General features: G+C 47.6%; 3 protein-coding genes across 14 annotated transcripts; all 3 read left to right on the plus strand.

Annotated features, from left to right (window-relative positions):
• Positions 1 to 3,377: 3,377 nt before the first annotated feature.
• LOC108091500 (protein turtle) lies at positions 3,378 to 40,506 on the plus strand. 10 transcript variants are annotated; one of them, XM_017190742.2, is made up of 13 exons: positions 3,378 to 3,468; positions 4,891 to 5,192; positions 14,204 to 14,630; positions 17,853 to 17,974; positions 21,706 to 21,988; positions 22,751 to 22,992; positions 23,186 to 23,260; positions 24,951 to 25,221; positions 25,381 to 26,244; positions 26,563 to 26,646; positions 31,310 to 31,723; positions 35,309 to 35,423; positions 36,360 to 40,506. In XM_017190742.2, exons 3-13 carry the CDS (start codon positions 14,264 to 14,266, stop codon positions 38,086 to 38,088), a joined length of 4,566 nt encoding a protein of 1,521 aa, XP_017046231.1. In that variant the 5' UTR covers positions 3,378 to 3,468; positions 4,891 to 5,192; positions 14,204 to 14,263; the 3' UTR covers positions 38,089 to 40,506. The 10 variants fall into 10 exon arrangements, with proteins under 10 accessions (XP_017046231.1, XP_017046226.1, XP_017046227.1 ...); XM_017190737.1 differs by lacking the exon at positions 23,186 to 23,260 and adding an exon at positions 35,601 to 35,671 and having other exon boundaries at positions 26,560 to 26,646; positions 36,360 to 36,486; XM_017190738.1 differs by lacking the exons at positions 23,186 to 23,260; positions 26,563 to 26,646 and adding exons at positions 29,332 to 29,415; positions 35,601 to 35,671 and having other exon boundaries at positions 36,360 to 36,486.
• Positions 40,507 to 41,427: 921 nt separating this feature from the next.
• LOC108091545 (protein borderless) lies at positions 41,428 to 48,820 on the plus strand. Its single transcript, XM_017190815.1, has 6 exons — positions 41,428 to 41,978; positions 45,495 to 46,002; positions 46,070 to 46,479; positions 47,374 to 47,602; positions 47,765 to 47,971; positions 48,034 to 48,820. Exons 1-6 carry the CDS (start codon positions 41,754 to 41,756, stop codon positions 48,612 to 48,614), a joined length of 2,160 nt encoding a protein of 719 aa, XP_017046304.1. The 5' UTR covers positions 41,428 to 41,753; the 3' UTR covers positions 48,615 to 48,820.
• Positions 48,821 to 50,750: 1,930 nt separating this feature from the next.
• Positions 50,751 to 61,401, plus strand: LOC108091516 (ATP-binding cassette sub-family G member 4). Of its 3 annotated transcripts, none has more exons than XM_017190773.2 (7): positions 50,751 to 51,272; positions 52,963 to 53,442; positions 57,980 to 58,294; positions 58,363 to 59,672; positions 59,735 to 59,835; positions 59,902 to 60,190; positions 60,248 to 61,401. In XM_017190773.2, the coding sequence occupies exons 2-7, from the start codon at positions 53,183 to 53,185 to the stop codon at positions 60,457 to 60,459; spliced, it is 2,487 nt and encodes an 828-aa protein (XP_017046262.1). In that variant the 5' UTR covers positions 50,751 to 51,272; positions 52,963 to 53,182; the 3' UTR covers positions 60,460 to 61,401. The 3 variants fall into 3 exon arrangements, with proteins under 3 accessions (XP_017046262.1, XP_017046263.1, XP_017046261.1); XM_017190774.2 differs by lacking the exon at positions 50,751 to 51,272 and adding an exon at positions 51,295 to 51,404; XM_017190772.2 differs by lacking the exons at positions 50,751 to 51,272; positions 52,963 to 53,442 and adding an exon at positions 57,607 to 57,903.
• Positions 61,402 to 65,446: the final 4,045 nt, after the last annotated feature.

Here is a 65,446-nt window from a genome sequence, read left to right on the forward strand (position 1 = left end):
CCGCTAAATGGGGTGGGTTTCTGAATATGACCTTAAGTTACAACGAAGTTGTGACTAATTATTGTCTTTCTTCAGAATATGCACGGTCACATCAGTATAAAATGTCGTGCAAAATGTGTCAAAAGTGAAAAAAAGTTAAGTTTATTCTAAAAAACAAGATAAAGGTAAGTTATAACATAAATATTTTTGTTTGTATATCCTTATTTCAGCGTTACGGATATGGTGAACATAAGCATTTTTACAAAAACTAAATATTAGCCGCCAGAGGCGGTTGTCAAGTAAGTAAGTGAGTTTTTTATTTAAATTTATTTTTCAATTTCACAAGAACAAACAAATGTTTCTTTTCTAGAATTTGTAATAGATTCGACTTCAAAGATTCTGTCCCTTGTGTTAATATTAACGGCAAATCTGAACGTGCGCAAGCGGACATTCCGATTTTGTCATTTGAAGAACTCGGCCATTTGGACTCCGATGCCGAAGCCAATCCAGAAGCATTTGTAAGTACTCACTACATTTTTAATAAATTTCAATAGTCATGCTTGTTACTATGTAATTACATTTTTTTAAATTCATATAATAATTTCTCCAAAGTACTGTATGGTAAGTATACTTGTTTTTCAAAATTTATCTATTTTTCCCAGTACTTTTTATATATTTTTTGATTTTTATTAATATGTTATATATTAATATATTATGGTTTTTATTTTCAGAGTCACTCAGAAACGACAATTACAGTCTTCGCCAATATCAAGATGATCTGCGTTCATCGTTCACTGAGGCAAAAAATATAATATACAAAAATACTTATGACAAAGGTCCTTGGACTGTATATAGATTAATAAATGCATATACCAAATTAAAAAGTATTGTTTTTTACATGTGGAAATTCTGTAAAGCGGGAAGGCCAAAACCCAGTGGATTTTGGCCTGCATTCAGCAGCCGTAGGTCCAGTGGATTTTGCCCTGCAATCAGCAGCCGTGGGTCCACTGGTTTTTGTTCTGCTTTCAGCAGCCAGAGCATCCACAGGTTTTTGGCCTGCAAACCTCCTTTACCCCTTCCTTTTTTGTGTCACCCCCGTGTATTTTGAAAGGAGAGACGGCAAAAATGTGAGGGGTGAAGGAGGTTTTTGCCCTTCCGCTTGTATGAAGAAACCACTGAAAAATAGCATATTTTCCACATCTTTTTTCCCGCTGGGTTTCCAAAAGGGGTTTTGGTAGTGGGTCGATCTCACAAACAGGAGTCACACACAGCAGCAAGTACAAACACAAACACAAACACTTAGCGGCCGTCGCGTTCAAGCTGCGCGTTATCCTTTGTGTAATTTCTGGTTTAATGAGGCGGCATTGGGATGGACCCGCCCTTATCCGCCCTCCCAGCGGGAAAAAAGATGTGGAAGATATGCTATTTTCCAGAGATTTCTTCATACAAGCGGAAGGGCAAAAACCTCCTTCACCCCTTACATTTTTGCCGTCTCTCCTTTCAAAATACACGGGGGTGACACACAAAAGGAAGGGGTAAAGGAGGTTTATATGTAAAAATCCACAGGTTTCAGAAACCCACCCTTATTTAGCGGACCGAAATTTTCAACTCCTACCCCTACGCCTGCTAAAAGAAGCAGGATTTCCAGTAGACTTAAAACCGAAAACCTACTTCTAAAAACCTACTTCTCACTTTCCCGCTGGGCTGTCACCCTCAACGATGCCATAGGTAAGCATTTTTACACTCATACATTTTTACGACTCGAGCATTAAGTTAAAATTTGTGTTAAATATTTTATTGTCTTTATGGCCGCATGAACACCATGCAGCGACACGAGCCAGGGAAATTATGATATTCAAGGCGGGAGCAAAGTCTGTATTTTAGGCACGTGAAAGAAACGTGTAATAGCTTCTCTACCAAACAACTTTGTTTGCAAAGTTTCTTAAAAGTAGCCAACCGCTTTATTTTATTTCCAGGTTTGTTTACAACTCCAGCTCTTTAAATTTAAAAATTTCGGCGATTAGAAATCGGCAAGTATTTGCACAAGTTGTGACAGCTGTTGGAGTACAGGTAGAATCGACTTCAGCCGACATATGGCATCTCAACACCCTCAATCCATGAGCTTCTCACTGGACATCCGTGAAGCATTGATTCGTAAATGATAAATAAAATTGTCTGAAGCCAGCACAAAACAGGACGAGCCAGCATGAGGGCTATCCATTTAGGCCGGGCCTATTAACGGGCTGAGTGAATTATGATTACGGTTCGCATGCATGGGCCTGTGGATGTTGCCTCCGAATTTGCAGATTTATTGCAGCTAAAAATCAACGCTAATATAATGCATAAATCAGAGTGCTTAAGTCAACATATAAGGTGTATGGCAGTGCACTGAAGGAGGTCCCTCGCAGGATTGGCCGGAGTTGCCTGTAAACCAAGTGAAATTCAGCGAAAACGAAACATTTTAGCAAGTTGCTGGCCGGCGGAGGGTGGATAGTGGGTGGTCCCGGAGTGGGTGGTTCCGGAGAGAGACCAGCGTATTGAGGGCGTCTCTCTATATTGCTCTTTAGTTTTTCTACAAATCGAAACTCTTTCTCAGACCGGCGCAGGCGCCGTGTCCTTTTCACCTTCCAGTGGCGGAGTTTTTCTCTCGCGGTCTGCAAAGGGAAATATTCGGGACTCGAGCACGGCGAATCTGGGGTTTCCCTCTCGCAACGGCAGATGTTGGCTAATTAAAGTATTACACAGCGTAGGTCAGGCCCGCGAGAACCGTGAGAGCTGTGTGCTGTGTGACTGGCCGAGGAGTGACGATGCAAATGGTCCGTCCCATCGCACACTTGAATGCAGGTAGAGCCCGGGGACGACCTCAGATGGTGGACCACCGCATTCTCGAGCATAATTAAAAAGCAATTTAGGCGAAGTTATCCAATTATCTGGCCCGTCGAAGGGGTTACGGTCCCACAGCTACTCAAACAGAAATGTTTCGGGTGTTTAGCACCTAACACATTTCCACATGGCTTCAGCTTTGGCTTTCAGCGGGCTGCGCAGGCGCTTTCCGCTTTTTCTGAACGCCAAACGAGTTGGGAGTTTACGGAGAAACTGGTTTTTGGGTCACAGCGAAGGGCCCGACAGTCGAGAACAGGTAAACTCGAGATAATTATTCAATGAAGCCGAGGGCTCACCTTTCCACTCCCCTGACTTCTCGGCTTGAAGGGGTCCAGCTCAAAGAGCTGGCCAGCATCAGAGGGTCAAAGTATAAGAGACCGAGCTGCGCACACGCTCTCCCCGTCTCCTTCTCTCTCTCTCTCCCTCTCTCTGTCTCACTCTCTCGATGTCTGCTGCGAGTGGTGTCTCTTCCGAGTGGCAAGTCGCGAACTCCTGACGCAGTTCTCAGTTTTCAGTTGTTGTTCTGGCACGGCGTACGTGAACGCGGACGAACCCGTATCTTTGAAGCAGTCTGAAAATCTCACTTCATCGCAGCGCTTAGTGGCTGTAAGTGCTGTCTCGCTCTCGCCAATGTGTGTGTGTGCGTTTGTGTGTGCCTAGGAAAATTGTACAAAATATAGATACGGAAAGCTGATGGAAATTGCCAGCGAAAAACGAAAAATAAGAATCGGGCGGCAATCAAGCGAAACGTCAAGTTACCACCGGAAAAGGGGTGGTGATGGTGGGAAAGCGCTCTCCCATTTGTGCGTGTGTGTAAAAGTGAAAATTCGCTCGCGTTTTTGGCACTTTTCACGCTCCTTGGCCAATTCGGAAAACAGGACCACACCCGCGCGGGTGCAAAAGTTAAAAATGGGGAAAAAATCATGCAGCCGTTGCCTCACAAAAGCCAACGAAAAACAGCGCTGCAAGAAAAATTCCAGTTTCCCAAAGGATCGCAAAGAGAGGCAGTTATAAGAGAGAATATAAAAGTAGTATTGGCCGAAAAGGTGGAAATTGTCGAGGAGGGGAGAGTGGACACAGGGCCACTAAAGTTGCGCAAGTGAGCAGTTCCCGTTATTGGGGACTTTTAGCCACCAGCATCAGCTGTTTTCTTAAAGAATCAAAAGATTTTATTTATTCTGAAAAATAAAATTATTATCAAGTTTTAATAAAACACAAAATTACAGCTACCTAAAGAGATTTGAATATTATTTGCAGAAACGGGTTATCACAGTTTCATTAAATACCAGCTCAAGGTGTAAAACGCATTACACATTTGGTAAAGATCCAATTTTTTTTATTGTTCGTTTACAATAAAGTAGGTTTTCGTAGGTATTTTCGACCACCGATAATTGTCGGATAATATTTCGTCAGAAACTAAACCCCGTATTTTCCTGCTCAGCAGTTGTTCCCTGCTGCCTTGGAAAGTTGGTAAATCGTCCCTCTCTCTCAAGCTCTCCATTTTAGTTTTTTGGCTCTGTGCAGCCGCGAATTTTCAGCGAGCTATTCGACAGACTCGTCAGTTGGAGTTTTCAAAAAAACGCAATTGGTCTGGCGGCGACCCACAGCTGTGAAGTATAGATTTGCCGTTTGACTTTCCCCCTACAACGAAAAACAATAGAGAAATGATAATAAAGCATTGTGAAGTGCCAATTATATAATGTACGCAAAGAAGGAAAGGCGTGACCCCCCTTCTACCCATCGAATGAGTCACGTGTCAGTGTGTGTGAGTGTACCAGTGAAATTACAAAATCCGAAGGACCTGCTTTTGTTGGCCAGACGCGACAATTGCCACATTAAGAGCGAAATACCCACCCAATGTTCTTATTTTACTTCGCTTTGATTTTATTTGATGTGCATAAAACCCCCGCCTGTGTGTTCATGTCCCTTGCCCATATCCCTATTTATTTTGCGCCTTTTTCTTATGATTTTGCCCCACTTCAATTTCCTTCAATGAAATAGAAATAATATAAATATCCTTTTGTGCAGCATTCAACGGTTTCAAAGTCCCTCGTCAAACGCGTTCTCCAGTGTATTTGAATACGAAAGTGTCATAAAGTATGCGATTATCCCGTAACCAAAGTGTAAAACGCCCACAACAACAGCTGCTCCGATAAACGCCGAAACGGAAAGGCAAACAAAAAATAACTCCCGGATTTTACGTCTTAGGCAATTGATTTTGCTGGTCAGCCGGGGACCTTCAGAGACTTCAGTTCTCTAGGATTTTCCAGGAGTAGCACAGCATTAAAGAATCGGATCTGGGCTCGTCGTATAATGATTGCGCAAGTGAGGTGAGTCACCAATCAAGGGGTACATCAATATGCCAAATAGTTGAAACTAACTCCTCGGTCAATCTAGAAACAAAATAAAACTACTGCACAACCCCCAGCTGAACCTATCGAGGGAAAAGTCATAACAAATTGCCGAATTTTTGCAATTAAGTTAAAAAAATTTTAGAGATCTGATTTTATGAACTAATCAAGTTCGTTTTGACGAGCTGTACAAGCACCTCAGCGGAGATTTAACACTAAAGTTTCTGGCAGTATACTATTACATTTTAAAAGAATTAATATCAGTATGCGGAAACATTGCTAAAATGTTAAACACTGCATATAGTTTCCCTGGAGTATTATTTATAACTGACCCATGTAACCAAAATGAAATATACCACGTAGGCTAACCGTCGAATCCCTTACATATACCAAAGTCCGCAGGCTAGAAATTAATTAAAATTTATGAAATTTTCAATTACACTGGCAAGTGTAAATAAGTGCGAGTGCGAGCATTACGGGCACAATTCAATTACGAATATTTGAGGCCAGAAAAAACACTCTCGCCCAAAAACAAACAACTAAACTGGGCCAGAAAACAGGAAACAAACGGCAAATGCCGGCGGGAATTGAAGGGATCGGTTTTGGAGGGGGTTGAAGTGCAACTTGTTCGGCTGGGGAAGCTTGATTGGTTTTGTGGCTCTGTCCACATCTTCCTCAGACTTTTAGGCTGGCAACGGAGGACAGATGGTCAGTGCAATTTGAAATAACGAAGCAGCAAACATGTGTAACCGATGACGATAACGAGAAGAAACAAAGACTGCAAAGGGTTATTAGTGGCATCTGTGGAGCGGGGCCAGGAAATTGGCATTCCCATAGACGGATCCCCGATGGCTTGCCAACTGCGTTTTTCGGTTCACTTCACACGCTTGCCAATCAGTTATTCCGAGTTTCCCCTCGGCTTCTCTGCTTATACAATTGGTTAATATTGATAAACAAAGACTGCTTCTCACTCCGAAAAGAAAGGAATACTGAATTTGTGTTTGTCCCTGAGTCTCTGAATCGCCAGCAATCATCTTCGGATCGATTTTTCATTAAGGTGCATGACAGATATTTATATGAACGTGGCTGAGTGGGTGCTTGCGTGACTGCCAACTAAGGTCACATGCAAACCGGGGCGAGACCCTCTCCTAACCTATTCAAACAAGTTAGGCCCCCGCGATGATGATAAGTTCGCTCTCGCACGAATGCAGCCAAAAACTGACGCGCAATAGGTATAAATAAGTGGCCTCCAGTTCGAGATCGGAGCTACATAATTGTGAAGCATCCAAGTCCTGTTGTTGGTACCACAATAGTGCACCTACTTTTAAAAAAAGTTGTGATTCGCGGAACGGAAGCTGTGGTCAGTTTGTTGTCAGTCTGCTTTGAGCTTCTAAGTTCGTTGGAATTTCACTTCTTTGAGCGGCTGATGTCTGAGAACTTTATCAGCGAATTTTTGTGTTTTGGTATACACACTTCCACTCTCTGGATCGGACAACTTCGGAGTTGGCGCCCAAAAAACTGGCGCACATAATGAGACCGAGCGAAACTCGAGCCCAAAACATAAGTCCGAGATGAAGGCGTAGAAGTTTGGATGGACGGGGAGCTTGGGTCTCGAGATCGGCTTACACTGGAGTTGTACATAAGCGCTCTTGGCCATGTACATCATCGGACCCCAGACCTCAGCTCGTATAAGAGAGCGCTGCTCGAACTTGTTTTTCTTTTGCTGCGATAGATACACAGAATTTCCTGCAGCAGCCGTGTGTTCCTGTGCTGACGCGGATGAGAACACAAAGTGCAGTTTGCAGTCGGCGATCTACGGACAGGTAGTCGGGGAAGCCAACGTTCCCACACAGCCCGTTCATTTGGAGTTGGGCGGGACGTCAGTTGGTGGTGGCTTGGTGGCAGCACTTGCAGGGCTTCGCCACTCATCGCACCTCTCGGCACCACTCACCCACATCCTGGTGACGCTTTGTTCTTGGCTCTTGTATTTCTGTTTTTGTTAGGTTTTACACTCCATTGGCAGTGAAGCGTTAAAATTGACCCAGTTGTTGATTTATTTTTACAGCCGTCGGGTTGGGACTTCCACTCGCATTTCTCCTGCAATTGGACGGCACAGCACAAATGATTTAAACAGAAAAAGAGGTAAAACCGAGAAAAATGCGAATTTGCGTTTTCATTTAAATGCATGAAATTCGGATTTCCGAATATTCGAGCAGCGAGCACGATCCGACTCTGTCGAAGCGAATCGCTTTAAGGTCTCAAGCTCCGTGCACGAATGCACTTTGAATTTGCTGGCTAAATTCCGGAGTCGAGATGGCTGAGAGCGACGGTTCCAGCAAGTTTTCAGATAAAGTTGAAAATTGTTTGCATTTTTTCGCTTGCGATTAAAAATAGGTACTGGTGTACCCGAGAGCCACTATACAAAAACTTATACTCTGGCAGAGACAACTTTACCGACCCCCTCTTTGTCTCGTTGTTTCTTCCCTTTTAAGAACTATGCGGGCCGCTTTTTATTCTCTAAGAAGCAGCTAAAAGTTGAAGTGCAAAACCCGAAGAAATTGAAATATTTCCATACTGCGAGCAGTTTGGAGCAACCTAAAGTTCCGCATCTAAATGAAATGTGACGAAACTGGGAAAAAGGCTGGTGGTCAAAGAGGCAGCCCCAAACAAAATGCTTTGCCGCACTCCCCAAGAACTGGGTGTTCATTATTTCGTAGCGACCATTAAAGTAATTTGCCACACTTGTCGCCGGCTATTAGGCCCCATTAAAGCGCAATCAGAATTCCTGTTTCCCTTCACTCATTTGCCCATACTTGAGTATCAATTTGAACAACAAAAAGTTGCCAAAGTTGCCGATGCACGAACCCTTTTTATTAGTTTTGAGATATCGCCGAGCGAACAGCAGGAGGTCCGGCATTTAATAAGGACATTCAGGCCACAGCGGCAAATAGTTCAATGGACTCGTCAAATCGCTTGCTTTAGTATTGGTGTTTTCGCCAGCGAAAACTTTTTTTCGTGTTTGTGCCGGGAATAAGACGCAACTCAGCCTGAAAAATCAATATCCTGCTGAGTTCTTTGTTGGCCAGTTCTGGCGGAAAAATTCCTGAGTATTAAATAAAAAAGTGGTAAACGGTCCCAGCTAAATTCCAGCCTAGGGCTGAGTTTCAAGCACAAAAATAAATTGCAATTATATTTCAATTATAATAAATACAATATAATGAATATATATTTTGTATGTAATAAAACGAGAATTACTGCTTAATCTCATGTCTCGTACTTAGTAGAAAGGAACATCTACATACATCTGGACAGAAAACAGGGGCGGTGGATACATGGCCACTGCCCTGTATTTTACTTATTCAATTTGGACTGTTTGGAGTGCGCTGATATGCCCACTGCAAGACGCCGAGCAGTTCTATTTGCTGTTCGACGACGTGCTCCATGGCGTATACGTAATCGCGTCTGCTGCCACCCACTGCGATTGCCACTTTAAAGCATGGAAATTTATTTATTGCATAATGGGAAAAGTTTTGCACTTTCTTCATGATTCGCCCCTTGTCTTCCTGTTCATCTCCATCTTGTGCTATTCAACTCGCAGCATTTTATTTGATGCAGCGACCAAAAGACGTGCGTAAACAGGGTGGCCAGGATCCTGTTCCTTACAAATGTCGGTCGTCGGGTGCTAAACTTTTTCCCCCGAATCTCGTTGCCTTTTTTCCCAACTCGAAATCAACTTTGCGCCGAGGCGCACAAAGTTTATGGTCATGCTGGAAAAAAGAAGGAAAGTTGGGAGTTTCGCGGGGTGGCCGTTCATTAGCGTTGCCATTACATTTATTTATTTTTCTTCATTCCGTTCTGTTTCGCAGTGAGCAGGATGTTTTTTATACAGGCAACTCACTTCACTGCATAGTGCGTCCGAAAAGTCTGAGCAGAAGCTGACTAAAGTAGTCTTCAGTTAGTGTGAGAGCTTAAGTTTTGAGAAAGTTAAACAAGTTTAATGAGACACACGAGCTTCACACAATAGTGAAGTGGTTCCATCTAGGACAGTAATCAGGACGTGGAAGCTCAAAAATTGTGTTGCACGCATGCCAGGAGTATTAGACCTCTGCCTCTCCAGTAGCTGCTGCTGTTATGAACGCGGTAGAAAGTTTTTTGAAGCACTTTTCAGGATTTATGAGAAAGGAAATGAATACAACGCGAAAAGCAGACCTTACAAAGATGGAAAAGTTTGTTAAATTTCCACTTCCGCCTGCGCCCTCAGTTTCCTTGTCCATTCTTCGTTCTCCGATTGCATAAATAATAACACAAACTTTTATTATTAATTTTGCTTAATCGAAATGCCGCAATTAAGCATGAAGCATAAAAGTTTCCCTTCTTTGTCCTCCGCCCTCCCTCCTTTTGCTCCAACGCCCAGTTGAACTCATGCCCTCTTTTAGTTTGCGGAATAATTTTGCACTCTTTCTCTGCCGAGTATTTTCTAAGAAAAAGTTGGTCGGCGCTGCAGCGGCGGCGTTTTCTTTGCCACAAAAACAGAGCGCAAAGTTTTCTGCACTTTCCAAAATATTATTAAGAATTTAATTGCTTCAAAGCGCAAAGTTTCGCCCCGCCCATCCAGGATAATTTCAGAAAATTGTAAAACGAATAAGCAAGAAAAAGCAATCCTTGCTATTTAATCGTCGACACATTTTGCATGGTCACCGCTTTGAAAAAGGACAATGGCCAGTAAAAAAGCGCCAAGAGTCAACTAAAACAATCCATTACGGCCACAAAGGCAGCCGAGTGAAAATTTGTTGCGTAATGGGGCCCAGATAAGAAAGTGAAAACTAAATGAGAAGCATAAATAAATTGAGAAATGTTTAAACGATCTCCCGAGCCAATTCTCGTCTCATTTCCGCCCGTTTTCATCGCACACGTCTGCCGGAGTCGGGCGAAATTAAATTTCAAAGGCCCGGGACCATTAGGTGGCCCATTACTGGCCTCCCGCTTTGTCCGAGTCCTGTCTGTCCTGACCAGGCCAAGCCAGCCCAGTCAGGAACCCGCCCCTTTGGGGCTGGACAGGAACCCGCAAACATCCTGTTGATGTCAGCAAATTTTATTTATTTGTGGTTCGTGTTGTATTACAGCGTTTTAGAGCAATTAAAATTGTACACTGGCTGGGGCATTTTGCATGGCCCTCCGAACCGAGCTCCCGAAATTCGGCCACAGTCTATTTGACCACATTTTTTAGATCATTTAGCGACCTAAGTGCCTAATGATATATTGACTTTTCCTCTGTTTCAACTTTTATGCTCAAAGAACCGAGCCGTATTTTTCGTATAATTGCCCGCGGCGGAAGGTAAAACTTATTAGATTAAGTGATAGCAGTTCGTTTTATTGCTCTTTATGGCCGCGGAACATGGCTCAGAATTAGCTGGCTCCTAAGAGTAGGATGCTGTTCCAGAAATGGGGAGTAGTTTAATGGTTCTCCCACTCATGCAGCGGTCATTTCTTTGCTCCAAATGGCCTGGGACTGAGAATGCAAAGCTGCTCAGGAACTCCAACTGGTTCCATTGTTCTGCCGTTGGCCTACTTGGCAGACCCTTTCCGGGTATTTCGCTTGGCTAACAAGCTTACGAACGGATGGCCTACGGGCGCACTCCCTGAATGTTAGCCAACCTAGAATATTGACTAAAGGGGCCGTTTCATTTCATTAATGTTTCAAGGCGCACTGCGTGGCCTGAAAAGCCTACGAAGCCTTTTCGGCGAGTACGACGACCAGATATCCCCAACACCTTTTGGATTTGGAAAATCTAAAAGATTTTTAGAATCCTCTGATTGTAAATATAATTGTAAGAAGAATACAAGTGTATTTATTTTTGTTTTCTGGTGGCACCTGTTTCAAGAAATTAGGGATTAACTTAATATGTTTTACGTGTGCAAATTCAAGTCAAGGAACGCCCCAGCTAGAAATAAAGTAGAGAAATATAAATCTACACATAGAATGGCCCTGACTTGATTTTACTTGGCCTGCTTCTTGCGATTTTCACCGCTCAGTGTGCATAAGTACTGATTTTTGTTTTTTGCCAGAGAGCACACGTCCAAGATACATACACAACACTCGAGCGAAAACAAAAACTCGAGGGCCTGTCGAAACGTCTTGGGGTGTGGCAGCGACAAGTTTGTAAGGAGTCCGGAGTCCTGGGTCCTTTATTGGAGTGCAATGAGCTGTACTCTGGGCCGACTTGTGCCCAAGTTGTTGCGCACAACATGCTTAATTAGTTTCTGAAGCCGAAAGGAGCCTGCGGTCTGGGGGTTAGAGGTCAAGAGCCAGTCCTGGCCATGTGTGGGCAAACTGAAAATAATTTGCGGCTTCCAGTTTCGGTTGGGCCGAGAGGGTTTTTAATTAAAAATGCTCGGTACCCGCCCACCTTCCCCTCCCCCGTCAGCAATCCCCAGCACATCATGCAAATGAGCTCCAAGTAGCCGCCGACCGTGGACGAAGATCCGCATCCGAGATACGACGTCTGTGCCACGCCGAAATCCTGCTTCCTGTGCCGTGTGTGCAGCCAACCAAAAAGCACCACCCAACGGCGGCGGAATTGGAAGTGGATGTGGGTACCACGGGTCGAAAATAAAATGGCCGCCGTGCGGGGCAGCTTCCAGTGAGTCGTACACTGAGCGCATAAGTGTTCCGTACTGGCTAGATGTTAAAAACTTTATTTGCGATACACTTAAGCTGGAGGAGTTGATCTTTTTTCAGTTAATTAATTTCGAGAAGTTTTGTGTGTACTTAACTCCAGTCGCAGGTGAGATTTCAAATGACATCGCGTTGTTTTTTAAGTGTATGAAAATGTGCATCGCGGGCCATGACGAATGCTGTGACAGGGGGTGCAGGGGGTCAGCCCAGCACACACAATTTAATGACAACGACGTGGCCGAAAATTCAGTTATGGCTCTCATGGCACACACAAAAACAAGAATAGGCGATGGGGATTGTCGGACGAACCAATCAACTGATTTAGTGCAGAGGCTGTCCTCCTGTCCCCCCTTTCTGCTCTGGCCGGAGTATCGGGAAATGCAATTCGTTTGCTGATTTGTCATTGTTTGGTGTGCCTGCTGTCCCCACAGCTCAACTTGAGCTGATTTACAAATGAAATCATACGCCATGGCGGGCATTTCGGTAATGAAAATTCAGCCATAAGGGAAATCATTTTTCCGGCTTTTGTTCTATTGGGGCTGGGCCGTGTGCCCGTGCATCCTTTTGGCCAGGATGAGCAGCCCCGCACACTTAATGCGATTTTTGCTGCTTGCTTGTTGCCCCTGCCTGCTGGATGGTCTGGATGGCTTTTAGTTTCGGTGTGGTTGAGCAGGAGGATATGGTGTGGGGTCCACAGGACGAGGCTAGTAACGCTGAGGGATTTCAGTGCGCTCCATAAATAAATTTCGTTTTAATAAACTTGTCATAATGGCACAGGCACAGGCAGCGCAAAAAGTTTTAATAACGCTCCACAAACCTTGACGTTATTAAAATTTTACATGTCATGCCAGAAAGGATTAAATTCAATGCACAAGGAACCTCTGTGCGTGTGTGTGTGCTGTTTTCAGTTCTCACCGGATGTAATAAGTTATGCATTAAAATGGCACTAATGACGTTTATACAGCTTTGTCAGCAACGAAACTTTCCACACACACACATCCTGAGGGAGGCCCTGCTCGAGTTACTTAATTGCAGTGAAAAAATTGAATAAGGGAAAATGAAGGCCTCGTCGTGCTCACTGTCGCCTTGCTCTTTCCCTCTGGAAGGGAAAATCGCTACAAAAATGCTTTGCCTGCAATTTAAAATACGCACTCAGTGGTGGAGGGGAGGCTGTGGCTTTTGTGCGGGGGAGTTCCACGGCAGCTGCCTATGTTTACGTGGCCATGTAATGACAGAAAATCCAGGAAGACAGGATTGGAGTTTCTCTTTGTACAAATTAAGCAAATTCCGCTTAAGGCATTCCGAATAATTTAATTAAAAACACATTTCTGGCTTTGTTCTCGACGGAGAAAGACGAATTATTCCCCTCCACTCGCCCGCAATCCAGTGCATACTTGTGGGCTAGTCATAAAATACGCTTGGATACCAATTCAATTAACTGCAGCCGTCCCCAAAACTGCTCCCTGATCACGATCCTGAGATAAGGTGCGGGCGGAAAACTATCAAACAATGGCGTAGAAGTGGCGTACCCCTGACACCCTCTTCTTGCTTCGACATCCAACACGAGTTTTACATTAAAACGCAAAGTTTTATTGCCGAAGAGCGCAGGCGGAGAAAAAGTTTGCTCTATTTGTATAGGAGCCTTGTAAGTTTCTGGGCCGCTCTTTTCGCACCCCCATCTCAATTTGCTAAGTGGTGTCCTTATCAGTTGTATCTACAACATATTAGCTGCTTAATTTCACGAACGTGTGTGTGCGAGTGTGCACCTGTGTGTGCGCCCAAGGAGTGTTGAGATGGAAAACTTTTGTTTATTAATTTGTCAACGGCGCTGTTTCAGAAGTCCGAGATTGTGTGTCGTCGATAAGGCTTACCTGACTACCGAACATCTATTATCTATGTTTATTGTGGGTTTCGGGCCACTGGGCTTTCGAGCCAATTCAAAATTTGTGGACAATTTAGTATCAAATCTAACCTCGAATTGGTCCAGTTTTTCCCATCAAATGACTTAAAGAAAAGTGCATTTTCGAATATGTGTTTTCATAATAAGTATTATTGAGGGTGCATTCTGGGATCTGGGTTGATCCAGCAGAGATTCTTGAAACCGCTGGTGAGTGTGGTCGCTCGTTCGGAAGGATCTCAGTTGGCACTTGACGTCTGACACTGACGGCTGAGATGGATGACGGCTGGGGGATGTGACAGCTTCATCAAGTGCAGCCAGGTGCGACTGCAAGGCGCCCATTGATGCCAACACTTACCGCAATTCCCTCGCAAATATGCAATTCCTTTGACAGCCCTTTTTCGCTCTCTTTTCCAGATGACGCCACTGCCGATGAGAACGATACGTTAGGGGGCGTTGAACTATGGGAACAGAGGCATGGGCGTGTGCGCGGACCTTGGGTCTCATCGATGGTGTCGGGCTCTGAGCCGGCACAACACCCAGAAATCGGTGGAGCAGCAGCCCCTGCAACTCCCCAGCAACGTCACCGTGCATCCTTCCGGCGGTCCAGGACCAACAGCTATTGACGCGACAACCACGATTCCCGCTTTTAAAACGCTGTTAGCATCGCCAGCGAAAACGGCAGCATTCACAGTGAAGACAACGAGAAGAAGACGCCGACGAAGGGCAGGCAGCTCACCCGGCGCTCCCATCTGCAGCCACGGGACTTTGCAGGTGCTCCAGTTAGCGTTGGTCTCCTTTCTGGCCCTTCTAGCGAAAAATGCCCAGGCGCACAACATTCCAGGTGAGTGCAATAATTAAATTTTAAATGTTCATTTGAACAAGCTGGCCATTTTTCCGCTCGCGAATCAGCTAAAAGTATCCGCTGACTGCAGGTGAACAGTCAAAGGAGAGAATCAAACTTAGTTTTTTGGTGCGCATGTGTGCGACCTGATTTTTATTCGGCGCTCGGGAAAATTTAATGGCTCACAATAAGCCGCTTACGTGCGGCCAAAGCTGATTACATTTGGCAATTAGTTGACAGTTGGGCACAGCTCGGGCAAATAGCACCCACCAGTAACTAATAAAAAGAAAAGAGAGAGTTGGGCTGAACTTAGGCTTTGTTTATTAACTACTCTGCACAAAATGCTAATTTTCGAAATATTTTTTCAGAAAAGTGAATTAAAAACATTGAACCCCTGTCCATGTCAGATTTTTCCAAGTTTTCGATAATGTTTCTTTGGGTTGCCCTCTACAGCACTTCCAGATCCCATAACTTGGCCAATTTTAATGCGAGTCCAAAGTGGCATACCTCTAAACGTTTTTAGAGAATTCTTGAAGGAACCGCATTAAAAATTTTCCACTCTGAGATAATTGACATTTTGTCCCCCGTTCATGTCAGATTTTTCCAAGTTTTCGATAATGTTCCTCTGGGTGGCCCTCTACAGCACTTCCAGATACCATAACTTAATTCATTTTTTTGGGTTTTAAAGTGTAATACTTCTTAACGTTGGTAATTTAATTCTTAATATAAGCGAGATGAGTTTTCTTCATATATTATCCACAGCTTCTTAAGCCTGGTTGAAGGGTCAACGCCAAATTGTGATGATACCGGGGAGTGGTCCGAAAGCTAGATAGTAAATGCCGAAATAAGTTCGACAACTCAACTTGGAGAAATCAATAAAATACATTGCGCTTTGCTGAATAACTGAACCCGACACTCAAGTCAAGTACTAGGTGGGTGGTTTATTAGGTAGGAGAGAGGTGGGCCTCTGCTTTGGCTGAAGGACACACTAAATGGAATAATGAAACCACTTTTGCATGTTAACGCCATCGAAAGGCGCGCCAGGAGAGAAGCACACGCGGGGGCTTTGACATCCTGGCTCCCTGGCTTCCTGACTTCCTGCTAGCCTCGAGTACTTCACTTGGCTCATGGCGACAAGTCTGCAACATTATGAAAGGGCAATAGACGAACAAGTGCCTTGAGCTTGTACACGGGGAGAAATTTAAACAGTTCTTGAATTGGAGCTTTAATGGACAAGCCATGGCCACTGTTGTTGTAGCTCAAGGAAATCCAAAAGTTTAACTTCTTTGCTAGAATTATTGGCACTGATTCCTCTCTACTCCATTAGCGTTGCATGCTCTTTTATTTCAGTGCATGCTTCTCAGCATAATCACCACCCGCTACCCCAACAAAGTCGTTGTCGACATTGTTTTGGTGTTGTTTTCTCTATTTTTCGGAGGCAGTCAGCGGAGGCTGAGAAGGGATGTAAATAGTCTGCCGAAGCTGGGCCAAGTTAACATAAATTTATGCAAATGCCAAAGTCAACAAGCGAAGAGTGCATAAAGCGAGCAGGCAAGTGAGTGTGTACTGAGTAGACGAGTGAGTGAGTGAATGACTGATTGAGTGCCTTCTGTGGAGAGCGGTTAACAAAGACGTCATGTAGCTGGGGCCGCAGTCCTTGTCAGGATTTTTTCGTTCCCTTCGCCATCCCTTTCCATCCAATCCAAGAACTGCTGGGGAATTAATGCAAAACGCATTAAGTTGATTTTTTGCCAGACTACGTCCCAATCAGGAGCAGCTCCTCCGCCTACCCCAAGAATTGCCTAAGGACATTGGTAGTTTGCTTAACCCTATTACCGACACAGATACAGTCGGATCAGGGCAGAGATACATTTGCAGATGCAATGGCTCTTACTTGCCGATGGCCAGACCTCACAACTGCAGGCAGGTCAGAAGTTGTTTGTTAACAAGTTTAGGGTCGTCCTGCCAGGGCCGGAGTCCCATTCTGATTCGGGCTCTCCCCAGCGGCTGCACTACCAACGCCATCTTCAATTGGGGTCCTGCAGCATCCTCCCGGCCCTCACATGTGTGTAACAGGATATGCTCCCTTATTTGATGTTGTTGTCCTGCTGTTTCCGACAATTCATTTGCATTTCCGTTGCCGCTTGCCGAGCTAGCCTTGAGCTCCGCTCCAATTGTGAACGAAATTTTCAGCTCGGCTGACCATGTCAACGGCTTAGAGAAGCTCCCCGCCGGGGTGGGGAGTGGAGTGGGTGCGCGCTGAGTGGGGGCATACATAAACGATGCCCGGCACATTCGCACCTCGGCTGGCACTCAGAAGAGAGGCGCCCGTCAAAGCCAGCAACAAGGAGGCCAATCAGCGCCTGTCAAGTGCCCACCGCAGTCCACCTGCCCGCCTGCTCAGCCACGAGCGCTAATGAAATGTCACGACTCGTTGTCAAGGCGGGTCGTTCTGGTGAAGAGAGGAAAGCAAGTTTTGGCCAGCCAGACAGGTCCTCCTGATTTCTCACTCTGCGTGCGAGGGGGTCGGCCAATAACTTTTATTTGAGCGGTCAGCCCACATGCACAGAGCAAAAACATTCAAGCCGGAAGGGTAGCGATGAAATGCTGATCCTCGTACTGCCAAACTTACAACGTCTGTAAACCGTGACGTATACCCCTTTCGAATTCTGTGTTCCTTTCCCTCTAACTCAACTTGACTACGACCATTTTTCTCAGTGGCTTCTGAGTGCATTCCACTGCAAGCGCTGGACATAGTTCCACACACACACCACATATACTCGCCCGCTTTCAATGGGATAAATGATTTCAAATCCAAAATGGAATAGCTGACCCGGCTCAGCTACTGGTCCCTCGAGGGGATGGCAGGGCAAAAACATCAGTCAATGACCAGCACTTGACATGTGACCGACATAGCCATCAACAAATCCATTTAAAAGTAACCCCGGCATGGCGGTTTTGCCGTTCTCTGCGCCATCAAGACCTGTCAGCGGAAGGGAATGGGCTGGCCGACACAGGACATTTGTCGGGCCACGTAAATCGTGCTGAATGTCACGTCTAAATAGAACGCAATAACGAGGACGGGACTGCGGCTCCGGAATTGCCCGTATTATGGGCCCATCACGTTGGGGAATCCTTGCGGAGACCACTCCCGGTCGCCGATCCGAACACTTGTGTGTCTAGTTACATATCTGATTGCTCTTGCCTTTCTTTTCTTTGCAGAAGACGCCGTGCACATCACGGCCATTCTCGGCGAGGGCGTCATCTTCAACTGCCACGTGGAGTTCCCCAACGACCACCCCGTGCCATATGTCCTGCAGTGGGACAAGAAGGTGAGCGAAACGGTACGATATCACAGTTAACATTTCTTCTCTAAACTCTCTTTTTTACATTGTTGTTCCGATACGCAAAAACAAAGCAAGAAAAAGTAAGAAACAGTCAGTCAGAACAGACAGACCACGCAGAAAACGAAAAGAACTCCTGCTAAACTCCGTACTCCTGTTCAGTGTCTTCTCAACTATACGTTCAATGCCATCCAATATCTTATGAGCCCTGTCCCCCCATACAAGCCCGATCGTTACTCAGCCTGGTTTTGCTAATTTGTAATTCTTTTTTGTTCCCCGAGTTCGAAGCGCTGTAATAACCAAACTAAGCAAGTTGATCCGATAACCGAACTAACCGAAGTAACCGAACTATTGCCAATGCTCGTGATGTTTGTTGATGTCCATGCGATACAGATTTCTATACTCTTAGCTTGAGATTGATCGTACTTGTGTATGTGTTTATGTGTTTCCATATTGGTACTTTAAACTTGATTTTGCTCAGTTCGGTTTCAGTTTGCCTTGGTTCTCATTGCCATCAACCCCTACCCTCCGGCCTGAAATCGGGGGCTCCCCCGCCCTGTCCCGCCCTTTTCACCAGCTAACACACCTTAAACCATAAACCATAGGCAGGCTTTGGCTTTCCAGCGGCTGCTCCTGATCAGCTTTGAGATCGGATTCCTTGCGCCTTCTTCAGTTCGATCACAAGACACGCACACAAACACTCCAGAATACTTCAACACTTTAATGAAATTATTTTTGCGGCATTCGAGAATGCAAATGATTAAATTAATCAAATTATTTGTCAATTGAAGGAACGGGCTTCACAGCACCCGGATCAAAGAGAGCGAAAGAGAAGAAAGCAGAACAAAATTCACATTCCACCGAAATCAAAAGAAACAGAAATTCCATTTGCAAATCAAATCAAATCAATCGAAATTCGTTCGCAATCAGAGCATATACAAAAATCTAGCTTAGCTGCTCACTGCAAACAAACTGAAACAATTTCCACTCCTGTTATTCCTCAACCATGCAAATCCCAAACAATTAGCCACAACCATTCAAAGCCGAGCAATATCGAAAACAAATTAGTCACATTGCCAAGACTTTAGTTGCAAGTGTTCAAAACTCTTTCATACCTCCTGCACCGCCCAATCCACCTAAACACTCAACCTCTCAACCACTCAACCAACCACCCAGCACAGTGGCAGTCGAAGTTTGCAGAAAATATGCTAATGTTTGGAAAATTTGAGCCGCAGATAAACAGGGCAAAGATTTGCTCGAAATTCTGTGAGGATAACTGCGCAAACTTTTCAGCATGGTAGCGATGCATATTTCTGGCATTTTCAACAGCCACTGCACATTCTCGTAGGGAAAGCAAATTTCATTTCAATCAGTACGCAATGGCCCAATGAAACACCTTTCATATCAAGAGCACCGACACCGAGTCACATCTTTTTCCATTCATCTTTTCTTTTGACGTTTTGTAATGTAATCCAATTATTTTCCCAGCCTTCTGCATGCTTAGTATGTAGTGTGTAGCAAACTAGTTTACTTACCCTGTTCAGCAGCAAAGTTTGATGAAGCCAACTAACATGGGCAACCTCTGCACCGCGACTTCAACTAAGCCCCGACCTCAAACAGCTTACTTTCCATAATTTCAAGAACGCCTAAGCCAACTTGAACGGCTACCAACTTTCCTTGGGGCTTCGGCTGCAGCTTGATAACGAAACAGCAAAAACTAGAAAAACCGCAAGGATAATAAACTGTAAATGTCAGGATACGAAGGGGCGAATCGTGGGCGTCAAAGTCACGATTGTCCTTCGCCTGGCGAAAAACAGTCAAAGTTGTGAGAGTATGTGTTGTGCTGGCCAGATAACGTCTCCTGCTTTTTGTGCCAACTTAAAAGTTTTACAAGCAATTTTAATGCCAAGCAAAGTTATAAGTACTACAAAAAGAATGTTTATGTTTTGTCGCGATAAAAATTCCCACACGTTGTGGAAAAGCGCAGGCGAGCCGTACCGACGACCGAATTAAAGTGATTAACATGGCTTTAGGTTTTAATTTGTGCGCTCGTTCCGCCCTCAGACGTATCTCTCCCGACTTCCGTATAATTACAAGTACTTTCCATAGAAACGAAGCAGTGCCGTTTTGTCAGTCAGTTCTATTAAAGGCCTCCCACTTGTCAGGCTCCTTATTAAAGACAAGCCCGTGCTGAAATGGAAGGCATGAGAGGCGGGCGTTGCCTAGCTGCAATCTAAATTAATTGCTACTTAATAAATTAGGCGGAAAAATGTTTGCCGAGCCAACTTATGTCGCTTCTGCGATTGCGAATATTAATTTTAGCCCGGTAAGAACCACCCATCTGTGTCCCGGAATGCCAGCTTTTTTCGTCCTTGTGCGCTTCCATCGCAAGTTATTTCATACGTTAGCCGAGGAAATTATTAAAACGTCTATATGCTTTAATACGGCCCCCAGAGCCCATCTTCCATCTCTCGTCTAATTAGAGAAATAAATCGATTAACTCGGCCTGGGATAACATGGCGAGCAGGCAATTTTCTTGCCAATTATTTACGTACTCGCAAACATCACGCTATCTAGGGCTCCTGATGTAGAGAAAGGACAAAATCTGTGGTCCCCAAGTTTGGGATCGAATGCACTCGGTTCGATGCATTCGGTAAGGTCCTGTGAACAAAATGTGAATAAACAAATGCCAAGTTGCGCAAGCAAGGATGAAAAGCAGGAGGATTGGGGCCGAGTGCAGGTTAACCCCAATTTCTGTTGCCCGCCTCGAAATATATTTTACATGCACATTTTTTATCTGCACAAGCTAGAATTTCAAATGTATCTCTTTGGCCCTCGTTGTTTTAGTTTCTGCCGCACACACACACTGAGTCAGATGATTTATTGTTGCCAGCGTGTCCCTGGCACACTACAAAAATACTATATGTGAGAGGGTGCGCGGGTGTCCTGCCTCCCCATTCGCCCTTCCGCTCTTCCGCCTCTCCTCCGGCTGTTGATGAGCGTACAACGAGGTGGAGCGGGTGGAGTGGGTGGAGCGGGTGGAACGGGGGAGGAGGTCCAAGTGGTGAGCCCAGGATCTGTGGAGTTCGTGTTGACAGTGAAAATGTGTGACCATGTCTGTACATATAGTTTGTGTATCTGCGAGAGCGCTTGTTTGTTTGCTGGCATGTTTACCATGCGGCAGCGCAATTTCTCCACGTTAACGTGATGAGTTTTTGTTTTGACTGTTTGTAGATTTTACTTTCGCAGACAGAACGCAGTTATGTTCCCCGTAGCTATGTCGCAACTCAATTTATTTGCGACAGTTGTTGGTTGCTTGCGTCTCCTCAGCGGGAAGCTTTTGAGAGTTTCCGATTAGCGTAATCGCCTGCCTTTTCACCAACTGCACCTGCATGCCACCTAGATGCCGCCTAGATTTAAGTGTTCGAATGTAGATTGCCTGATCCTAGCGAGTAAGCCACTGCCACAGTATCAGTATTGTATATATCCCCGAGCCCGCGACTCATAATCCGAATCATAACACTAGGTTAATACTGTCTGTACCTGTACCTGTAAATGTGCCTGTTCTAAGACGAAGCGTACCAAGCAGGCTCTCGTTTGTCGTATGTACAAATGTCATGGCACACTCCATGCATATACCGCATCCAGACAGACCGATCAAGATCCCACTCCGATCCCTGGCCACTGAACCACCGACTAATGTGCGCATCTATCCTCCTTCCTCCTCCAAGGGCTCCGACCTGCCCATCTACATCTGGTATGAGAGCTACCCAGAGCACATCGAGGAGGGCTACAAGGGGCGCGTGTCGCGCGTCTCGCAGGACTCGCCCTTCGGCTCCGCCTCGCTCAACCTGACCAACATCCGGGAGTCGGACCAGGGCTGGTACGAGTGCAAGGTCGTCTTCCTCAACCGGGACCCCAAGCAGCACAAGAACGGTACATGGTTCCACTTAGACGTTCATGCACCGCCGCGCTTTAGTGTTACGCCAGAGGATATTATATACGTTAATTTAGGTGAGTACTGGGTCGGGTCCAGCAGCCAGCAGCAGCCTCGCTCTGATAAATAGCCGGGTCATAAATACCCGCTCATATTCGGCTGGCCAACTTATTTGGCCGTCTGTCAGCGGGCCTTTGCGAGGCAGCGCCCTCTCGCAGGTTACGTGGAGAGAGACCCCAGTTCGCATTTGGCCCACTTTCGAGTGTGTCAAATGGGCGGCCATTTGTTGCAGCGCTCGGATGAGTTTGTCACCTTGGAACTGGGAACTTGGAACTCTAATTCCCAGGAGTCCCAGGCCCCCAACGAGTTATGGCCGCCCATTTGTCATCTTCCGCTCAAAAGTGGAATACATTGCCCGGGTCTTACGAAAATCGATAAGCTCATCATGCTCACAAACGTATCAAATCAAATTTCCGTCGCTTAATCAAAGTTAAAATGCTTACGAGACCCACTGGCAGCGAAACAAAAGGCGTTGCCGGAAATGCGTTGGGCTAAAACAGCGCTGCAGCGTATAAATCAGAGGAGCACAGCGGCCGGAGGAGAACAACGGGGCCAGTGAGGCGCATGGAAGGGAAGTGCAACAAAGCGGAGGCTCCATTGTCTGCCGCAAATGGTGAAAGGACGAAGACAAAGGCAGACCGAGCCTAGCACACAGGGGGCGGGAGGCGGTTGGCGAAACCCCCTGGAAACCGAAAAGCGCAACAATTGCCACCACTTACCTTATTAATTCCTCGCTCTCGTTTCGTTTCGTTTCGTTCTGTCGCCGCATTTCCTTGCAGGTGATTCTATTATACTCAATTGCCAGGCCGACGGCACTCCCACGCCGGAAATACTCTGGTACAAGGATGCCAATCCCGTCGACCCCTCGCCCACGGTGGGCATCTTCAACGACGGCACCGAGCTGCGGATCTCCACCATTCGGCACGAGGACATCGGAGAGTACACTTGCATTGCACGCAATGGTGAGGGACAAGTCTCCCATACGGCCCGTGTTATAATCGCGGGCGGCGCTGTAATCATGGTAAAAACCTAAATAAAACTCACTTATTTTGCGATATAGTACACAAACCAAAGGGGGAAGCCTGGGAAGTCCTGGTACTCGGGTGGGGTGAAGTGTTGGCCTCGGCGCCCGGGGTTCGCGCAGGTTACTAATACGTAGTTTTGTTCTCTACCCCTCCCCCCACCCATCCCCAACCAATCCCCTACAATCGTAGGATAAGGCGGCGCCCGACAAACACACTCGCACCAAATCCAAGTCGAATGCCGTGAATGAGAGACTGACCATACGCGTAAGTCCCTTCGAAAATCGCTCCATGCATTCTGCATACGGCATCCTGCATTCCGCATACAGCATATTCTGTTCAACGCTTCCCCATTAACTAAACCGAAGGCCGGCTACCGACCCCATTCACGGCCCCTTAATCACTCCAAACGCCCTTTGGGCTGCAGATTTGGAGAGCAGCCGGCAAGCGGCTACAGAAATCACCAGACCAAACCATGTCCAGATACCGATTCCGAGGGCGAGAGGGCGCGAATCCCCATGGGTGGGCTCAAAAAAGAGTGTAGCAGGAGCTAAACTTTTTGCGCCTCCAGCCGGCCGTGTTCTCAGGGCTGACCCAAGCACAGGAGCTGAGTAGAACCGAACAGAACGGAACTGAGCAACCCGCAGCAGGAGCACGGCGCTCGCTACACTTGACATGGTCATTCGCCTGGTCTCGGGCAGATCCCTCTATTTACAACCCGCATACAAGCATGCTCTCATGTCCGCAAACCACCCTCCCCGCCCACCTTCCGCCGGTCCTGGGAGTCCTCGTGCATGTGTGGGTGCCAACATGGCCGTCGTCGTCGTCCGCCCGCTGTGTGTAGCATACTTTTGTGCGCCCGCTAATGCATTTGCATTTCGGTTATTTACAGCTAGCTGCAGCTGCGGCAGAAGGAATCAGGGTAGGATAATCCGGCACAGCGGAAAAACAGGTCCTCAAAATACCTGAATTTTCCCCAGTACACAAACACTGAGTACGACTCTTTAAATTCGGTTCAGCACAGCGGAGAAAATTACTTCGAAAAACTTCGAAAATCATGAATTTGCTGTATTTCCCTCCGAATCTCTCTTTTTACTACAGCCTTGCTCGCTTTAAGTTTTCCTCCCCAAATGCTCAAATCGTGCACGACTTGCAGCGTTTGAACTTTGACCTTTTGCTGGCTTTTCAGGCCAGCCAAGAAGAGCATGTGGAAGTGTGGGAATTGCACATGCCTCGTGCTTCAATTACTGTTCAACCATTTTGCAGCAATCTCCGCATAAATATTGTAATAACATTTATCTGGCCACAGGCAATGTGGACATTTTATAGATGACCCAAGGGAAATCGAAGCGAACCAAACCAAACCAAACCAAGCCAAAGGCAGATGAAGCCAATTCAATTTACGAGCTCATTTCGAGCCCCAGTCAACCCACATCAATTTTGGCCATAACTAAAACTAATTCAAATGAAACAGTCTGGTAGCAAATTGCCCGAGAGCAAAGCGGCGGCAAATGTGCCCATTAAATAAACCAAGCCCCACACAACAGGCAGAATGCACTCATGCAATTACCGGGTCGGGAAAGGGGTTCGTAATGTTTGGCTCCTGACAGTTGACTGACAAGTTGTCAATGGCAGCGGCCAGGGGAGAGTGGGAGCGGGTAGCGGGGAAAGGGAAGATGGAAGAGGGGGGATTTGGGGGAACGGAGCACATTTCAAAGCTGTGACAGCAGAAATGTTATTTCTCGGGAGCGAGTGCACACAAAGGATCGATGACGGCGACAGCCAAAAATTAGCTGTCAAGCTCCAGGCTCCGCAGGGACCAAGGGGTGGTTGCTCATGGCCCACGATTTAAGTTTGCCAACAGTCCACAGTCAACCGTCATAAGTTTGCAGTTCGTTACCCGTTCGCAAGGCGCCCTTTCTAACAGCCTTCCGCATCCTCTCTCCGTCGCGAACAGGTGCCCCCGACCAACCAAACGAAGAACGATGGCGACAAAGTGATATTCTCCTGCGAGGCTAAGGCCATGCCCGGCAACGTCACGGTCCGCTGGTACCGCGAGGGGTCGCCCGTGCGGGAGGTGGCCGCCCTGGAGACGCGCGTCACCATCCGCAAGGACGGCTCGCTCATCATCAACCCCATCAAGCCGGACGACTCGGGCCAGTACCTCTGCGAGGTGACCAACGGCATCGGAGATCCGCAGAGCGCCTCCGCCTACCTGAGCGTCGAGTGTGAGTATAAAGCCCTCTTTCTGTGACTACCAATACTTGATTTCCCTTTAACGCTCTGACAAAGAGTATACTAGTTAAAATACATTTGCCCATTCCATCAAATGGTATGCAACTTATGCTCTAGTTATGGATACCTACTATTCCCCACTTTCTCTGCAGATCCCGCCAAGGTCACCTTCACGCCCACTGTGCAGTACCTGCCGTTCCGGCTGGCCGGCGTGGTCCAGTGCTATATCAAGTCGAGTCCGCAGCTGCAGTACGTCACTTGGACGAAGGACAAGCGCCTGCTGGAGCCCTACCAGATGAAGGACATCGTGGTGATGGCCAACGGGTCGCTGCTGTTCACGCGGGTGAACGAGGAGCACCAGGGCCAGTACTCCTGCACGCCGTACAACGCAAAAGGTACGGCCGGTGCCTCCGGCATCATGGACGTGCTCGTCCGGAAGCCGCCCGCCTTCACGGTGGAGCCGGAGACACTCTACCAGCGCAAGGTCGGCGATAGCGTGGAGATGCACTGCGACGCCCTGGAGGCGGAGGGCACCGAGCGGCCCACGATCAAGTGGCAGCGGCAGGAGGGCGAGCAGCTGGCCGAGTCGCAGCGCAACCGGATCAAGATCTCCGGCGGGAACATCACCATCGAGAACCTGCGGCGCGAGGACTTCGGCTACTACCAGTGCGTGGTCTCGAACGAGGTGGCCACCCTGATGGCGGTCACCCAGCTGGTGATCGAGGGCACCCAGCCGCACGCCCCCTACAACATCACCGGGAAGGCCACCGAGTCCTCGATCACGCTGCAGTGGCTGCCGGGCTACAGCGGGGGCTCGGAGTACAAGCAGGACTACACGATCTGGTTCCGGGAGGCGGGCGTCAACGACTGGCAGACGATCTCGGTGACGCCCTCGGGCAGCACACAGGTGACCATCAACGGCCTGGCCTCCGGGACCACCTACGAGTTCCAGGTGGTGGGCCGCAACGTCCTGGGCGACGGGATGATGAGCAAGGTGATGACCGTGCGCACACTGGGTAAGTCCTCTGGATCCTCTCGCATTTTCTTTCGCTCGCTTGCTCTTCCTTTGGGTTCTTGCTGCAGTCGCTCCCTGGCATATCCTGCACATAATCTCATGAAAAACCTCTGCACAACTGATCTGGATTGGCTCTAACATAACGCTCTTATTTTCTCTCGTTTTCTTCTCTTTTCCTCACCGACCTCCATCGAAACAAAACCGCTACTCGATTTAACTTTCTCATACTAATCATGCGCGCAATCAAATGCAAACCGTCAAATGCCAAACCGCGACTACGAATTTTTCCTGGGAACCACGGAAAATTCGGGTTCAGTAGAAGACGCTCCGGCAGCGCCACGTAATGTCAAGGCTGCAACACAACCGCCCGACTCATTCTTTCAGCTAATGCCAGACGAAGCTGGTAAGAGAAAAAACCCAAACCCAACCGTAAATCCCCAGAACGAATAGCTTTTAACGTGAATCGGAGAAATAGAATCTCATCCAACTCGAAGATGACCCGTAAATCTTAGCCACCGACGTACAAGGATCAGATCTGATTTGCCCCAGAAAGCTTTTTATTGCAAAAGCCAACAACAAAATTTTAAATTTGATTCCAAAAAGTTTTTAGTTCGAAAGCTAGCTCCAAGAACCTTTCTGCACTACTGCATGGAAAGTACTGTACTTCTGTTTTACAATTTAGTTGTTATCTTCATAGTTTGAATAGAAAAAATAGCAATAACTTACTTCAGATTTTTTTGTGTGGGTTAAAATGCGTTTATTTTAAGATTAGGCAAAATTTAACATTTTTCTGCCGATTTCCTGCCGTAACTTGGTCAAAGCATGTCCTCTGTTCTACAGTTGCATTTATGGATAATTTGAATGGGTGACATTTATTTCTTAGCAAGGTGAAATCATTTAAAAACACACTGCAACCCCTGCTGGATACTTTGCTAGACTCCTAGATTGCATGAGGCTTGAATGTAGCTCCTGGGATCCCGACCCTAAAATGTAAATACCAACGTTTATTTTTGAACTATTACACCAAGTTATTGGATAGTCTGAATACCGAGCTCTCGTCCGACTCTTGGCCCTCCAAACGCTCCATACCCTCCCCTTGTGGCCAAAGGCCCGCTCTCCCCAAAGAATTCAATATTCATTTTGGCTTTTGGGGCCGGCTACGAAAAAAGCAACAATTAAATATTCAAACCAATTATACAGGGCTGCGCTCTGAACCCAGCAGTTATTGGCTGCCAAAGCACGCCCCGAATTCGCGCCATTTCCCACGGGGCATAATTTGCCACATGTGCTGGGGATTCTGGGCCCTGGCCTTCTGGCCTGGATGCGAATATTACGTTTCCGCCGCTCACGCACACAGCGAGGACTATCTGGGTCTGATCTGCGTTCGCGTGTGTGCGTAATTAAAACAGTTTGGCCCCACATTTAATTATTTAAATTAATTGAACTGTTTTTACAACGGCTGCCGGGGTGCCCTTGTTTTTTTCCGTGTCTTGCAGGTTGTGCGGTCGATATGACAACGCCCACGCCCACTTCCACTTCCACTCCCACTCCCACTCCCGAATAGCGAGCACGGGGTGGCACAGTTTAAACAGCCATATTACCAAATGCCGAGGCACATTTAACAAGCCCGCCCGTTGCGCCCCTCCAGATCCTTCCTCCGCTTTTGCGGGTGCCGTAGGTGCGGCAATTTGAATGCCTTTGTCTACGCTGCCGCGTGTTTTTCCAACCGCTTTGCGATAATAGTTAATTTTATCCTCGCCCTCTGCTCCTCTGCTCTCCACTCGATGTGTAGTTCCCCTGTATATATGCATACCCCGCCACACACATACTAACAAATAAATGTTTTTCACCATTTAGCGTATTTAATTTACTTACATTAGTCTGCGTGTATGGGAAAGTGTGTGTGCGTGTGCCAGTGCGTATACGTGTTGGCGCACGCGTAGGTTAAAAAATAAGGAAACTGCTACAGAAATCAAGCAACAACAAAAACGACAACAACAACGATAGAACACTGTTTCGTCGGCGGTTACTTTGGCGCAAATGTGCGCCGTGTTGTGTAATGCAACCCTGGATTTCGTGTACGTGTGTACCTTTTTTTTGGCGCTTGTAACGAAACACCTACAACCAGAACCATCCAATGCCACCGCCCATTCGACCGCTCTCCGCCCATAGACACCACCCACCACCCCGCCATTTCATTCTCTGCAGCACAGCCGAACAACCACGACTCTAACTAAACAACAACAGCAGCTTAAGCAAATGCCTCGCAGAAAATTGTGTTTTCCTTGGCTTTATTTTCGATTGCGCTCCTTGGTCGCTACTTTGTGTTTCTTATGATATTTTTTAGTCCTGCATAAAACATCAACGCTAAATCATAGCCCCTGCCCCGCCGCCCACCTCCAGAAACCCCGCCCCGAAGTGCGCTCGTGCATCTGTGTGTTTATGTCCGTGCCGCATTCGCGTATGCCAAGCAGATTTCATACGCCGTGTAGACCCGCTGTCGCTGGCATTTGCCCACACCCACCACCCACTGCCCCACCCAACCGCCGTCAAGTGAGTGGTGCAGAGCAGCTCTGCTTTGCGTGCCGTTTCGTCCATGCGTCGCGGCTCTTAAAAATTAATAACAACAATGCGAGCAGCAGGCAGCGCGCTTCAAGAGCTGAAACATTTACGCTCCGACATTCGACAAAACAGTGAAGTGTCACCCCGAAGGATTAAACAATAACCAGAGACAATGCATGTCAAGGTTGATTATAAGAGGAAGCCCGCACATGCGAACTTATGAATATTCAGCCGATTCACTGTCATTATTGCGTCACAGGCCTTGTTGCCGTGCGAGTTTTTCAGATCGGTAGGCAAGGGAGTTTGCGTTAGAGCGAGGTAAACCAATAAAAGATTGGAGAACGAGTCCTGACTGGCCAACTTTGAGCCCTGTAGTTAGCACACCTTTCGGTACTGGATTGCACTTTCTTTTCTTTTCCAACACGCACGACCTTCCTCTGCACTCCTTAGCTTTAAATTTTTACTCGCCTCGATTTAATTTGATTTGAATTTGTGTTTCGTGTTTTTTGTTCTGATTTATTTACAGACCTCTTAGCTTTTTTCGACATTTACTTTCACACCGACTCGCGTGGCAAGCTAGTTTACTCGCCGCCCAGGTTGAGGGTCAAAGGTACTCCATCGAACATAAGTAGATAATATACACTAAGTCCCGGCCCTTCCCTGCATTATTTTTTCGCATTTTACGTTTCACTCGAAAGTGTCGCTTAAGCAATGTCCCTGTCCTTCGGAACAGCTGGTAAGTCCTGCCAGCAACCTGCAGATTTACTGTGGGCCCCCGTCCAACCCTTTCCGAAATCCCCACCACTGCAGTCATAAATAACATTTAACCGAGCTGCGCCGCCTCGTATTTTTGTACACCCCTACTCTGCCCTTGACATTTTTACAGTCCGTCCGTCTGTTCTCCGTTTCTACCCATCTCATTTAGGCCTTTCGCTTTCCCAGCCGCTTTCCCGAGCCATTTTGCTTTTTATGTTTGTCACTTGTCTCGTTTACGTAATGTTAAATCTGCACACATTTTTTATGCGGGCCGAGAATTAAAGGGTTGCTGCCTTGCTCATTTCTGCCCCATTCGCATAATCAACTTTTGATATATGCGCCAAGTATGCGCTTTCAAATCCCGCGAGGGCCCTTTAAAAGCATTTTTAATTAACATACATACATACATAACTAGCGTGGCATTTTTCGTTAGCCGCATCACCATAATATATGGCCTGCACTTATTGCCGCTCGTGGGGAACCCCCAAAAGCCCTAATATCCTTCCATTCGCACCGTCAGCTCATCTAAACTCCGCTCGAACACACACTTGCCATATTTACCATACGCACACCTCGCATACATCGTTTTACGCTCTTAAAAATTTCATAAGCGCCATTGGGAGCAACGAATTTGGCGTCATTTACATGACATTGTGTATTTCTTTAAGCAGTTTGAATTTGCATTTGCATGGGCGAACAACTGAATCCGGAACACAGAGTCCTAAGATCTCTGGCTCCTATTCCAATCCCCCGGAGACCGGCAGTTAATTGCATCGAGACCGAGTTCTCCAATCAGAGGACTGACAAGCGCACCGAGAATTCAGGTTATCTCTGCCTATAATTCGTTTGCATATCCCCAATGGTGTCCTTCCCGACTCCTGTTTGTCAGTCGTGCAGTTTTTGCACCCCTCCATTTGGGAGCCCTGACGTTAGTCTGAGCCCACAAGTATTCAAATGAAATTCGAAAATGGAAAGTTTCATGTGTGTGTATGCTAATTAAAATGTGTTTTTGTCAATCCCTTCACATGCAGGGCTCGCTGTCATGAATAAATGCATGGCTAAAAAAGGAAAAGGGTGCGGAGTTGTAAAAAGCTAAATGGAATTTTTATAAAGCTTTTAAGCGTAGCAAAAAAAAAACTAAATAAATAAAATCATCTAAAACAGAAAAGTGTGAAGCGGGCACTAGGAGATCCACTACATTTTTCCATCAGAAGGTTACCTTAAATCTTGTATTGGAATCCATGTTCAAATTTAAAGTCGGGCCTCATTTTATGTTGGAAATGGAAAAGAGCCAACGGCAAAGGGTAATAAAAGGGCAGTGGAAAATCCCCGCGCAACTAAACAAAGCAAAAAATGAAATGGAAATAAATCAAAAATAATGCAAAGGATTTAGCCATACACTGAAAGCAATGTGCTGAGAAGCTGAAAAACATATATATGAAGTCGAAAAGATTATTTATACATCCTTTTGTGATGAATAAAACAATGACTTTCATTAAATAAATTTGGTAATTTATGAGAACTCGATAATGGATCATTGTCCTACGAACTCTCTCTTCAATTGTTTTCACTGTATGTATATTTCGATGCCAGGTTTTACCTTTGTACGTTGTTGGCAATTGAAATTGGCTTTAAGTTCTGACTGGAAAACAAGGCAGCACAGAAGGCCTCGTCCCTTCCCCGTATTGTAAATGTACATGCTAATGGTTCGTTTTTGCTCTCCCATCTTCTCCTCCCACAAATCGCAGGTCCCAAGCCAGGTCCACCCAGGAACGTGTCCGTGACGGAGGTGTCGAACGGGTTCCTCATCACATGGCAGTCACCGCTGGAGCGGGCGCACATCGTCAAGTTCTACACCATCAAGTACCGGACAGACGCGCAGTGGAAGACCCTCAACCGGGGGCAGATTCGGCCGGAGGAGACGCAGTACCTGGTGAAGAACCTGGTGGGCGGAAGGACCTACTACTTCCGGGTGCTGGCCAACTCGGAGAAGTCGTACGAGTCCAGCGACGAGGTGAAGTTCCCTGTGCCGGCACGTGTCAAGCACAAGGCGATTACCGCCGGCGTCGTTGGGGGCATCCTGTTTTTTATTGTTGCGATCATTTTATCGGTTTGTGCCGTAAAAATTTGCAATAAACGTAAACGACGAAAACAGGAAAAAGGTAACACTGAGGCAAAAGCTAACACACACACTTGAAATGGTTTTTGATGACAATCACAAAATGATAATGCCACAATGCTAATGCTAATGATGATGCTAACGATATAGATGTACCGATGATTCGTGCGATACTAATATCTGAACACTCCTAACAGTAATAATCGATGGCGATGTTCTTGTTGTTGGCGAACCCAAAACCATAACCATGAAATTTAAGCCCCCTAATTGAAACTTACTAACGTTCCGGCCGCGGCCACTTGCTAATTAACTATGTATTCCGAGATTCGATACTTGACCTTTTGACGGCACAGGCCACCCAATTGTGCATAACCTTTAACTGATTACCGATAACCGTAACTTGCTGTTCTCATTTGACTTATGCTTGAATTTGAGTTTTACCGCAGTGGAAATCCGCTTGTGTTTTCTATACAGTTCCGAAACATTGGTGATCTCGACAACAATAACACATTGGAAATTGCATTTGAAACCATTTGTTTTGTCCAAAGTGAAATCTCACAAAATTGTTAAGCTATCGAGGCGTTTGATCTGAAAATCTCCATAAATTATGCCTGTCTGAAAGTATGATTTGTACGTTTTTGTTGTAGTTGTGCAAGTAAAATTGAGTTACAATTTGGCCAAAGTTGCTGCGAAATCTTTGTAAATATATTTACATACTAATTGGACTTCGGTTTGATTTGTTTTTGGGTAACTCTTTATGTTGGTTTCCTATTTTATTTTGTTTTAAGTTTTAAGACCCCCTTTTCCCCCTCGTCGCCCTTGGTTCCCCAGTGATTTCCGTTGACAAAAATGGGTCCCCAGATCTTAGTTCACAATCGGCTATAAGACCTCCGAAATTATCAGCTTTGTTTGCATTCAACTGTTTAATTTTCTGTTCGTATTTTTGGGGTTATTTATCAGCGTGTTAAAAATTGTTTACAAATCTGAATTCATAGCGCTTTGCAACCTGTTTGTTTTTGAATTCAACGCATGAAAATAATACTAGTTGTTGCCACTTAAGTAAGCATTAAGCGAACATCGAAATTCAATCGATTAAACTCCTTTTGTGCCTTTCCCGCCCCCGGGGAAAATTCCTTGCGAAGCGAGTATGAAAACCTGGCCAAAATTAAGCCAGGGTCAAAATCAGGACATCGCTTATACCTCTCTCGCTGGCTTTAACGCAGTCGAATCGAATCCGAACCGAACCTACCAAACCCAACCAAACCAAACCGAACAGAACCGAACCGAACGGAACCGTGTGCATATCGAACCCCAGTCTCTGCCTTCTATAATGGTTTTTGCTTTAAACTGTATTTTAAGTGGATTAATTAATGTTGCGTTGTTTAAATCAATTATTTATGTATTCTTTCCGAGACCCCGCCCCACACACCTACACAACACAGAAAAAACAATGAGCAGGGAAATTCAATTTTTTTAAATCAACGCAGCCCATTAGCTGTGAAATATAATGTACGAAGATACATACGCATATTCTGTACAGAACACATTGTTCTCAACTTTTGATTTTTTTTTTTTTTTTTTTGCTGAGGCAAGCACATTATATATCCGACAGAGCCAATAGATTAACGTAAAACAGCTTACATTCAAATGTGACAAGCTGATAGTGCTGGTGATCGAAATGCCTTTATCTCCGAACCATTGACAAGCATGTTCTCGGCCAAATCGTCGTTGTTTCTGCCCAGGGCTGAGTTCATGACAGATAAAAGCATTTCCACCACGGAGGAGATCAGAGATACGAACACCTATATACATGGCTGATGACCATTTATATAGCATAATACTGGGCAGACGTTTTTTGTAAACAATTCACGCACAAAGATGGTAAAATAAGGCCCACAAACCAGTCGATAGAGCGAATAGCAAACCAATCTAGAAACCGAATCGCAGGCATAAAATGATCGCGTCATCATTTGGTCGGTTATCCAGTCCCCCGCCGTTGTCTGCCCAACTTTCGGACTTCGAATCGCTGGCTTATAAAGCTGGCGCTGATGAAGAGTTTATTTGAGGTCCGAGTTGGGCACTCAATGTGCGGGGCGACCAGTAAAGCAATCCGAAATTTGAGAAATGCTATATGTAGTAAGACCCCACTAAACCCCAACATCGATGCAAGCAAGGGTAAGTTTTTGCAATCATTTTAAGTCGATGTCGTGTGCCACAGATCCCGAGTACTGACAACAACTAAAGGTTATTTTCAGACGAGTCCCACCACCCCACCAACCCACAACTAACCAACACTGACACCACAACCAACCTCCAACCACTCGAGCCTCATCGATTAAGCATCTGCATTCCACCAAGAGTCCGCAATCCGTCGGTTAAATGTTGTCAGTGCTTCCTCTCGGGCAGATCGATCAGATTCTGCCTGCGCAGCACTTTCTCGAGTTTTCAAGCACCCCACAGATACCATAATTACCCAAAAACTCAAGCACAGCTAAACAAAACATGACCGAAAGGCAAACCAAAACCATACTTCTCCACACTTTTCGTTTTTGTATGAATCACGTCTTCTTCTTTGGCAAACTTTTGTCGCTCGACTCTTCAGTTTTGCTTTCTTCCGTTCGTTTTGCATCCCCATAATCCTCATATGAAACGCAGTATTTGGTTTTCGATTTGCATTCTTGAGTTCCCGTTTCTTTCTTTCCGTTGGCACAATTCGTAACTTGACCATTCAAAAGCCATTTCACGTGTCATTGTTTTTTCCAACCATTCGAAGCCAGATCCTAAATAAAATACTGCGAAGAGCACACGGCTGTGTATATGCACCTCGGAGTGTGTGCGTATGTAACATGCACCAAGTTTTCGCATATAACCGTATATATTTGGGTTTGTCATCGTCAGCTGGCCGGAGGGTGCATCGCGTTTTGAATAGTTGGCAACAATTTGCAATGTCCCCGTAACAGCCGTTCGATTAGCCAAACTATCTGAGCTCTGACTGCGAAATTAGCTTCCTGGTTCACTAATTGGCGCCTCCTCCTTGCTTCCATGTAATTGCAACCCCAATCAACCGAAACTAACAACATAGTTTAATCGTAGTATTGTAACTGCTAACTGGTAAATGGCAACTATTATCTGTTAACCGGCGACTGTTGAATGTCCCTTAGTAATAGCCTAGTTACTGCTAAAACCCAACAGGAGTGTAATTTGATGATGCTGGCATGCAAATTGGCATAACCAACGTGTCCAACACGTGCACAGCGACCAAGGAACGTAACGAGATCTCAAACTAACGAATTCAGAACACTTATTTGGAGCTCCTTTCTCTCTGTGCACTTACGACCTTTTTCCCCCGCCCTCAACAAACACCAAAAAAAAAAAAATAAATATACTCCGCGTTATGCCAGTTGATGCGATGCGATACGCAGAATTTCGAAAGACAGTATTCGCTTATATACGTCTATATGTAGAGAGCACCGTAGTATGCATATGCATAGACTTATTTCCGTGAACGTGTGTGTATATAGAGTGTGTGTGCTTGGTAGCTGTACGTACGGTGTACGGGTATTTTATTTATCGGATGGGACGGCTCACGCTGCACGCCAAATTAATTGTAGAAATTATACGTTTGCAGAGTTCAACATGGTAGCTTGCAGGATAACGGACGCTCGTAACATTGCCGCCAATAATCATCATTTGCACAATCGCAGTACGGGCTCAATTTCCTCTGGTCAAGTGCCTTTAAAAAAGTGAGTATGTCCTTGGATCGCCTCTAATCTGACTCGAAATTCTCCCCGCCAATCTGCAAATCGTATCCGTATCTGTATCTGTATATGTATCTGTAACGTTGTCATCTATCTGTCTACCCATTTCACTTTGATTGGCAACCGCCGTGCACGTTCCACCGATCTACTATCGCTCCATAGCAATACTGAACATTACCGTGATTATGAAAGCGTTTTTATAGTTCCAGGTCCATCCTGTCATAATCAAAATCGTAAGCAAACTTTTTTCAAACTTAAACAAAGTTTTCTTTAGTTGAGTTGGCTTTAGTTAAATGATTTTCTGAGTTTTTCTCTTTCGTTTACTTTTGTTTCGCTGCTTCCTGTACAGCGGGAGTTAAGGGATTTACCTAATGACTTCAGAAATGTTTACAAAATTGAGCTCGAGAGCAGAGCTGGGCTAGCAAAGCTCCTGTACCTTGCTATAAAAACTCTCAACATTATTTAATCAACTGAATTACTAGCATTTAAAGTCGAGAAGTCCTCTTAAGTGACTCCGAACTGAAAAGATTTTTAAACCCTTGCCATAAAGTAAATATATTCTTGTTCAGCATCACGATCTGAATCGAAATACGTCTGACGTCTGTCCGTCGGTCCTCTTGTAAAAAAAAAATTCTCACGCCATTATTTTTTATGAAATTTTTCTTCTGACTGAAATTATAATGCTATCTGCAATGGTATAAAAATCGTCATAGCTTTTGTGTTGTTAAGCCTTTATATAATTTGTTCGACATATTTGATGACTGCAGGGATATATAAGCTTCGGCTCGCTGAAGCTAGATTCCTTTCTTGTTGCTTATATTTTGTGTATAATTTTATAGTCCTGAGTTTCTGTTGAAATGATTTAAAAAAATTCTAGTAGTTGTTGAATAGCTAAATTAAGCCTTGTCTTATCCGGTACAGGTACAAACAAACCCGAATATCAAGTCTAACCGCCATCCTCATCGCCATACTGCACTGGATCTGGCCGCCCGATCGCTGCACCAACTGCCACTCCATCTACAGCTCGCCGAACCTCGAGGACGGCGAAGGGGATGGCGGTGGCGGAGGACGAAGGCGGTCCGTGAGCCGTATTCAGCGGAGCCTTGACGGACGCTTTGTGTTGGACGTGGAGGGCGTTTCTAAACTCGGATACTCGCAGCAGACCTTGGAGCAGGGCAGTGTGGATGTGGTGGACGGCGGACTCTTCGAGCGCAGGAACAGCAACGTGTCCCAGAAGTCCTCCAGCGACGACGGGGGATTTCTGTCGAGGCGAAACTTCATCACAGCTCGGGCTTCGTGGCGCCGTCCCTTGGTGGCCTCTTCCAGTCAGCTGAGTCTGCAGTCGGCGGCGGACTCGGCAAGGGGCTTTCTTCAAGGCCTCCTGAAAATAGGAGGCAAGCAGTCCGCAGGTCCCAACCAGCAGTCTTACTTCGACGAGGCAGTGAGTGGAGCTCGCTACCAGAATGTCCTCCGGCCCTACACCAGCAGCTACAACTTGTACGGAAACGCGGACAGGAGCAGGCCGCTGCATATCAACACAATCAGCGGAAGCCTCAGCCAGCAGCACTACACTCCCTCGCGGACCTCAAGGATATTCTCGAGCTCCCCGCAGCAGCACAACCACCTGCAGCACCACCAGCAACTGCTGCTCTCCAGCGGAGGCAGTGGCTCGTACCCCACGCACTTCAGCGACCTGAGCACCGTGTATCCCCCGAACTCCGCCGAGCGATCGTCGCACAACCTGAGCAGCAGGTACAGATACTACTCCCAGGAGCTGCCCTCCTTGAGGACCATTCAGGAGGAGACGCGGCGCCAGCAGCAGCAGCAGTCGCACCTCCTGGAAGACCACTTCGTGCCCCTGCAGCTGCCCTCCCCTCCGTCGTGGAGGTGCTACTACCAGTCGCAGGCCAGCTACCGCCCTCGAACCCGATGGTATCCCCGCCACCACTCGCGGCTGTTCGGCAGCCGGCAGCAGCAGCACGAGATGCTCTCTCCCTTGCCGCAGCTGAACCTGAACCTGCGCAACTCCATCAACCCCGGCGGCCTGGAGGCGTCCCCGGAATCGCGCTCCAGTTCGAGTGGCTTCGGCTCGAAGAACACGTCCAACCACCCGGGAAGCACCAGCGAATGGCGTCTGCTGCCGCCTTACAGAGCCCCTCCGTCGCCGTCCAAGCACTTGGGCTACTTCGGGGGACAGCAGGCCCAGGGGCAGACTCCCCACGCCTCCTACTCGTGTCCCAGGGCCACGACGCCCCCGTACACGATGGCCCACTGGCTGGAGATGATCTCAAGGCTGAACGCGGCCACCGACAGCAATCTCCCGAAGGCCTGTCCCGTGGACGTGGGCAGTGTGGACGGGCACTACGAGTTCGACCCGGCCACGCCCACCCCCAGCGCCTCCAGCATGCTGCGCGAGGATCTCAACCTGCACATTGACACACACCCCTACCACCACCACACGCTCGGGCCGCTCAGCGGGAGTCTGCTCCATAGCCACGCCCCCTTTGCAGGGGGCGGCAGGAAGGCGAGATCACTGGCGGGTCACCAGCCGCGATACGACAACGTCGAGGTAAGGCTGCAAGCCATGAGGGAGGAGTTCTATGCCTACCGCAAGCGCCAAGCGATTCAGCAGATGGAGAGCGTTTGCTGAGCCAGTGAAGCATTTAATTGGTACATGCCACCCCAACGGCCATCTCGCCCACAAGTGCAACCACACCCACACCCACATTCACGCCCACGCCCACAACACAAAGAGCCAGTTTCATAGGAAATCCCTCGCAGACATTCCGACAAAGTTGGACAGCAGCGGCCGAGGCAATAAGACGCGATATAATATTGGATCAGCCCCCAATTCAGAGATGAACTTTAAAAGTTTGGCCTCCTGCTAACTCACACTGAAAAACAAAAACAAAGTAACGAAACACTTAGAAGCCAGAAACAATTAGTAGATTTAAACGTGAGGAGGAAGCTGTGTAAATATATTCGAGGCAAGAAGAGAACCCCCAGAAGGTTAAGTATAACATTAAAGAACTATAGCAATTATAGCAACATATTATTAACATATTAAAGGCAAGTAAATGAAGCAAACATTGTTTGGCGTCATATGCAAAGAACAAATTACAGTTACAATACATTATTATTTTCAAGTGTACTAGATATGATACTTGAGGTATCACAGATCGATTATGTTAAACATTGAGCATTAAATATTAATTAACAATCCACAAGAGTAAGCCTAAATTATGTTATATTACAACTAAACTAAATTAGTATGGAATATGCTAGCGGTTAAGCATTTAGTTGTTAACAACTAGAGCAGAGATGAAAAAAGAAGGTCGACTCGAAAATAAAACGCTAAAAACTAAAAAAAAAAAATATAGAGAAATTGTTTCATAATTAAATTATTTAACGACAAAACCTACAAAGAAAAGTAAAAGACGAGGCAAAAAAACGAAAACAGTTTAACAAGAATTAAATGAAATATAAATGCTGCATATATGTTTACTGTTGATCTACACACGATAATTAACTCAAGCAAATATTTATTAACCCAAACGTAAAAACAAAACAAAAATCAAAGAAAAACGAAATGAAAGGAAACCAAAAACGAAGCGATGAGCAACTATTCTTTCCGGTTTGACTCACATCCCAAGACAACGTCAATGAATAAGCTAGGAACATAGAACAGGTCCTTCGATCCGAACAGATCCTGGATTCCCAAGAGCGATGGTATTGGTCTTAGGTTATAGGTCAGTTGTGTATAAGACAGTTCCCCGGATGCAGCTTAGTTAAACTCGACGACACTCGAGGCGTTTCAGTTTTTAAGTACTTGTTAACAACAAACGATAATTGATTAATGTCTAATGATCAAATTGTACGGAATGATGGTTTGACACAACTTGACGCCAAAACACTGCCAGAGCGAGAGATGCGAGAAGACCGCGAGTGTGTATAACGTGTGTAAATTTCAGAGCATAAACAAAATATAATACAGTTAATATAATCCAGTTTACGATAACACTATTCAGGGGACGGTTGGGGCACAAAAAAAATCGAGAAATCAACTATGAATCAACCGACTAATGATCTCAAGCATTTCTTTTTTCCTGCGAAAAGCAGTTTTGCGAACCGTACTGAGTTCCCCGATTTTTAAATTCTGATTTCCGCCCTAGATATGAGCCCACTTTTGCCTGACAGATAATCAGATAATCAAGGGAGCGCGGTCTTAACATATTACTCAGATCAAATAGGTTGCTTTTTGTATTATAGGGCACAGAGAAAATCGCATTTAAATTGAAAACTAGTATAACCGTTTGAAGAAGGGACAAAATCTCGAGTTGTGTTGCATGTTTTTGAAAATGTTGATTCAAGCAAATAAGTTAATTTTTGTGTTGCATTGGACACCCACACTCTGACACGCTCACACTGAGAGCACACACAATGAACGTTTAACTAGAATGAAATAAATTAATTAATTAACTGAGCATTAACGGAAGGCAAACGAAGAGGAGCGCAAACGATGATTGCGAAATGACAGCCTATATTTAATTTTAATTAAGCGACGGAGCTACTTATGAGATGTTAGGCGCAGGACCTTAAGGAAAATATATACATACATATATGATTATTTATACGAATACATGTGTATGTGGTACATATATATGCATATAGATACTGGATTACACGGCATGTACATTATGAGGAGTGCATTGTAACTAAGTTAAGTAAATCTAACGCTTTAGTCTGCCACTTTGATTTTTGGACAAGGTGCGCCAGTTAACTTTTCGACTCGACTCAAAGAAATGAACAAAAATAGGATCTATTAAAGATACATAATAAAATTATAAGAAAGGGAAACCTATATTCTTTTGCACCACCTTTCATCTTGACGACCATTTGATGACATTTCCAGACACAAACTTATAAACTTTCGCGTCACTTTCCCATGCCCGCCAACACACTTTCACTTTCCAAACCTTCCCCACTGCAATTCCAATTCAGCATATATAAATCGTACAAGGATAAATCAGTTTAGAACGAAATATATTGTAATTAATACAGACACACAATTATAAAGAAAAATTAGCAAAATGAACAAAATTTTTAAACAAATTAAACTTACAAAACAACCAAAAAAAAAAAAAAAACAAACAAAAAACGAATAAAAATACAAAACTTAAAATTGATAAAATAAAACGAACAACCTGTGTTTCACTGCATTCCGAACAATAAATACCCGGAAACTGGACTTAATTGATGACCCCTTTGCTTTCACAAAAATATCACTCATACGCCAGCGTGGCCAACCTGAAGATGACGCTGACATTGAGGCAATTAAAGTAATGTAATTCACAAAATGTGTGTATAAGTGAGTCACGGATATGCAGGGGACTAATCCGAATAAGAGCCGATTGACGCAGTTTTTAACCGATGTAGTCCTTTAAATTGTGTTTAGAGCGACAATTGCTTGATCATCTGCTGGTAGAGTTCAATCTTCGGACCAAACGCTGTCTGCAACACTTTGACGATTGTCTAATTATTAAAGTGGATAAACGTCGACGAAAGCGAATTGTGGGGGAGACTCTGGGCAGACAAAGGAGACCCCATCAAATCAACTGGCGTGGGCGTGTGTCAAATGTCAAATGCAGTCAAACGTTTGACAGGCGAAAGAGCAGACTAAGCCGAAGCAAAACATCACTCAGCTTGGAAATAGTGATCGGGGTTGGTCGGCTTTTCTGTCTACTACACGGAAAAAAACCGCACTTAATTAGTTTTAAATTCGCAGGTTAAACGTCTTCATTCTTTGTAGCCTCTGTCACAAAAGTCCAGGCTCGAATTATATTCACATTTTAAATTCATAAAAATAATTTTGACATTTTATTAGCACAACGGCATCTCTTTTAAATGCCTTACAAAACTATCATTTTTTTCTGTGGGCTTCATCAGCAGAAAAGCTCGGCCCCATCTGCCAGTCGTTCTGCAGTCTGATCGCGATTTGGTCTTGGCTTTCAGTAGCGCTTCTCCAGCCGCTCTGTTTAGTTCGCAGTCCGCGGTCCACCGACAGAATACCATACCCATACCCCTACCCATACCCATCCGATACCTAAACGGAACTGCGCACAAACTTATAGTACTCAACGGATCGGATTTCGTGCGCCGCCTTAGAAAATCCGAATTCCGCGGGAGAGCTTCGCTCGTTTGGGGCCAATTGACCTGGATTTGGGCTGGGTATTAATTTGATTTTGCGCGGAATCATCGCGGAAACGTTATGCAAGACACCGCGCGCGAGTGACCGAGTGCAGTTCAACCGTCGAGATGCCCAATAAAATGCCAGTGCAACGCAGCAGAACATTCCGGCAATGCCAGTCGCTGTCCGCCTTTTTGGCGCTCTTAATGAGCGTATCCTGTGCCAGCGGCGTCCGCGATCACCGCCGGCAGACCAACCTGGAGGCCAAAGTCGGCTCCCACGTGGTCTTCAACTGCTACATCGACTTTCCCTATGACGCTCCCATCCCGTACCTGGTGCACTGGAGCAAGGATGTAAGCCCTGTGCCCTCAGGAGAAAACTGAGTTGCATATGCGCCCGATATCACGCACTCCTCGAAACGAAATTTATCCTGGGAATATCAGATTAATACGGACCTTTCTGGCCGTGCAGGCCCACTCACTTATTTATGTCTCACGCCGACGCGCACGCAGTTGTTAAATGAAATTGTCGAAATTATTAATTTATCAGACACGTAGGTGGCCCGTACCCTGGCTGACTGACTGACTGGCTGGTTGGATGGCTGGATGGCTGGATGGCTGGATGGCTGGTGGGAGTTCGGTTTGCTTGGTTAGCCTTAATTGCGTCTGCTGGCCGTTGCCAGTGCAGCGCAGCATGGAACGCGGCTCTCACATTCATTAAAAGGGCCGGACTTTACGGCCGCACTGGGAGAATCGCAGTGGTGAAGTGCTCCTTTTTTAAAACAGAAAATGTGGTTTCACAAGCAAGGTTCGCCTTGAAGCCAAGCAAATCTGTTTATAATTCGATGTTTGCAATGTCACTAGTTTATGCCTTTATAGCATCCCTTTTCGCCCAGTGTAGAGAGCCATTGCAGAGCAGAAAATGCAATCGCCGTGCCAGTGGGGGTCATTCCCCAGCAGAAGGGGTGGACGGTTACCGCCCTTGGCTACTAATTAAAGCGCAACCACATGCAGTCGATCGGTCCGGATCCTGGCTGCCTGCATTCGAGTCTTCTGCCGCCCCGGCATGTAAATTTAATTTAGCGCCAGGAACAGATTTCAGTGTCAGCGGCACTTTGAATAGCGGCACATCGCACCACATCAGAAACAAAGCGCAGAAAGCAAAGCACGTCAACGCGAAGTGTGACATTAAAGACAGCTTGGCGGGGTAAGCGAACCAGTCGAAATCAATTTCAATTGGATTCAATCGAATTGAATGGCTGGCATTTTGTTGACAACTGTGAGTAATGCAATTTAATTCAATTGCAAATTCATTGCAATCCTCGCAGACAATCAGCGTCGAACAGAAATATGCGCGCGCTGGTACTTACTATAAACCGACTGAATTACTATTCATCGCACGGCGTTCGTCATCAGTGGACATCAGCCCCTTGAAATCCCCTCAGCCCCCAAGTCCCAACATCCAACATCCATTCACATATTCCCATCGGTAATCGAGAGGCAGCTACATTTTTGACTATTTAGTGCTCGCTTAATTTGTCACTGCCCCGCGCTGTTATTTTAATTCGGTTCCGCTTTTCCCGTGGTCACTCCCCTTTCCATTGTTTTTTATGCTTTTCTTCCAGTCGGTCAGCGGGTCATGATGTCACTTTGATAGATACACTTTAATTGCGCTGCGAATAGGTTCTCTCGCCATGGAATGGCGGACAATTAAACAAATTCGTACGTGGGATTAGAGTCCCCAGGAATGTATGCAAAGGCTGTCTGATTTATGGCATTTCTGATTCCATATATTTGTTGGTCTGTCTGCAAATGTATATAGTACGTAATGTATTGTTTTGTAGAGCGAATTTCACGGCCATTGCGAGGCTGGGTTGCAAATTTTCGCGCCGCAGCGTCGGCAAAATTACCGGATAAATCAAGTTACGTTTGTAATTTGTTAGATAATGCTGATAAATGTGTGTGCGGCGGCAGACGACACTTGACACACAGTTGGGTGTACATAATCACGGCACTGGTTCGGGACGGGAACGGCGGATCTTGAGTGCACCATAATCTACTCAAGGCGTTTTGTTTCGCCCCCATTAGATAGATGGTGGGTGATGTGATGGGGTGACATTGATGCCAGACGGTGCATCTCGATGACGGCTTCCCGATCTCAATTAAAGCACAAACCTAATGTCAATAGATCAACTGACACCCACTGCATCCGATGCCCGATGCCGATGCCTCCCCGGCACACAATTAAACGGATCCCATGGCCCAGCTGCTTTTGCGGTCGGAGGCCATCGATACCCGGCGAACTGGATCCCTAGCATGCGGTTTATGGGACGCGACAGTCCCAGCCCGGCCAATGGAGTAGCATACCATTATACCATACCATACCATACAATATATATATATATACATGGCGCATCCGTACGCGAAAGTCAAGTGCACAACAAAGCGAGCATAAAAATGTGTGAGCCGGAGCAATTAGAGCAGCGGCCAGCGACCGCAGCCGATTCAATCGCATTTAAATAATTCAAGCTAACGCAGTTTTTGCACCACTCCGGCATCTGATGCAACGCAAACACATTCTGTTTGCCCGCATGCCACTATTATTATCCCGTTTTTTATTGCGCTCTCTGCCTAGATGCATAATTGCCAGGCCTCGTGTTTGATAAATATTGACAAATATATTCAACATTAATTAAAACAAAAATAATTTAATATGCCACCAGCGCGAAACCGCAAAAAAAGCGGGGAAGCATAAACAAAAAAGCTGACGAATTGAATTATTATCCCCCCCACAAAACGATAATCTGCTGGCCAGCTTAGAATTTGGTGTAGCAATAAAATATATTATTTTAAAGCAAATTTAAATTTTAGCGAATTTCGGTATTTGATCAGTGGGAAAAGGGGAACCGAAGATCTAAAACACAGACACATTTCAAAGTTTCGAGCTCATTTATGCACATCGTTTTTTAATGCCCACATTAAAGTGATGCCACTTATGAAGAACCTACATAGTTTGATGCATTTAATAGCTGGCTCAATGGCAGGGCAATGAATCCAGAATAGGATTGTCAAAATATTAAATGAAGTCCCAATTTCGTTATCAACATAATCATTTAAGTCACTTGTCAAACTAAACCTACTCCATTTAGTCCAGCCAGCGATTCGATTTAGCATGCACGTGTGTTTCATTACAGCATTGCCTAAAGATATTCGGGGATTTTATGCCTCCTCGTTACTTTCCTTAGCATTCAGGCCATCCTCGTCAAATCAAATCTAAAACCTTTTTCAGGGGCAGGCCGGCATTGAGCACTTCAAGTGCGCCTCGCCACGTGAGCCCATTTAAATTTGTCAACAAAGTAGCGGCATGGGTCCCACACCCCCTCCCGCCACCTCCCCCTCCTGGTTATTGTTGTTCTTGCTGGGCTTCGGGGGGACTCAAAGCCGTTGGCCACCGCTGCGCCAAGTCACAATTATGGTCACGGAGCGTATTCCGAAGAGTATTCCAAAGGGGGTGCTGCCGTACGGGCTCAGCGGGAGTTTGCGAAAATTATAATGGCGCATGGGGACGAATCGGAGGGCATAAACAATCGCATTCCCGTCCGACATAAACAGTAACAGAGCAAGTGTGTGTGGGTGTGTGAGTGTGAGTGTGTTTGTGGGGGGCGTGTTCTATATGGATTCCGCACTGCCTTTGATTTACAACTGCAATTGCAGCCAAGACAGAGAGCCTAGTCATTATGAATAGAAAATTTAGTTTAGGTATTTTCAAGAGTTGCAATTCTCGTTGTCTAAATCAGGCTCTTCTGGCAGGGACTTTAACAATGGTGGCTCAAGAGATATTAGCCCTTTAATGCATTTCTGTGCCCGCAGAGCAAGAAGATCTTCACGTGGTACGAGCAGGAGACCTCCACCAACGAGCTCTTCAACGGAAGGCTGCACCTGGTGGAGAACCACCCGGAGTTCGGGAGGGCCTCCGTGAACCTGACCGCCATCCGGGAGTCGGACCAGGGCTGGTACCACTGCCAGGTGAGCTTCCCGAACCGCTCGCCCTCGGTGCGCAACAACGGCACCGCCTACCACCTGGCGGTGCAGGGGGGCTCGCTCATCCGCATCCCGCCGGTCAACCAGACCATCCAGGAGGGCCAGACCGCCTTCTTCCACTGCGTGATGAAGTACCCGGACAACTCGCAGGCCGCCTGGTACAAGGACGGCGTGCTGCTGCAGGAGGTGCAGGACCTGGTGCGGCGCTCCTACATGGGCCCCGACGGCAGCCTCAGCATCGACCCCACCATGATGAGCGACCTGGGCGAGTACGAGTGCAAGGTGCGCAACAGCGAGGGCGAGCTGCAGACGGCGAAGGCCTTTCTCAACATACAATGTGAGTGGGCAGAGCTCGAGAGAAAACAGCAGACAGCGATTTAGGATCGTTCCACATGTTTCCGCAGATAAGGCCAAGGTGATCTACGCCCCGCCGGAGGTGTACCTGCCCTACGGCCAGCCCGCCGTGCTCGACTGCCACTTCCGGGCGAACCCGCCGCTGAAGAACCTGCGCTGGGAGAAGGACGGCCTCCTGTTCGACTCGTACAACGTGCCCGGGGTCTTCTACAAGATGAACGGCAGCCTGTTCTTCGCGAAGGTGGATGAGAACCACGCCGGCAGCTACACCTGCACGCCCTACAACGACCTCGGAACGGACGGACCCTCGCCAGTCATCAGCGTGATTGTGCTCCGCCCGCCCATCTTCAGCGTCACGCCCAAGGCCATTTACATCCAGAAGCTGGGCGAGGCGGCCGAGCTGCCCTGCGAAGCCATCGACCGGGACGGAAACAATCGGCCCTCCATTGTGTGGAGCAGGGTGAGTCCGCATTGTCGTTTCGGGCTCTGCAAAGCGGCGGGGCCAGATGGAAGGTGGGGGGCGCAGAGTGTGGATAATGGAGAACGCAAATGGCGAAGTGAGGGGAAGTGAGGGGAGATGGGAAGGGGCGAAGAGGTGTTTCACTTGATTGCATTTTTATACCCTTGCAGAGCACAAGGGTATTATAATTTCAGTCAGAAGTTTGCACCGCAGTGAAGGAGACACCTCAGCCCCCGTAAAATATATATCTTCTTGATCAGCATCACGATCTGAATCGAAATACGTCTGTCCATCTGTGCTCCTGTCTGTTTTTATGTAAACTTGTGTCTCAGTTTCTGGCTTGCTGAAATTTTCCCAAAAGTTGTGTAGTTATTGCACGCAGCATATATTTATAATATTCTTATCCCACGAGCATGGTTTACAGAATATCGAGTTTTTTAACAACCCTTGAATCGAGAAAATAAATTCCATAAAAATCGGACAACTATATTATAAAGCTCCCATAGGAAAGATTGAAAAATCTATATAAAATGTCACAAGCATCTGAGAAAGCCCTTTTCGGATTTTTGACAGCGGTCAGAGGTCAGGGTCCCCTAATTCCTGAGGGGATCGGTTAGATTGGAATTAAACTGCATTCAATCGTATAGATTGATGTCTCTATTTTGTTTTCCTGAGGAAGTACATCGTTGGAATCATAACAAAATTTCAAGTCCGATGGCATTCACACCTAAAATTTTGGAAATTTGGCCAATTTTCGGATATTTGATTACTGCAAGGATATAAAAGCTTCGGCTCGCCGAAGTAAGCTTCCTTTCTTGTTAATTATGCATGCTGCCAGCACCTCGACGTGCCCCTGGCTCTGATTCCGGCTCTGGTTCTCCGACTCCCTTCCAGAAAGACGGACAGCCCCTGCCGGCGGACAGGTTCAGTCTCAGCGGCGGCAACCTGACCATCACGGGCCTCGTGGAAGGGGACCGCGGGATGTACGAGTGCTCGGCCACCAACGAGGCGGCCACCATCACGGCGGAGGCCGAGCTCATGATTGAGAACGTCGCCCCACGCGCGCCGTACAACCTCACGGCCAACAGCACGGAGACCTGCATCACCATCCGCTGGCAGCCAGGTGAGAAGTGGGTGCGATTGGGCGAGGAAGTGGCCCGTGTAGGACGGCCAATCAAAGAGGCAATCAGTTGAGAGGAGGAATGCTGACCGTGTTGGGGCAAACATGGTTATCCATTCCTGAAAACGCTTTAATGGGCACTCCTTGAACTCGTCCTGCTCCCAGGTTACCTGCGCCCCAACCTGGAGTACACGGTGTGGTACCGACTCATGGAGGCCCCCGAGTGGCGGACGCTGCGAGTGCTGGACAGGAAGGTGATGGAGGCCACCGTGCAGCACCTGCAGCCGGGGAAGGAGTACGAGTTCATGGTGCTCAGCCAGGACAAGTACGGCGACGGGATGTTCAGCAAGCAGTTCCGCTTCCAAACGCAGCGTGAGTACTCATCCTGGTCTCCCTCGAACAGCGAGCTAAAGCACTCCTTCTCCTCCCTGCAGCCTCGCCCATCAGAGCGGACGACTTCGACGCCCAGCAGCTGCAACACGACCTGGGCCAGGGGACCGCGCCCGCCGGGGGTCTGGGGGCGCCCTGGAACCTCACTGCCATTAGCAACCAGCAGGGCTGGCTGCTCCACTGGGAGCACCCGACCCAGGGACTGGAGGGCCTGCGGCTGTACGCGGTGCGCTGGTGGAAGGAGCCGGAGCACTTCCTCATCGGGCACGCGGAGACCTTCGACAACTTCTACCAGCTGCGGCACCTCAAGGAGGACACCCTGTTCAAGGTGCAGGTCCTGGCGGTGGGGACCGACAGCCAGCGCTCAGTGCCCAGCCACGAGCTGCTCATCGACGTGCCCTCGCAGCGCAAGGTGCGTGCCCTGATCATCGGCAGCTCCGTGGGCGTGCTCTTCCTGCTCTGCGCCCTCTGCGCTTTTTTATACGTGAAGCGGAGCTGCCTCAGGCACCTGTTCGCCAAGGATAGCTCCGCGGGCGAGGACGAGGACACGGCGGAGAGCGGCGACTGCGACAGCGACGAGCAGGAGCGGGACCGGGACAGCGTCAAGATCCACCAGTCCGCCTGAGGGTTGCTCCAGATCCGCTGGCAATTTGGGGGCGAGCAGGGAGGCCAGTGAAATCATTTGAGGAGGGAGGTTGTTCAACACGCACCACTCGCTCCGCGGGAATTCGACTTTAATATACTTCTAGCTGCTATCTGTACCATAAAGTCTACTAACTGTAACGCTTAACTAACCGAGTTTCAGATCCAAATAAACCAAACATCATAATCTCTTTTGAGTTTTAATGCTAAACAAGTTTAAATTAAACTTCAGTAATGAAATTTAGCGATGCCGTGACGTTAGTTAAGTGTTACATTTGCTCGGACGAACGTTTCTTAACACGTTTTTCACGAAAGAGGATATTGTTCAAAATATTTGTCGCTTGCTTTAAAAAACACACGAATTAAATTTAAAGAACCCGCCTTATGGGCATCACTCTTCAAAACAAGCTTTTCGGAATAATGGCATTGTCGTCCCTTTCTGCCACATTAAAAAGCTTCTTCTCGATGTAGCTTTCGAACTCGGTGGAGCTGGGTGGAGCATTTTCCGTTAATTTAAACATTAGTCACTAGTGGCTTTTCAACTGCCCATTGCCATTTGGGTAAGCACGTATTCTTGCCCAGCCTCGCTCAACTGGTTTAAAGCCAATTGACAATTGCCTTCCCGGCCAACTTGCGACTCACTGACAATTAACAATGGCTCTCTGAGCTGGTCATTTAATGGCGGAAAGCACTTGAGCGCACCTGAAATGTACTGCGAATGCACGAATGCTTGATTGCCAAATGTACCTGGCAGAGTCGCTTTAAGGAAAAGTGCAGACACCTGAAACAATGGCTTTCCGTCGAAACAAGATACCCGATGTCAGCGTTATCGTCCATTGGCTCTTCCAGCCAACCCAAGTTGAATTTGCGCACAGCAAAAAGTGCCACAAATCGCTGTTACAATGCTGCGTTCAATGCTGGAACACAATTTAAATAGAGGCTAAAAACAATTTGCGGCTGATATGAAAATAAACTATTATTAAGGTCGCTGCGATTAGACGTTCCCCGACTGCGTAGTTTTCCCGCCAGTGGATCGGTTGAGGAAACGACTTGAAAAGGTGCCTGCTCACGTTTTGGCTTTGTTCGGGATACGATATCGATGGGGGGAATCGGGGGGATTACTCATGCGGATATCAGCTCGTCAGCTCTGCCCCATCTCCTTCTCCCTTCGAAGAAATCGCAATTGTTTTTGTTTGGCTCCGCTGCTTTGTTCTGCGATCGTGCGGTTCAAAGTTCGGTATAATTCAGCTTGCTAATGCGAGTAGCGAAAACCGATTCTCCTTGGGATATCTACTTACTACAGAGCGAAAAAATGCGTTGGGATTTCCTAAAACAAGTTTGGTCATATATTTTTCCGATCTTTGTCACTATCTTTCCCCGCACAAACTCGACTTTCTGTTTGCAGCCTAGACTCATGCTTGAAATATGCGATTGCTGCCATCTGGCCTTTGATATTACTAATTTCCCCCATTAAGCCGGCAAACTGCCCAATTTCTCTGTTTCTTTCCGTGTTCTCCCTCCGGGAGTTTCGCTCCACCAGATCCAAGTGCAGCTGTACCCAAATCGCACTGGATTTCCCACTGGGCCGCCGCTTTGTATGTGTTTTCGGTCAGCTGTTTGGAGCAGCAGAACGCCAACGCACACGTAAACGCCATGCGCACTACCCCACAGACACACACGCACGAAAAGATTGTGAGTGTGTGCTAGCACATGAACTGAGCACCGAACAAAACGAGAGAGAGAGCACTTCCCCATTGACGAAACCCAAGTAGTATCTCGCAGATGGCAGTGGTACCGCTTTCTGCACTCCGATGATGTACAAGGTGTTCTTAAAAACTGATGAGTAGGAAAAGTAATGTATACTAGATGCACCCACCAATTCGAAGATGTTCTAAGCCAACTATTCCGCTGATTAACAAGCCCATGAGTGTATGCCAGCACCAAAGTATCTACTGTTAGGTACGAGTATCTAGGTACGCCAGCACTGGCAGTATCTGAGCGCCCGCTCCGCTCCCTCACAGATACAGGTACTCGGGCGGAGCGGAAAGCGCTCTCGGCTGGCAGCTGGTGGCTGGTAGCTTAGCAGCCGCCGCAGCAGCTCCGCAGTTTCAGATTCAGTTTCAGTTTCAGTTCTTCGTCGTTCGCTGCCTGATTGTAGTTGCCTCCTGCGGCACAGCGGGATTTGGCCAGGAATCGAGTCCAATCGGAACGGATCGGATCGCGGTGAATAAAAACTCGTTTCGCCCCGCGAAAGACACACTTTGCGTGTTCCTGGACTGCGCGCTGCCATCTGGGACCGCTGCTCTCCCGTAGAACCGCCCTCGCCCTTGTGGCGGATTTGAATAGCTGGCGTTGTTGTTTGTTTGTTTGCTGCCTCAACCATAACAAAGAAGACACGGGCACGGGCACGAGTGCCTCTGAATGTGAACGCGCTCCGAGCGGACCAAGTGCCCAAAAGTATCTAACGTGTGCGGCAGTGGAAGCGGGAGCGGGAGCGTGAGCGGAAGCGGGACTGTGAACTATCTCTTCTGGCAGTGGCCAAAAAGACATAATGCTAATAAACCAAAAACACGTTTTATGCCGTTCGTGTGTCGCTCTTCTCGGAAAAAACCCTCATCATAATCGAAACACAAATCCAAAGGTGAGCGCTCGGGCAAGAAGTGATTCCAGTGAAGTAATTGCGTCGTTCGAAGACACTCTGCTTTTGCTCCAGTCTGCAGTCGCAGCTTGGCCAACCCAACCCCGAGCAACTCCGTCGACAACCTCCCCCTAGGTAGACCCATATGTATCTTTAGCGCTTACTGCGTTTGTATCTGTTAAGAGCGCCTGCGCTCTCCGACGAAGAAATTTTTGCAATGTTCTCCGGCGGCGGTGGCTGTTGTTTTCAAATGTTTGTGCCGCGCCAGTTGTTAATAGCACATGACACATCTGAACTGGCCAGGAGCCCCAGGTTCAGGTGCTCCGACCCCCGGACACCCTGGTCGTTAACCAAAGCCAGATCAGGCCAGAGAGACTCGCAGGGGTCGGGGACTCGGGCGCGGAGACTGACCTACTTCGATTGCGGTTAGGGTAGGACCTCATCTCGGGTCATCCACCCACGAAATCCGCGGGGAACGTGCGAAATTCCGCGGGCCAACAGCTCGAAACGTCGCATGGTCCGGCGGATTGATCCCCAGATTAGACAAACCGCAGCTGTGCGTGGCCAGTTTCGAGTGGCGGCCCCGAGATAAGAAGTCGATGGCCGCCAACAGCTGGCAGTCGTATAGTCGCAGTCGTATAACCCGTAGTAGGTGCGATTACGCGCCTTACATCTCCGGCGATTAGCGAAAGGAAGCCCGTCCAGTAGCAGGAAGCCTATCGCCCCGCACATCTAATCGCGATTCGAACTGCAAACAAATCTGTAATAAATACCCGTGTACACTGGCAGAAAACCACGACCCCTGATCTAAAAAACACCTTTGGGATAAACAAAGGCCGCGAAGGTGTTTATCGAATACCGAAGTAAACAAGAAATCTTAACAGGCCGTAAATACCCAACATCACAATTCACCGCGTAATTTCTAAATGAGTTTGAGGTGTTTTTTTTTTTTTTTTAGCGCACTTTAAGATTTTTACAGAACTAAGCCCAAGTGATTATATAAATTTAAAAAAACGCTGAGCAAAGCTTTTAATCAAATTAGATAGAAATCCGATAGGAATTACTAAGAACCCTTGTTTCGGCGCGGTGTAGGAGTAACTCGGAAACCTCATCGTTAAACGGTAAGCGACAAATCTTATCAGACGGCCACCTGCAAAACTGAGTCCAAGTGCAGGCAACCTCAGCTGCTGTGGACTTTGCGAGTGTTGCGGATCCACCGAGCGACCAGCAGCAGCAGCAGCAGCAGCAGTACCTTTTCCGGCGGTGCGGGAGCACTGGGCAGCGGTTCTTGGCCGGACAGCTGTTGGCGAAGCCGATTGTCTGAGCCCTCGAGTGTCTGGCATTGAATTGAGCGTTTATCGGGCGAGCTCGGCAATTGTCGGGGTTCTCAACTGGGTCTCAGCTCAGTCTGGGTCTCTGTGCGCTGTAATTAGAAATTCATGCTGCTGGCCCAGCTGCCATTGAGCAACCTCCGGCGCTTTGGGAGGCCTTTCGAAGGGGGCGGTGGGCGGAGGGCGGCACTTTCTGAGCTGTGTGATGTAATGTGGCGAGTGTGTGAAGGGAACGTTTAAGAGTGCTCGAAAGTGCGTGTCTGTGTGGGTGCGCCAAATCAATAGACGATTCCCAACGAGGTGTTGGCATCATTTAAATTATGCTTGATTTGCATCGCTTTCCCATTTCCCTTCCTTTGCAGAGCTGAACTGAGGTGAAGCAACCTACGCTACTCGAGTACTTCCAATGCAGATGCCAATCCTCGGTGTATTCTATTAACAGGAGAGTTCAAGAGTCACAAGTATACGTCACAAGCCAAGCTGAATCGAGCATAGGTCAAGTGAGCCCAATGCTGACGCCAGTCGCCAATTGCAGCAGCAGCAAGTAAACAGATTCTCAAAGGAAACCACACGCACCAAGCCATGAACGAGCTGCAGGCCTCCAGTGTCCCGCTGGTGGACAAGTGCTCCTCCCACGCCGTCATACTGCCGGCCGCCAAGAGCCCCAACAAGGTGTCTGATTCAGCGGCCCCAACTGCGCCCAACGCCGTTCTCTTCACGAGCGGCAACATGTCCCTATCTACGCTCTCCACCGGCAGCAGCAACCCCAATCCAAAGCAGGAGCCAGTGCCCCTCCTCAGCCAGCTGAAGCTGACCAACGACCTCAAGAAGAACAGCCATGGGTAAGTGTCCAGCTCCTTCATTCCTTCAGGGGAAAAACTCACACTGATGCCCTGAACATTGTACCTTTTAAACAATCACTTCTGGATTCTATACTGTAATTGCATTATCCGGGATTAGGGGCGAGTGGGGATTGGGGATTGGTCACCCAGACTGCTGGGACCTCAGCCGTGGGTACAGAGGAACTGAATTGAATTAGGTCCCCTGGCCCTGAGCTGCCGTATAGAATTGCACTCGCTCCTGCGGACAGCCTGCGATTTCCGCTCGTGTAAGCCAAGGCCATCGGCTTCCCTGCGGGAGAGTGGGTGGGCAGAAGGTGGCCAGGTATCAGCTAACTTATCATGGCGTCACAAGTCACTTTCCGCTGAGGTGACACTTCTATTTCAGACACCTCTACGCATGACCATTACACAGACCAAGGGCGGGAGTTCGGAGTTCGGGCATGAGCTATTAATAAGATCGTCAAGTCAAAATTAGCACGCATCTGTAATGCCTGTATCTTCCTTCCGCTGGAAAGTGCCACCTGCCACGAATCAAGGTGTGCCGGAAGAGAAGGAAGGAGCAGAGGCGCTGGAAAATCGATGGCTCTACTACGTCTCACATATCGCGTGTCGGCATCGAAATGGTGCCAACCACGCCCCCGCAGGAGCTATGCACAGTTCCTAAAAATTTAAAGTGTCTTCGCAAGCCAAGTCACTTTGCACAAAAATGGGTCTTTAGTCTGGTTCTTGCATTACAATTGAGAACCTTAAGGCTCCTTCATCCCATGCAGCCTTGAACTGGTTTCCAGCGCCTTAATTAAAATGCAAATGGAAAATCTATTAGAACATGAACACGCCCACCAACTAATCAATGCAGGCCCAATGTAATTAAACTTTTGCTGGGCAGATGGGGCCTTCAAGGACCACCTCTGAATGCTGCACACTCTTAGCAATCAGGTGAGCTGCAGATGCCAGGATTCGTGGGCAACCATCGGGAAAGTAGCCACAAGGAGCACCTTCATAGCCGCCTAGCCTACGTGTCCCTTGGCCCCTCCCCCCTCCGTCGACACCGCCATAAATAATAAGCCACAAGCAAACGCACATGAGTGTGGCAAGGGAGAAGGAGAAAAACATACTTCAGTGAATGAAACGCCGCCAAATGGCAAGAGCGGTAGAGGCCTGGCAAACAATTGAAGGGGTCTGGGATCGAACACCGAAAGGAGGTTACTCTCCTCTTGACGTTTCCTGTTTTAAGCAATCCATTCCCCGAGAAAACAAGCTGTAAAAGTTTAAGATGTTTCGGTATTTACACGTTTTTCATGCCCCAAAGACTGCGGCCATGTCTTAATATGTTTGTGAGCCGTTTAGTCTGTGTAAATGCGAGAATGTTTTGTCGAAACAGCAAAACGGAATCAAGCAACCTTACGGTCTAGCGAAGGGACCTTTTCCCGAGGCAGGGTGAGCGGGGCAGGACCTCTGGCAGGGGGGACAGTCGAGGACCTCGCGGCGCCGCGTGCCGGGAAAAATCGAACAAGCGCCAAGCTGTCCAACGTCGTGCCGCAGTCAGCAGTTGGACTCCGTTCGGCTTTTAGTCCTGCGGCAACATCGCGTCTGTGTGCGGCACTCCGTCAGTTTGGTTGCGCCTTAAATATTTATGTGCTTATTAGAACGGATAGAACGGTTCTCCCGCAACAAAAAGTCGGGGCTGAAAACTACCCGCGGCTCTTCACGTGGTCGCTTTGCGGGCGATTCTGGTTTTGCAAAGTGAACAACACACGACGAGTTCGCCGGTCGGTTATGTAACGTGAAGTTGCGGCAAACTCAAAAGCGACAAAGGCCGCACTGCTGTGTTGGACTTGGCGGCGTCTCCAAATATTTTCTCTGTCGAATGACAACCTGTGCATCCTTGAGTCGCTCGGGCGACCGCAAAAGTCAGCCAGCCAACACTCGAGGCATGTTGACCTTCTCCCCGATTCGAGGGCACGGAAGGCAGCAGCAGCAGTCCCGGACAGGACCTTCTCCCACGCTCGCTGTGCCCGTCGAATGCCTGTCCTCCGCCCCACCTACTCGCCCACCCACCCACGCCCTTCCGTCGACCACAAGCCGCCCACACATCCGTTTCCATATTTGATTGGCCTTGCCGCGTTTCCTAATAGCTGAAAGGGCCAGGAATTAAAGCCACATGATTGTTCCCATGCGTGGGGCTTTGATTGTCGTACCTTCGTATTTTAAATAACACTGCAGGGTCATTTTGTGTGTGGTACATGAGTATAACAGCTTTTTAACCAGATTCAATCAATATCGGTAACGTTTAAATTATGGATTTCAAACAATAAGCCCTGCCACTTGTTTAATTGAGCTCTCCTTGGACTTCTTCAAGACGCTCGTTCCTTCACATACGAACCTCTCAGCGAAAAGTACACTCAAAACGATTTCGATTTCGCGGAATCTTAATTGACTTGCTTGGGGAACGGAGAACCGCGCTCCTACTGTTCTGTCCAAGATACCATCGTTGGCACACTTGCTGTTTTCATATTTTTATTAATTGCGACGAACCGCCTGTGTCCCGCTCCTGCTAGTGTGGCGTTTATGAGCCGCTTAATTGTCGTTAAGCGGGATGATCTAACGCCAGCTGATATTTCCGGTGGTGGCGGCTAATCAGAGCGAGCGCTCTGTAACTAGGGCCGCGGCCCAAGGCTCGGGAGCCAGAAAGTGTAAGCCCGAAAGCAGAACGGCAGCAGTTCAGCTAGCAGATATGCATTACTAAGTAACCAGCAGCAGCTGCTTAATGCTTTATGGCGGCTATCAATCAATTAGGTAGGGCCGCAATCGATGCCCGAACCTGGCAACAATTACCACGCACTCTGATTGATAAGCAATCGAAGACCGAAGACCCGGACCCGGAAGGGATTGCGTGGCTGACTTCATTTGAATCCAATTGAATGGCCAATTCAGCAGCAGAGTTGCGCAGAATTTCCCACCTCGCACTGCCCCCGGGGAATTCTGAGTGCATTTTCGCAAGACAAACTGCCCCGACTTCGTCGAGTCTTCGTTGAGTGCGTGCCAGCGTTCGTTGGGTTCGTTAACATGCACTCCGGGTGCATGCGCACTCGAAATGTACTCGCTCTCGGTGCTCGTGCACCCAGATATTCGCGGGAAGCGATTCGCAACCGAAGCCAAAGCCAAAGCCCCCCGATACACCGATACACGGATACTGCGGTACAACGATACTGGGGCCACACAGAGCCACATTTATCGTGCTGAAAGAGGCCAAAGCAACCAGAACACAACAAAGCAAAGCAAAGCAAAACAAAACAAATCAAATCCGAGCGGAGCAGAAACAACTGCGATGACGCCGAAATCGCCGTTGGAGAGTGTTGGTACTAGGCTCTCGACGTATCTGTATTCACTTAGCGTGGCCCGCAGCCAACAGCTGACTTCCCGCGCCTCCGTCTCCGCCTTCGCCTTCTCCTAAATGTCTTGCCATTACGCTCGCCTCGAAATTATAGAATTATTAAAGCGGATTCCACTCTGTAATTGGCCACTCTATTCAGGGAGAACTGTCCATTAAATTCCCGCAACATCCGCACTTACGCTGCAATCCGAGAACATCTACTTATAATCTTAGCAACTAATATATTTTGTTAGCGAACTCTCCCACTTTTATTCGCCTAACCGTTGGCAAACAAGAATATTCTGAAGTCGCTGGCTAGACACACTGACCTTTAATCCCCTTACTGGATATTGCTCGCTTTGGCTCATTGAGGGGCTTCCCAATCAATCAATTTCCCCAACTAGCTCAACGAATTTGCACCCGAAAGATGTAATGTTAATTGGCGTTGGCCGCTGCAGTCGCCGGCGTCGGCGGACTTATCAATCGAAGTCGGCCGGCCGTCGGCATGCGACCAAGCAGCCACTAATGAAAACGCACTCGGCACTTCGGCCCAAGGTATGGGCAGCCGCATCTGGCAGGCGTTTCATGAATGAAACAAAAACCAGACCGAACTTTGGCCTTTCCAGCGTGGAAGGGGTGAGTGGCTGAGTTTGTAGGTGGTTGGTTGACAGCTGTGGGACAATGGAAGTCATTGGGCTGCGCACGGAAGGGGCCACGAGTGCCAAACCTTGCTGATTGATCCATTGATTGACTATTCAGGTCACCTAGGGGCGGCATCATGAGCCGCTGAAGAGCGCGGCGCGAAGGGGAAGGGAATCGGTAATGGAGCTGACACTCACGCGCTGCGTCAGCGCCGGGAGCGGGGGCCTCCAGAACTCCAGCTTCGAGGCCTCGGCCTCCCAGTCGCAGGCGGATGTCAACCGGCGGAGGTCCGCCTACGCGGCTGCCTATGCGGAGATGCTGCAGGAGGCGGGCCGCAACGAGCAGCGGCGCTCCATGTCCTTGATCCAAGCCAGGCTCACGAAGAACGGCTGCTGCGTGAGCTCTCTGCAGAGGAGGCCCGAGGACGAGATGGCCAGTTGGCTCAAGTAGGAATTGCGGAGTCGCTCGGATCTGCTGTTCACTACAACCCGCTAAAACAACTCCACTCTCTCCTCCTTTCAGGTCGCAGAACAACCTCTGCAACGGCGGCGTGGGCGGCAACAACCACGCCCTGGCCCCCAAGGTGGCCAACAACAGTGGCGGCAGCCCCAATGGCCAGAAGAAGGGCACCATCGCCCTGTCCCATCTGCCCCAGAGGCCGCCGGTGGACATCGAGTTCTGTGATATATCCTACTCGGTGGCCGACGGCCACAGGCGGGGCTTCAAGACCATCCTGAAGAGCGTGTCGGGAAAGTTCCGGAACGGCGAGATCACGGCCATCATGGGACCTTCCGGCGCCGGGAAGAGCACGCTGATGAATATCCTAGCCGGATACAAGTAAGTCAAGTCACCCCTCGAAGGCTCAGTTAACAACTTAACTTACAAAATACCGTAACTTCCCAAAGGACCTCCCAACTGAGCGGCTCGGTGCTGATCAACAGCAAGGAGCGGAACCTGCGCCGCTTCCGCAAGCTGTCCTGCTACATCATGCAGGACGACGTGCTCATCGGCAACCTGACCGTGCGGGAGGCCATGATGGTGGCCGCCAACCTGAAGCTGGGCAAGAACATGATCAGCTACGCCAAGGTGGTGGTGGTCGAGGAGATCCTCGAGACGATCGGCCTGAAGGAGTCGGTCAACACGCTGACCTGCAACCTGTCCGGCGGCCAGAGGAAGCGCCTCTCGATCGCCCTCGAGCTGGTCAACAACCCGCCCGTGATGTTCTTCGACGAGCCCACCTCCGGCCTGGACAGCTCCACCTGCTTCCAGCTCATCTCGCTGCTGCGCTCGCTGGCCCGCGGGGGCCGCACCATAGTCTGCACGATCCACCAGCCGTCGGCGCGGCTCTTCGAGAAGTTCGACCACCTGTACCTCCTCGCCCAGGGGCAGTGCGTCTACGAGGGCCGGGTGCGCGGCCTGGTGCCGTACCTCTCCTCGCTGGGCTACGAGTGCCCCTCCTACCACAACCCCGCCGACTACGTCCTCGAGGTGGCCTCCGGCGAGTACGGCGAGGCGGTGCCCAAGCTGGTGGAGGCGGTCAAGAGCGGGGCCTGCAAGAAGTACGCGCACAAGGACTACGGGCTCACCCTGGCCCAGAGGGGCTGCCACAACGTAATCGTGAAGGGGAGCGGCAGCGGGGCGGGCAACGCGGCGGGCAACGCAGCGGCCACCCTCACCCTGGAGGACGAGAAGCCCCCGCTGGCGGAGCTGGAGGAGCGGCAGGCGGAGCCCACCGGCGGCGAGGAGGCGGAGCTGAAGCCGCCGAAGCTGGAGACGCAGCAGTCGCAGAACTCGGACTGCAGCGTGGTCAATATGCCCACCGCCGCGGTGGACGACAGCTGCAGCTTCAGCTCCTCGAAGGGCACCCACAACGCGGTGGGCTCGGGGTCGGGGGGCCCCAGCGCCGTCGTGGGCTGCATGACCTCGCTGCTGGACTCGCACGAGAGCGTGGTGACGCTGCCCAGCAAGACGGGCTTCCCCACCAGCGGCTGGACGCAGTTCTGGATCCTGCTCAAGCGCTCCTTCCGCACCATACTGCGCGACAAGATGCTCACCCACATGCGGCTCTTCTCGCACGTCATCGTGGGCGCTATCATCGGGATGATCTACTACGACGTGGGCAACGAGGCCAGCAAGATCATGAGCAACGCCGGCTGCATCTTCTTCGTGTCCCTGTTCACCACCTTCACGGCCATGATGCCCACCATCCTGACCTGTGGGTTGATCGATTTCGAGGTTGCGGGTTGGCGCTTCTAATCTGGAATCTTTAATTCGCAGTTCCCACTGAGATGTCGGTGTTCGTGCGGGAGCACCTCAACTACTGGTACTCCCTGAAGGCCTTCTACTTCGCCAAGACCATAGCGGACATGCCGTTCCAGGTGGGCACTCCTCCATAGTTCTAATTGACTAGTAGTTCCTCAATCCACTGGGTCCTCCTTCTGCAGATCGTCTTCTCCAGCGTGTACTGCCTGGTGGTCTACTACCTAACCTCGCAGCCCATGGAGCTGGAGCGGGTATCCATGTTCGTGCTCATCTGCGTGCTGAACTCGCTGGTGGCCCAGTCGCTGGGCCTGCTGATCGGGGCGGGGATGAACATCGAGACAGGCGTGTTCCTCGGCCCCGTGACCACCATCCCCACGATACTGTTCTCCGGGTTCTTCGTGAACTTCGACACCATTCCGGGCTACCTGCAGTGGGTCACCTACGTGAGTTACGTGCGCTACGGATTTGAAGGTGAGCTCGATCCTACCAGTTGCACCACGAAAGCCCTATCAACACGCAATGTTTCAGGTGCAATGGTGGCCATCTACGGAATGGACCGCGCCAAGATGCAGTGCAACCAGATGTACTGCCACTACCGCGTGCCCAAGAAGTTCCTCGAGGAGATGTCCATGGACAACGCCCTTTTCTGGGTGGACGCGGTCGCCCTCATCGGAATCTTCTTCGCCCTGCGCATCATCGCCTACTTCGTGCTGCGATGGAAACTGCACATGATCCGCTAAGCGGATGGTTCGGGGACTTGTTCATAGACTAGGCTATCATTACTACCATACGTTAGACCACCTGTATATAGAAGGCGCACGGAAGGTTGGGGGAATGTAGTTTAGGGAGCTAAGGGAGAGTGGGTTCGGTGGGTTCAGTGGGTTCAGGAGGGCAGGATTGTAGCTAGGCGTAGCCTTACCGCATTCTTCAATATCTCCCGTCGGGCTTTTTACGTTTATACAGACAGACACACACCCACACACTCGTAAGCACAAGCATTGTGTCGGTATCTAGAAGACGATTCTAAATATATACCCATGGATATATATACACAAACAGTAGCTGTTCTGCATACCAAAACGAATGAAATTTACATAGATTTATATATGCATAGGAGGACCCACGTAGAGCACCACTAATACACACTTTAATCGAGGTATAATTCTTGTGACCAAGCAGAAAAGAGTCTGAACTTAAGTAGGTTGAAAACATAACAAATTGGGGCAAGATTTTCCGATCGGAATCCAAATCGAAGCAGAATTCAACACACGACTTTCTCCCAACGTTCTTCACTCCGTCCCTATGTTGTACTATTAAATTCAACTTTCTCCAATTATTTGGCAACCTTTGCGAACCGAGAGAGAACCAGCGTGCAATCGAACGGAAGTTGAGGCGAGAGTGGAAAGCGGAAACGGAAACCATTCCCTTGTGATAGAAAGCGGTGCAGTCCGGGTTGGAAAACCATTTCACGGACAGGGAAGTTTGAAAAAGGATAAGGCCCTGGCCATCTGGTGATATAAAGCAATTCCTATTATTACGAGCACGTGCAGAGGCGGTGAGAAGCAATCGGATTTGTGTTAGCTACGCGTATTTGTGATTATTCATTTTAATTTAGTACATGTTTAGTTTAATTTTCTACGTCTACATTTATCATGCCAAAATAAATGCAATTTTCATTTTGACCGCACACTCTCCTTCCTTTTTAAGACCCTCCCAAATAAATCTTAAGTTAAAAACAAAGTAGATCATAAATCTGATCCATATCGGTGTTAATGTAGGGTTGGGACTATAAGTGAAATCCAAAAATAAAGGGAGTTAAGTGCCCAAAATCATACAGTGGGCAGATTAAATTGTAAAATGTTAAAAAATACACCTTTAAGCATGTCGACCATACATGTTTTCTTTTTTGTTTATTTTTAATTTTTTAAATATTGTTGTTCGAATGCGCGGTATCTTTATTTAATGCATTGATTTATGAGAATATGAGAACAAATATGTTGTTTATCTTACATTTGACAGTATAGCCGCAAAACTGTCGAACAGGTTTGAAATGCATTGTGCCGATGGTTGAAATGAAAATTGAACTCATTTTGAGCGGAAATCGGTAGCGGCAAATATAAGAGTAATTGTAGAATACCCGTCTAATAAGCAATCCGTTGAATATATCTGTTGTATATGACGTATTGTATATTTCGGTAGATTGTAGCGCATTGTACATTCAAGTTAATGAATGGTCATTATTGTACACAAATCCATACAGATAACTGTCAGTATCTAGAAGAGTACTTTTAATAAAGAGCCCAGAACATCATCAAGCCAAGTTAAAAATCATGTTCAATGTCGTAAAGTAAGTTCGTTGAAAATAACGCTTAGGGCCTGGTTTTTATTTAAAATGTGCAACCAACAATCTACATGTCATATACATAAATACATGGTTCTTGAACTGGATGAACCATAAGGTTCATGTCTACGCTACGCGTGCAAATTTCCCAACAGATGTCCAACACAACACAATAGTCAACAGAGGGGGCTGCCAAAGCGCTCAGATAATATTATATTGCGGAATTCGGCCGCTGGTATCCCCACTTTTTAACATTTCCCATGATTCCAAAGTAGGGCCCGAAAGTAGCTCCAAAGTTCCACATATTCAAGAATTTTTACCCGATCTCAAAGTGACATACCTCAAAACTTTTGTAATTTAATTCTCAATGCAGATCCTGTGGCATACCTCTAAACGTTTCTTAGAGAATTGTTGAAGAAACTGCATTCAAGATTTTCCATTCTAAGATGGTCGATATTTTGACCCCTGTTCATGTCAGATTTTTCCAAGTTTTCGATAATGTTCCTTGGATGGCCCTCTACAGCACTTCCAGATCCCATAACTTGGCCAATTTTAATGCCATTCCAAAGTGGCATACCTCTAAACGTTTCTTAGAGAATTGTTAAAGAAACTGCATTCAAAATTTTCCATTCTGAGATGGTCGATATTTTGACCCCTGTTTATGTCAGAACATGAGCTTCGCTCTTGTTTCGAGTTTATTTTGCAATGTAGTAGAATGGCCATAAGCTGTAATTCCTCAGCCCATAACTTTACACTTTTTTCTCAATTTTAGATGGGAATAAGCGCTAAAGACTAGTGGCATTATTCTAAAACAATCTTTTATCTTTTCCATCAAATATGTTTTTCAATATAACCCTAAAGAAGATAACAGAGAGGTCGAAGTTGGGAGTAGGAGTGAAATGGCAGACCCAATGTCACCGGTCAAACGGATTGATTTTTATTGGCTTGTTGCTTTTTCGATTCGCTGATAAATTGTTAATGTCTCTGTACACAGACACACACAATCAGGACCGGCCATAGAAACACTCACATGTGCTGGTAAAATGCAAACGCTGCAAATTTATTATTTATGTGCCGCTAAGCTTTGTGCGCATATCCGTGGGGCAGGGGGTAAAGGGTGTTGTGGGGTAGGGCCTCCCTCAACATTTTTAGCGATGCAGATTCTCTAGAATAAAGTACACTGAACTCTTAATAGCAGACTTGGTATTCTGACACAATGAATGTAAATAGTAATTATGAATAATTTAACAACATGAATAATCTAGACTGTACCCAATATAGTACAAAGTAATTTAATATACCTTCCAGAAATAGCTTATCAGGCTTCCTACAAATTGGTCCAGTGCAGTCCTGCAGGCAAATTATATTATTTTGGGCCAAAAGTTTCGGCCCGTCGTATAAAATTCCATTTTATGTGTGCGCATAGAAAATCCGTCCACTCCTGCGGGACAGGACATATACAGAGGGGGAGAGAGAAACACCCCAGTAGTAATTTCAATAAATCAAACACATCATTGGGGTGTATGCAGATGGTAGGACGAACGGGTAACAAGGCCCGGCAATTAATGCGCGCTGCCAAATCAAGAAGCCAACAACGAGCAAAGTGCAGTTCGCACTTTAATTAATTAGACATTCATTTGCAGCACTCCCCGAGGCCCCTGGAACCCGCTCCCCCGTCGTTTCAGTCGTTATCCCCGGCTGTTTGTTCCTGTTAGCCGATTTGTAATGTGGCAGGGGCAGGGACAGCGGCATCGGCATCGGCGCTCGGCGGTCCCCGACGGCAGTGGGTTTCAGGTGGCAGGAGACAGGAGACAGGAGACAGCAGGCATTATGCTTCGCAGGCGTAATAAATTAGCACAAACATGCCACTAAAATGGCACCACGCCCCCACCTGATGCCCCGAAGGCGCCGGCGAGTGACCCACTCTAAAATGCTGTCAATGCAGTTCGCATGCCGATGCAATCCAATCCTCAGCCTCGTTCGCAGCCCAGAAGGCAACAGCACGTCTGGGATTTGGCTTGGGATTTGCGCACAATGTGTTTAGTGGCAGCAACACCAGCTCTCGGCTTGCAGGTGGCATATACTTGCCAGGGAGGAGCAGAGGAAGCCGGGCACCGGCGACTAAATCAAATGAAATGTATGCAATGCATAGCCAAGTAACCGGTCCAGTTCCTTTTGTTGCTCGGGGACCAGGGTATTAATTGCAAGTGCAACTTCAAGCTCCCCATTGTGTTCCCGGGTAACTGCAGCATGCAATTTGTTAACATATCAAGAGTCATTAGATTAGGGGATTGTCAGGAAATGGTGAGAGAATTCATTGAGTGTGGCTTAAAAGAAGAAGAGGAACGGAACAGCGAGGAAACAGAAACTATCTTAGAATTACAACATATATATGTGCAATCGCTAAGAGCTATCTTGTTGCAAGAGATGTTGGAGTTCAGTTCGAAGCGCATTCCCAGAAACTCCTGAATGATCAGCAGGGGAAAAGGATTCTCTTCGAGCTACAGTTGTGTCCAAGATTTCCCCACTTCCTCCTGACTTCTCGCTGCATTCGGAATTTATGGGTTTTATTGTGTGATTTATGCATCGTTCGCCCAATGTCCAAATGGCGGGAATGGCTGAATGGCAGAATGGCCAGAGCACGCAACTTGGAAAAAGAGCGCGATGGAGATTTTTGCGCCGGAAATGCGCCCATCGACTGCGTGTTAAGTCCTGCACACACTCGCACGCACTGGTTCATGGTGAAAGTTTTTTATTGCCGTCAGTTTTTATTGCCGAGCAGTCCCAGTGCAAGTGAGAGAGCCGCGAGCGCTCGTGTTTTACTTATTTAATTTCTCAGCCCAGTTCTGCTCGGTGTCCGTGTCCATGTCCGTGTCCGTGTCCGTGTCCATGTCGCGGGGTGTTTGCCCGGGACGAGGGACGTCGCAGTCGCAGCTCGGTAATTGACAGCGGAAGGAGCACGTGTGAGGTCATTGATATGGCGCTTTGGCCCGCTAATGTGTCTGCCGCCCACCGCCCACCAGCCACCAGACACCACCCACCACCCACCACCCACTACGCACCACTCACCACCCGCATTATGCGTCCAAGCGGTCCGCCGAGCACAATGGCAGTGCCAGGGAGACGAGGACGTGCCATAAATCCCAATCGGAAGGTGGCCGCCCTGTCATTCCAGTCAGCAATCAGGCACATTACGCATACGCCCCGTTTGCGAGTCGCAGATCGCAATGCATCACTGTGAACTGTTCGCATTGATTGGTTTCGAGAAAAATTTGCAAAAACATTTTACCGTTGTCACCGTTGTTACCGTTGTTATCGTTTGAGTTTCCAAGAACGCCGAGGTATGCAAATTTAAGACAACTAGTTCTAAAACCAAAATAAACGAC

The sequence above is a fragment of the Drosophila ficusphila genome, unplaced genomic scaffold (assembly GCF_018152265.1).
Source record: "Drosophila ficusphila isolate 14025-0441.05 unplaced genomic scaffold, ASM1815226v1 contig_412, whole genome shotgun sequence".
Taxonomy (NCBI): domain Eukaryota; kingdom Metazoa; phylum Arthropoda; class Insecta; order Diptera; family Drosophilidae; genus Drosophila; species Drosophila ficusphila.

Coding starts and splice junctions, on each gene's coding strand:
- LOC108091500 (XM_017190742.2), top strand. CDS start 14,264: ATGGGCGTGTGCGCGGACCTTGGGTCTCATCGATGGTGTCGGGCTCTG. Junction 22,993..23,185: donor CGGGCGGCGCTGTAATCATG/GTAAAAACCTAA, acceptor CTACAATCGTAG/GATAAGGCGGCGCCCGACAA. Junction 26,245..26,562: donor GATGACCGTGCGCACACTGG/GTAAGTCCTCTG, acceptor CGGGTTCAGTAG/AAGACGCTCCGGCAGCGCCA.
- LOC108091545 (XM_017190815.1), top strand. CDS start 41,754: ATGCCCAATAAAATGCCAGTGCAACGCAGCAGAACATTCCGGCAATGC. Junction 46,480..47,373: donor CCTCCATTGTGTGGAGCAGG/GTGAGTCCGCAT, acceptor ACTCCCTTCCAG/AAAGACGGACAGCCCCTGCC. Junction 47,603..47,764: donor CACCATCCGCTGGCAGCCAG/GTGAGAAGTGGG, acceptor TCCTGCTCCCAG/GTTACCTGCGCCCCAACCTG.
- LOC108091516 (XM_017190772.2), top strand. CDS start 57,638: ATGGAGCTGACACTCACGCGCTGCGTCAGCGCCGGGAGCGGGGGCCTC. Junction 57,904..57,979: donor GAGATGGCCAGTTGGCTCAA/GTAGGAATTGCG, acceptor TCCTCCTTTCAG/GTCGCAGAACAACCTCTGCA. Junction 59,836..59,901: donor TAGCGGACATGCCGTTCCAG/GTGGGCACTCCT, acceptor CTCCTTCTGCAG/ATCGTCTTCTCCAGCGTGTA.